The 69,664-nt window shown below is 43.6% G+C and overlaps 6 protein-coding genes and 2 long non-coding RNA genes across 9 annotated transcripts in view; 6 read left to right on the top strand and 2 right to left on the bottom strand.

Moving 5' to 3' along the window:
- Positions 1 to 3,714, top strand: part of dnajc10 (DnaJ (Hsp40) homolog, subfamily C, member 10) — a 9,934-nt gene extending 6,220 nt beyond the window's left edge. For both annotated transcript variants that reach the window (XM_058081381.2, XM_058081382.2), the window contains exons 10-25: positions 82 to 147; positions 502 to 567; positions 655 to 744; positions 812 to 922; positions 1,003 to 1,117; positions 1,204 to 1,331; positions 1,405 to 1,521; positions 1,611 to 1,712; positions 1,979 to 2,039; positions 2,144 to 2,238; positions 2,312 to 2,445; positions 2,661 to 2,714; positions 2,799 to 2,946; positions 3,031 to 3,153; positions 3,227 to 3,334; positions 3,410 to 3,714. In XM_058081381.2, the coding sequence (XP_057937364.2) occupies positions 82 to 147; positions 502 to 567; positions 655 to 744; positions 812 to 922; positions 1,003 to 1,117; positions 1,204 to 1,331; positions 1,405 to 1,521; positions 1,611 to 1,712; positions 1,979 to 2,039; positions 2,144 to 2,238; positions 2,312 to 2,445; positions 2,661 to 2,714; positions 2,799 to 2,946; positions 3,031 to 3,153; positions 3,227 to 3,334; positions 3,410 to 3,421 (1,530 nt within the window). In that variant the 3' untranslated portion in view covers positions 3,422 to 3,714. The remainder of the gene's footprint in view (positions 1 to 81; positions 148 to 501; positions 568 to 654; positions 745 to 811; positions 923 to 1,002; positions 1,118 to 1,203; positions 1,332 to 1,404; positions 1,522 to 1,610; positions 1,713 to 1,978; positions 2,040 to 2,143; positions 2,239 to 2,311; positions 2,446 to 2,660; positions 2,715 to 2,798; positions 2,947 to 3,030; positions 3,154 to 3,226; positions 3,335 to 3,409) is intronic.
- Positions 3,715 to 5,620: 1,906 nt separating this feature from the next.
- frzb (frizzled related protein) lies at positions 5,621 to 12,628 on the bottom strand. Its single transcript, XM_058081386.2, has 8 exons — positions 12,220 to 12,628; positions 8,632 to 8,880; positions 8,416 to 8,451; positions 8,270 to 8,323; positions 8,094 to 8,159; positions 7,033 to 7,237; positions 6,904 to 6,967; positions 5,621 to 6,499 (listed from the first exon to the last, which is right to left on the bottom strand). The coding sequence occupies exons 1-8, from the start codon at positions 12,425 to 12,427 to the stop codon at positions 6,440 to 6,442; spliced, it is 942 nt and encodes a 313-aa protein (XP_057937369.1). The 5' UTR covers positions 12,428 to 12,628; the 3' UTR covers positions 5,621 to 6,439.
- On the top strand, positions 10,249 to 15,386 carry LOC144901515 (uncharacterized). The gene is made up of 4 exons (XR_013629550.1): positions 10,249 to 10,314; positions 10,417 to 10,579; positions 13,332 to 13,372; positions 15,280 to 15,386. It is a non-coding gene; the product is annotated as an uncharacterized LOC144901515 (long non-coding RNA).
- Positions 15,387 to 17,464: 2,078 nt separating this feature from the next.
- Positions 17,465 to 20,504, top strand: dusp19a (dual specificity phosphatase 19a). The gene is made up of 4 exons (XM_078795089.1): positions 17,465 to 17,750; positions 17,876 to 17,922; positions 18,008 to 18,160; positions 20,057 to 20,504. Exons 1-4 carry the CDS (start codon positions 17,528 to 17,530, stop codon positions 20,261 to 20,263), a joined length of 630 nt encoding a protein of 209 aa, XP_078651215.1. The 5' UTR covers positions 17,465 to 17,527; the 3' UTR covers positions 20,264 to 20,504.
- An 8,723-nt stretch (positions 20,505 to 29,227) lies between these two features.
- pde1a (phosphodiesterase 1A, calmodulin-dependent) lies at positions 29,228 to 40,847 on the top strand. Its single transcript, XM_058082922.2, has 16 exons — positions 29,228 to 30,711; positions 32,395 to 32,421; positions 35,269 to 35,382; positions 35,455 to 35,637; positions 36,115 to 36,181; positions 36,648 to 36,764; positions 36,861 to 37,001; positions 37,113 to 37,213; positions 37,303 to 37,428; positions 37,506 to 37,607; positions 37,715 to 37,835; positions 37,908 to 37,989; positions 38,299 to 38,419; positions 39,791 to 39,975; positions 40,051 to 40,152; positions 40,229 to 40,847. The coding sequence occupies exons 1-16, from the start codon at positions 29,645 to 29,647 to the stop codon at positions 40,267 to 40,269; spliced, it is 2,697 nt and encodes an 898-aa protein (XP_057938905.2). The 5' UTR covers positions 29,228 to 29,644; the 3' UTR covers positions 40,270 to 40,847.
- A 3,794-nt stretch (positions 40,848 to 44,641) lies between these two features.
- LOC131135859 (uncharacterized) lies at positions 44,642 to 47,954 on the bottom strand. The gene is made up of 4 exons (XR_013629581.1): positions 47,896 to 47,954; positions 47,723 to 47,821; positions 47,340 to 47,540; positions 44,642 to 45,027 (listed from the first exon to the last, which is right to left on the bottom strand). It is a non-coding gene; the product is annotated as an uncharacterized LOC131135859 (long non-coding RNA).
- Positions 44,834 to 61,684, top strand: LOC131135857 (SH3 domain-binding protein 4). Its single transcript, XM_058082228.2, has 5 exons — positions 44,834 to 45,004; positions 51,345 to 51,540; positions 51,955 to 54,305; positions 58,814 to 59,002; positions 59,270 to 61,684. Exons 2-5 carry the CDS (start codon positions 51,417 to 51,419, stop codon positions 59,492 to 59,494), a joined length of 2,889 nt encoding a protein of 962 aa, XP_057938211.2. The 5' UTR covers positions 44,834 to 45,004; positions 51,345 to 51,416; the 3' UTR covers positions 59,495 to 61,684.
- A 2,548-nt stretch (positions 61,685 to 64,232) lies between these two features.
- On the top strand, positions 64,233 to 65,165 carry LOC131135858 (ADP-ribosylation factor-like protein 4C). Its single transcript, XM_058082229.2, has one exon. The coding sequence runs from the start codon at positions 64,422 to 64,424 to the stop codon at positions 64,992 to 64,994; it is 573 nt and encodes a 190-aa protein (XP_057938212.1). The 5' UTR covers positions 64,233 to 64,421; the 3' UTR covers positions 64,995 to 65,165.
- Positions 65,166 to 69,664: the final 4,499 nt, after the last annotated feature.

The following is a 69,664-nucleotide window of genomic DNA, read 5'->3' as shown; positions in this document are numbered from 1 at the left end:
TGGGTTCTATTGCCTGTTACTAATGTAGAGTACTGTATACAAGTAATTTCAGACAGGAAGTCATGCTGGTTGTTTGTGCAGGATGGCCTGGTAAAGGTGGGCTGGATGGACTGCAGCACACAAGAGCAACTCTGTGAGAGTTTCCAGGTAAAAAATACATTACTATCAGTTTTGTCTTCAGTGTGTTAAATGTGAAATTTTTCAGCCAATTGGTAAATTGCAAGAATTTCAAACCTACTAAGTCTTCCTGCTCGACTTTTTTCCTCCAATCACCGTATGATCTTGTGTTCAGAGAGAGAAATCTTTTTGAGAGAATGGCCTTTGCCATCAAAAGATCATAATAGTCTGAATACCTGATAAGAAATGACATTAAATTCATATTTTTGCCGATATTTGGGGTTCAATTCAGGATGAACCTAAAATGTACTATTGCATAAATTTTACAGGTGAAATAAATTTCAGATTCCATCTCTCCTATCAGTTTTCCTTTTTTGTTTTTAGGTAACCAGTGGAGCCACTGGTTTGTTCCCACCAGGAAGTGCTCTGAATCAGCAAGGAAGTGTCCTGGTGAGCTGGCTTGCATGTTCCTGTTCACACATGCACATCAAAACATCCAAGCAGTACTGAACTGACGTGTTGCACGTATTCTCTCAGTGGCTCAGCACTCTGGACAGCAGAGAGATTTACACTCAGGTCATCAATCATCTGCCTGACCTGGAGCTGCTCACCGCTGACACCTTCCATGTAAAGAAACCTCATTAAACTCTTAAAATAGGTCACCATGCTTGACCGTTTTTACTTGCCGTCTTAGAGTAAGCTGGCCCGGCATCGCTGGTTGGTCAGTTTTACATTTGGAGACAGAAGCCTTGCCTCCAACGAGTACAAGAAGCTCAAGGCCTTCCTCCGCAATGACCACATACAAGTATGTCTGCTCTGTTTTTTTTTTGTTTTTTTTTTAATCTTCAGAGTGTTTTCGCCTGCCTGACCTGTGTGTCCATCCAGGTGGGCAGAGTGGACTGCATTGCTGACTCACAATTGTGTCAGTCTCTCTACGTCCATAAAGCCTGCGTGGCTGTCTTCAAAGGCCTGGGAGTCCATGACTTTGAGATCCACCATGGTCAGTTTGTTACCCAGGCTACTGCTGTCAATGTTGCTACCTCCCTTCGTGTGGTTTGGGTGTCATCCTCTGGTTCCCACCTGCAGGCAAAGATGTGCTCTACAACATTGTAGCTTTTGCCCGGGACAGCGTCCGCGCTCATGTGACCACTCTGAGGCCAGACAACTTCCCCTCGGACAGGAAGGAGCCCTGGCTGGTTGACTTCTTTGCTCCTGTTAGTTTTTTAAAAAATTGGTCAACAAACTTAAACGCGGTGTGTGTAGCTTTTGTGTTGTGTTGTACGACAGTGGTGTCCTCCGTGTCGAGCTCTGCTTCCCGAATTGAGAAAAGCCTCGATTCAGCTGGCAGGACAGATGAAGTTTGGTACTTTGGACTGTACCATCCACCAGAACCTCTGCTCTATGGTGAGCTGTGTGGGCTGTCCCATTGCTTATTATATATACACACACACACACACACACACACACTAACAGTGTTGTGTCCATGTTGTCAGTACAACATACAAGCTTATCCCACCACTGTCATCTTCAATGGCTCATCTGTTCATGAATATGAAGGACAGCACTCTGCTGATGGCATCCTGGAATTCATACAGGTATGTACATTCTCATGCATGATATGTATATTTCCTCACAAAAGGCGTACTCGTCTTTTGTGAACCACAATGGTTGTGTGTTGAGGTATTTTGAAGCACAGTAAATTTACACTGTTACAGCAGCTGTAGTACATTTTATCAAAGTGATTTTTCATCAATGTTGTCCCATAGAAATGTATCATAAAATTTGAGGGGTGTACTCACTTTTGTGAGATACTGTAAGGGTACCACATACAGTATACACACCTATGTTTCTGTGCCCACAGGACTTGGTCAATCCATCTGTGGTGGTTCTAGATCCTTCAAGCTTCTCTGTCAAAGTGCAAGGTGAACCTCATGTTCCAAGTGTGCTTTTAACATTTCATACCTGGATATGTTTCTCACGTCTTCATATACCACACGTTCCTCTTGGCATTCTTTGTCCTTCTCAGGTCGAGACGAAGGGCAGATCTGGGCAGTAGATTTTTATGCTCCATGGTGTGGTCCATGTCAGGCTCTGCTGCCAGAGTGGAGGCGCATGGCACGGGTAGAGCCACCACATGCACTAGGCAGTCACTGTTATCAGTATTGAAGAGTGTCTAACAGGCATCTCTCTTCAGATGTTGATGGGGCAGGTTCTGGTTGGCTCTGTGGACTGTCAGCGCCATCAGTCGTTCTGCCAGAGTCAGCATGTGCGAGCGTATCCTGAAATTCGTTTGTACCCGGGGAGTACCAAGAAACCTGGTCTCTACAAGTATGTATTTAGACATGCCACAGCCTCACAAGGAGCAATGAAAGAGTAGTTGTAAAGTTGTGTATTGATGTTGTAAAATGTAGCCGTTACAATATACAGCTACTATAGTTGTGTTGTGTTGCATTGCAATCCTAATATGCATTTTTTTACAAATAGTTGTAAGGTTGTGCTGCAGTTACAATATAGAGTAATTAAATAACTGTTGTAATGTGTAGCAGTTACAATGGCTGGCACAGAGATGCACACTCATTGAGATCGTGGGCCCTCAGGTGAGTTGCCATCTTTATTCAGTTGATTAACATGTTAATACATGAACGTGTTTGATTAACACTTGGTGGTGTGTTCACATTCAGCGCGCTACCCAGAGCATCTGTCGATCTGACTCCAGACTCCTTCAGATCGCTGGTTTTGAAAGGTCAAGACCACTGGGTTTTGGACTTTTACGCCCCGTGGTGTGGACCCTGTCAACACTTCGCCCCCGAGTTTGAAAGTTTGGCTCGGGTGAGACTCCTTTTCCTGTTTTTGATCCACAAGAAAGCTGAGTAAGTGTGATTATAAATGGGCAGATCCCTGTGTAATTGACAGGTCTTGAAAGGGGAGGTCCGGGCTGGCAAGATTGACTGTCAGGCTCACTATCAGAGCTGTCAATCAGCTGGAATCAGTGCCTACCCCACGGTCCGCTTCTACCCATACCAGCACGCCAAAAGGGTGAGGATCCACGTGTGCACACACACACACACTTGTGAGCACTCTGCTAACTGTGAGACACGTGTGTTGACAGACTGCACAAAGTGGAGAAGGCATCAACAGTCGGGACGCTAACGTGATCGCAGACACCATCAGGCAGCGGCTGCAACAGTTGTCATTGCAGTTACACAATAAACTGAAGGTGAGCGACAATTTGTCTCAAACTACACAACACAAACATCATGACGGAATGAGTGTGAAATCTGTGTCTGCACAGGATGAACTTTGAGGAGGCGTGGCCAAGTCCCTAATGGGCAAGGATCATGCTGCACAAAGGGGACAAAGGGGTTTGGACCTGCTAACACTCCGAGACAGACGCAGCACTGATGACCAACTGGACACTTGTTATCGGCTACTTCTGCCTTGCTTTCTTTAGCTTTGTTTTAATTGGTCTCTGTGGTTTGTATTTACTCTGTGAGGTAAAACTGTGAGACACTACTGTTACTGACACATACACACCATACACACCATACAATTGATATTCTTGAATGTAAAAAAAATAAAATAAAAATACTCACAATACAGTTTCTCAACTCTGCTATTTATAGCAGCCGCTGAAACGAAGTGATGTACAGCTGTTCTGTGTTCTTGAATTGGTCATGCGCCTTGCAAACAAAATGCAGTCAAGATGTTGTGTACTCTGGTGCCAGCCAGCAGAGGGCGACATATGCCAAGAGTCCCGACTTTGGACACGTTTTTGGCAGAATGAGTGGGAGCTGTTCTTGCTTTAAAAAAACAAAAATATTTATTTTCTTCAATAGTTCACTGAACGCACTGTAAACGTATTGAATGTTGACCCTTAGCACTCATTCTTAGGTGTTGTCAGTGCCAAGCCTGAATGACAGTGTGATGCCCAAATGTGTTGATTGCGTGTCCTCTTCTCTCCAGCAGTGCGCCAGCCTATTACCTCTTTCTGCACCAGTAACATTTCAACAGCAAATTTCCACCTCCAGATGCTTCCTCGTCCCCTTGTGTTGTTCCGCTGGAAGGAGCTTGTCGATGATGTCACATTAACTAACCCAGAGGGCTTGTATGACTTGGAGGGCGACGCCAACAAGCAAGCCAAAAACGTTAAGTATAACAACATCGAGGAATGTTTTCGCCACCTTTTCAACCTCTGATGTCCATCATGATACTATTAATAAGCTCCGTCAATATCGTGTTGTGTGTGTACATGAATAGAAGCTCTCAGGCAGCGGGAACAGTCTCCGCCTTATTCCCCTCGCCAGGTGTATGTTCAGCTGGAATAAACATGCGGGCGAAGACGAGCAGGAGCAGCATGAGGAGGCATAAATGGCCCTAAATCCCAGAAAACATTTTCTCTTCCCTTGCATGGAAAGTGCAGCTGAGAAAACACGACTGGAAATAAATCGGTAGGAACCGCTGGATGTGCGCCTGTACACACACAACACACACACACACACACACACAGCGTTTGGGTAACTTTCCCTCAACCCATCTGGTTAAGGAATATAAGAGGTTTATGCATCATCGCTTATTGGTCACCAGAATAAAGTGGATGCCTAACAAAAACTCTCAAATGAACTCACTAAAATTATACAACTATATTGACATATAGTTTATCTTTATATTTCAGACAAACAACCTGCTAGTTTAAAGTTTTGGTTTGTAGTGCTCCACATAAATCACATTCATTCATTTTCTACCACTTTTCCTCACAAGGGTCGTGGGGGGTGCTGGAGCCTATTCCAGCTGTCTTCGGGCGAGAGGCGGGGTACACCCTGGACTGGTCGCCAGCCAATCACAGGGCACATATAGACAAACAACCATTCACACTCACATTCATAACTATGGACAATTTGGAGTCACCAATTAACCTAGCATGTTTTTGGAATGTGGGAGGAAACCGGAGTACCCGGAGAAAACCCACGCATGCACGGGGAGAACATGCAAACTCTACACAGAGATGGCCGACGGTGGAATTGAACTCGTGTCTCCTAGCTGTGAGGTCTGTGCGCTAACCACTCGCCCACCGTGCCACCCCATAAATCACATAAATAACAATATAATAGCATGATAAAAGTGATAAAAATTTGATTAAAAACCCTAGTTTAGAATAGGATACTCTCACTATACCATGTTAAGTTAACCATGTAACTATACACTTGGCAGGCCGGATGTTGCCCCCAAGCCATAGTTTGCCCACCCCTGGTCTATAGTGTTCCATCTTTTACAGAAGCCCGATACATTCTTCACAGTGACTGAGTCACCAATACATTGATGCTTTATTTGGGCCCTGCTGTACAGAAACTCAAGACATATTTGACATTTTCATCCAAAACTGAGCTGTATGAAACCCGAGGTCCCACTGTACATAAAGTACGACTTACACCATCCTTTTTTTATGGATGACATAAACGGAAGGTAAAAAAAAAGAGGAAGACCAATTCATTATAAAAAGCTTTTTTATTATGTATCTTCCATTTTTATGTATATGCGCCCCCCCCCCCACCACCCTCCACATTTAAATTATGTCATCATCTGGTAAAGATAATTACTGTGTTGTCCAAGTCATGAGCAGCATCAGCAGTTTTACTTTGTTTAACCCCGGGGTGTCCAAAGCTGCAGGCCTTTTTTTTTCATGGCCCTTGTCATATTGTAAAAATAACATTCATTCATTGTTAATGATATATCTCAAACAAATTTGCTTGGATAGATGTTTTGTTCAGATACTGTTGCTTAAGAAATATTGCTCTACATTGGATTGGTGTATAAAATGTATCAAAGTGGACCGTTCATTCTTTAGTTTTTCTGTTTGTGTCTGTTGGTGGAGAAAGTTTGGAGACCCCTGGTTTAACCAATGAAAACATGTTAACTGTAATTAATGCTATTTACACTTGTGATCATGTGGACTTATGCCGTGTGTAATCAGACTGTTTGTCTGTTTTTGGATCAGGTCAGCTCACTGATGACTGCGAACGCTGTGAAAAGTGACAAAACCTCCCTTAATGGCGGGAGAACTGCAAAGTCAGCATGGATGACGCATTCAGGTTAGAAGCTCCGTCCACTCTCAACTCAACTCACACACACACACACACACACATACACACAAACACACCCATGCACATTTACTGACAACACACACGCTCAGCGCACACTAAATGATGTTTGTGCAAAGATAAATGTTTGACATGAAGAGATGAACTACATTCAGCTACTACAGCTTGTCATAGTGCAATATCTACACACACACACACACACACACACACACACACACAATCCCATCTCAGTGGCGACTTCGGCGATGAGCTGCTCTGGCTTTTCCTTGCAGAATCTGATCCCACCTCTGCACACACAAATCAGGAGGAATAGCACGGAATCAATTTGTGATGTATAACTTGTTTATTGACAGTGCCATAAATACGAAAGATGGTGTGCTGAAACCTCTGTGCAGACCTAACAATCTTCAAGTACAAGAACATCATGATTCTTGTAGAACAAAAAACAAAACACGCAAACTTGACAAGCTTCAGAAACTTCGCTCCATCTACATATTGTGTACGTTATATCCAACATCCAAAACATGTCAATCATCTCACCCCACTCTGGTCTGAGCAGTAAGGATATCCAAATTTATTTATCATGTTTTGCCAAACAGCATGTCTTGCCACATGTGTTTTACACAGGCAGCAGAAGTCAACATAATTTAGTTTTGCAGAGTTAAAATAAGAAGGTGTCAACATGTCTTACCTTGACCTTCCTGCCCATCTTGTCCTTCCATTTCTGAGCGATGGAGCCGTCAATCAGGAGCAACCTGCAATGCAACCCCCCCATCAGCTTCTGGTCATGGTGTTAAGATACGCCCCCACTACCGTTTACCTGGACGTCTCCTCATTTTCATAGCCCATGATGAGGTACTCCTCCCCGGCTGTTACAGGGGGGCACAGGCAGGAGGACGAGTAGTACAGAGTCAGCGTCTCCCTAGGAATGTTGACCAGGGAAGACTTGAGAACCTCCTTCACCTCCACCACTGCCGTGGGCTCCATGCCGCGATTCCTCACCTCCCTCACCCTGGCCCGGATCACTGAGGAACACACACAACTTGACTGGGAATCATCCAGACCCCCACTGCCAAATGTATTGGACTGGAAAAGTACATGAATCCGCCTGTAACCTTCCACTGTTGACTCCCAACGGATGAAAATGGCTGGAAAAACAAATGTGGAATCTTCCTCCAACATAATGTGTGGTCAAAGACTTTAATGACGTGCAGACGTCCACTTTCCAAATCCTCCTGGGCTCCGGAATCGTCCGGATAAGCCTACGTGCTCTCTCAATTTAACGCTTTGGGTTGGAAATGAAGCAGCACGCCACCGCAGACGCCATGTAGACGCCTTGGCATGGGTCACGTGACTTACACTTGCTGGACAAAAGTATTGGGACAACAACAGGAAGTTAAGAGTGAAGAATCTTAACTCAGGTTACTTTTTACCCTTAATGGGCTTTTGAGCTTTTCCTTGCCTGGACGGAGGCAAAGATGTCATCGATTGTTGCCAGCTTTAAAGCCAATGAGACTCCTTTGTGATTAAGGGTTATATACTGTAAATATATGATTTTGGTCAAAAGTATTGGGATGGCTACAGGAAGTGAGGAAAATGTAGAGCCTTTGCAGCCTGTGTAGCTTCCAGTTATGTTTGAAGACTATCTACCAAGATTTTGAAGTGTCTACATTTGTGAGGTCAGAAGTGACTAATGCTGGACCTCTTTGATTTCTTCTACACCAAACACCTCCAAACATGCCTTTATGTACCTTGCTTTGTGCACTGGGAGTGGAAAATGGTCTTCTCTCAATTGGCCAAAATATCATGCTAAGATGAAGAACCAAGATTCAGGGACATCTTCTTCAATACGTTTGTCCATATGACATATGTCAAACTCACCATAGTTGTAGTTGTTCTTCAAGTAGGTTTTCAAACCCATTTTGACTGTCTTACATCTGCAGCGATCTACACACACACACACACACACACAGACCCACACAGGATACAGGATCAGTACATGATTCCATCCCTTGGGAGACCCCCCCTTCCCCCTGAATCCCCCCTCATCGGTTTACCGGGTCCTCTGCAGTGAAGGTTGTTGGAGTCCATTGGAAAGTCTGGACTGGATTCTGTCAAAAGAATCAAAGCAGGAGCAGGTAAACATGTTCAGGAATTCATGGCATTATTTCTGAACAGAGCATAGTTCAAAGGTTAACCTCACCTGGGTTACACCTGGCTGGGTCCTGGTAGTATGGATCTACAGAAACACAAGGACACTGGTGAGTGCGGGAGTCATTAAAAAAAAAAACTCGTTATTGGAATGTCAACAGTGGGCATGTCAATGATTGGCCATTATTTTGTCTCATGTGGTGAGTTCCCTCTGGGTGCTTCACTGACGCTGGTTAAGGAGCTGTTTCATGGAGTAGGCAAAGGTTACCTGGTCCCTCAGCCTTGACGATGGCCTCGGGTGAGATGCAGACGCCGCGGTCATACAGCGGCAACTCGCTGCAAGCCAGGCTGTCGGGCCAGCTGTGGTTGTAGCGCTTCATGACGGGCTCGCAGCCCTGCTTGGCGCGCTCGCACACTGCCTTGCACGGCTTGATGGGCTCGTGCTGGAAGTCGATGGTGCAAATGGGAGCGTACATGGCACACAGGAAGAAGAGCAAGTCCGGACTGCAGCCGGTACCTGAGTGGAGACAATATGCGGGTCGGTCCCAGAAAGAACATAAACACATTGGGATGCTCCAGGTTAAGATTTTCATATTTATCGTCGCCAAGCGCAGTGCGGAGGTTATGTTTTTGCTTGTGTTCAAAATAAATTGAAATGTGAATAGATTTCGATGAAATTCTCAGGAATTGTCAGAAATTGGATATGGCAGAAGGGATTACATTTTGGGGGTGATCCAGACCATTGTCGGGATCCAGGCATTTTTCTAAAGGATTCTTTAACATTGCACGATAGGACCATTTTCAGCGTTTTTGGATACAACTCCACAAAAAATGGGAAGAGTCAAAGCCATGACTTGCTTCTCCATGTCAGTTGTCCACATGGTAGTGGACAACTGCCCCTATTCATTGCCTGCATATACCAACAAACTTGTCAGCAGATCCGTCTTTTTTCGTCCTTTTCCAAAAGGGCATCTGAAGGCTCAACAAACAAGACGACACAAAGGCAAAGTCATAGCAAATATTATTGACCGTAGGTCTTGCGCTGAGGAGGTATAGCAATGTCATCCAGTTCCATTTTTTGAATCCCACATCCTTTGCCCCCGGGATTTCCCACCCGGGAATACATCACTGAACTGGATCTGGTCCCGGGCGCTACAAGATTCCTGCTATTTCTACTCAAGAGGATTGGTTAAATATGGAGAGATTTTTTTGTCACATTTTACATGAGACAAAATAAAGATCTTTATTTTTGTGGAGTTAATGATGTTCAACTAGCCATTCTTGTTATGTGGGATGTGTTGTGGATAGTGGGTCGTACAGTTCCTGGCTGGAATCCCGCTTCCTCCATCCCAGCCACTGCTGTTTCCTTCATCCACACTTGCCCAGCCCTTCAGCTGGAGCTGAGCCGGCAATTGTCTGCCAAAACACTATGGGCAGTGGTTTCCTCAACTTTCATTGACTTTAGCATCCTTTGTAGTAGCAGTGAATCAGTCACTTTTACTGTGAAGCGCATGTTGCTCTCAAATCCTTGTAATGGGGTGAGGAAGTATTAAATAAGTACTCATAAATTGTGTACTCTCAAATTGTGATTTTGCATGAAGGAATAACAGGAAAGGCTACATACCCGGAATGATGTACTAGAAAGGTGACCAATTACGTCCCTGTTAACATGAGATTTGATTTATTTTTTAGGTGCACGTCAAGCTCTACCATAGAGTTTGGAGGCAGAGGAGTGAGCCAACATGGCTAACATAGGTGCTGTTCGACTAGAGAATAATAAAGCCTTAAGTGACAACACAGAGGTAAACCATGTTGTTTAGTTTCATCTGAACGGACTTTTCAGCAGGTAACCTCTTCATTGTTTTCCTTATTTAATGTCTGACCAGACACAGGACTCGTAGCAGGACTAGCAGGTCCGTCCTGGTTCAAATCGACACTCCTGCAGACTGAGGTTTGGCTGCCAACACACACCAGAACTCTCTGAACTTGTGACCTGGAACTCCTTCCCCCTTGTTGGACTCACAGCCATTCATTAGCATTTTTCTGGTTAAAGCTTGGAGCGAGGTCAGTCCGGTCTGGCATGGGCGACCGAGTTCCACGCATTGTTTCCTCAGACCGGGCTTGTCTGCGATTTCGCTTTGCCATGTGGGTTTCCGACCGCCGTCTTTCAACCTCCTCGGAGGTGACCTTAAGATGTGAAAAGTGCAATTGACAAGGTAAGGGTACCTTTCAGTCCAAAGCAAGTAGAACCTGGTACTTGTTTATCTGGAACCAGTCCAAACAAACACAATCTGTATGTTGATCGAAAATTGTGTGGAACTATGCAAGGACCAACACAGTGGAACCTGAAATACAGGGTACCATGTTTGCCCATCGAGGTGTAGTTGAACATGTAATACAATGAAGACAAAGTTAAAAATAAGGTTAAGGAATGTCGTGAACGTGCATGTTAGCAGTTCAGCTAATCTCGAACACAAAAGGAGCTTGATAGTGACTATCAGTAGTGACGTGCTTGAAGTCTTTGGAAAGAATCACCCAAAATGAAGCAGTCGGCCCTGCCGGGACACAAGGAGGCAACCTTTGGATTAAAACTGGATTACGGATCACATACTGTAGACCACAAGACCTCAAGTATCATTGACACAGCGCCCCTAAACCTTAATCCTGATTCCTGAACTCATCCCCTGAACCCCAAACTGTAAAACCCCCTACCCTGAAATCCAACACATGCCTAAATGCCTAAACTGTAATTCCTTTAAATCCTTTAACGCCTAAACCAAAGCAAAATCTCGAACCCTGAACTCCTACCGCCAATTCCTAAACTCAACCCCAAACCATTAAAACCAACGCCTAAATCCCATAGCCCTTAAAACTAAACCAGCTTGTTGATGAGACGGCGTATCTAAGAAGGAACCATGTGACTTATGCAGTGTTGAAACGGTCCAACCAGACATCACGCATTGGTCTCGGATGCTCGAATGTCATCCATTTTGGATCAATAGATCATCACTAATGTTTTCTTTGACATCTTTATGGTTTCCATCAGACCAAATCAGTTATGCATGTCTCAATGGGAACAAGAAGAATCAAGGCCTTTAATTTAAGGTCGCATGAGCTCATCACACAAATGAAAAAAAGGAGCGTGAGAATCCGGGCCAGAACAGGACCAGATGTGCTTCATGACATGGTAGTAAAGCAAGAACCCAGCCATGGATTATGATGTAGTTTATGATCCGTGGCCCGCATAGCTACATCCTTTTCATTTCATACCTGTTCAGGCTGAAACAAGACCGAACCGGGCCAGCAGGGACACCACAGGACCACAGCCATTTAACGTGGTCCAAACACATCACCTGGTGCTGTATGAGAACCAGATTCAGGATCTATAAATAGGCTCGGCTCAGCTGGGTGAACTCGGTCAAAAGTCCAGTCCAGGATGTGTGGAGATCGGAACAGAAGAAACTTAATTAGCATCAATGTCCTGTAACTTTAGTGGGCAGGGTTTGGCACCTGATATGATTTATTGAGATGTCAATCAACAATGATGTCAATGCGTCATGACGACCACCATGTCCTCTTTTGAGGACAGTGGGAGGAGCTTCCCAGAGTAAAGATGCTCACAGGTGATTGACACATAAACCAAGCAGTGTCATGTGGTAGAGACAGTGCTCAAATTCATAGGAATGTTACTTAAAAAAAAAGTCCTGCTGTCTCCTATAATGATTGCGTTTATCTCCGAAACCTTCTGTTGGCCACAAAATCGAGCCCTGGCAAGTACACTTAGATTAGATGTGTAAATAAAGTTTAAAGCAGCAGATATTGTCATCTTAATTGGGAGTCTAATTAAGGCACTTACCCAGCAGCCCTTCAAATTGCTCGATGGCCAGCACGGCGTTGTCTTGCGTGCTGTGGTGGAGGTGGTTCGGCATCTTGGTCATGTTCCAGGGCATGGACCGGCACAGTGGGATCCGAACCGGCTCGCAGGACGCTGCCCGGACCGCAGCCGGCCACAGCGCACAGCACGCCGCGGCCAGCAGAGGCACGCACAGTCCCGCGGAGAGCATGTTGTTTCCAAAAGGAAGTTGAAGCCGAGTTTTGAGTTCGGGCGGGCAGTTATCAAGCGATCGCCCCGCTGCTCGGTGCCGTTCTGACTCGCGGGCGACTCCGCGGGCGGCTAGAGGAAACGGGAGGAGCCGAGTTGTTCACACTTTTCACCTCCTCTTCCTCCTCCCTCCTGGACTAATCTCCTCACTCCTCCTCACCCCCTTCCTCCCTTCTTTACACCCGTACATCTCCTCTTAATCACCCTCTTCCACACCTCCTTTCTTTACCCCTCTTCTTGCCTCCTTCCTCCCTCTTGGGTCGTCATGTGACCTCATCATGCTCTATGGCTGATCTACACATACATACATTATATAAAAAAACATTAATTAATAAGGAATAATCAAATATTAAAAATAAAGTAATTTGAATGAATAATGAAATAATAATGAATATGAACAAAATATGAAGTATACATTTTCTAGTGTGGGCTGCATACTGAAAAATCAAAGGATCATAACTCGACAAAGTCAACGAGTGCATGCTGGATGCTTAACAGAAGTATTGATCCAAGTATCAAATGGGTCGCTTCCAGTCATCAGAAACCTGAGAGGCCATGTTGGTTCTGACTGTTAACTCTTCCCCCAGCCAGCACACCCCCCACCCCACCCCACACACATACACACACACATTCAACACCACCACAGAAGGATCCGGTCCATCAGGACGTCCACACTTCAGACACGTCTGCAAAAATGTGTATATAATTATTGCTATATTATATTATAATAGCATTGTCAACTTTTTAGTGCAATGGATTAATTTTGATACACCTGTATCTTTTTTTCATTTTCATACTCACTGCATTGATTGATACAGTGAGCTTGTGGCTAATTAATGTTCTTGTATCTGGTTTGCTTGTGAAAGGTGTGAAGTCACCAATCTGGTACCAACCTGACCAGGTCCAGGTAAGGTCCACTTCTCCATATGGCTTGCTGGTAATTAAAAAAGTTGGACATATCCCTTGAGTGTTTGAGATTTGGCCCCCCAAGCAGAAACTCTGTGAGCACATTCCAATAGGAGCGGGCACTAAGGGATATAGAATATATTTACAGTAAACAAGTGAAAACTATCCATCTCATCATGGTAGTACTAATACTAGCCTCATTATACAGCACATACACGAGGAAGACTACACCTCCCAACATGCCATGCAGCCCTCATCCATATGAGTGAAGGAGCTGAGTGGCCGGTGGTGATGTCACCGCTTTACTGACTGAGTGCTCGACCTTTGAACCCTCTGGTGCATTAACTGCTCTGCTTGGTTATTGCTCCTCCGAAGTGGGATGACGCTGCAAAGTGTGTGTGTGTGTGTGATAATGGCAGTAATGGTTGTCAGATGTGGCAGGAGCTTCTCGTGTTTAAGTTGACTTGAAGCCAACACACACACACCAAGGGTCTCTGGGTTTTCTGACTCATGTGTCAACACACAGAAGAGCCTGTCAGCACTTTCCCTCCATCCTTTCTCCTCCTTCCCTCCTTCCTTTTGCCTCACTTGTTTGTGTGTGGTGCATGTGCCGAGGAGACATCAGAGATCCTCATGTTTGTCACAAGGGTCTTATCAGCATGACACATTTAGGTTCTCCCCGCCTTCTTTCTGATTAAATGTATTTGTAGGACAGGTCAAGGTGTGGGTGCAAGTGCACTGTAGGACATTAAAAAGGTCTAATTTAAGCCAAATAGTTTCTCTCTCTCAGTCTTGGAAACTACCACAATCTTCTCCAATATAAACAAAGCCACAGCTGCAACTGCAAGATTAGGACAAGATGCAGGAGAGGCCTTGTCCTTCAAAGATGGCTGACGTGAAAACAAGAAGAAGGAAGGTAACGGGCTAACACAATGTAACACACGAGCATGCAAGGGAGCCTCGTCAGGCATCCTCCTCCTCCAAATGTCCTTATTTTCAAGTTAATGTCGTTTGTTCATCTAAAGAACGCGGCGCCCTCTAGTGGACATACAAGTATTTAATGGCATTATAACAACCGCATTTCAAATTGTCAGTCCACTTCTACCTCAACACATAACAATGTAGAAAAAGGATGAATTATTTAAGAATAATTCATCTTACTTTTGTCATGTGCCCAGTATGCAAGTACTAAAAATGAAATATTAATTTTCTGTCGCTTATCCTCGCAACGGCCGAGTCGTTAGCGCACAGGCCTTACAGCTAGGAGACCGGTGTTCAATTCCACCCTCGGCCATCTCTGTGTGGAGTTTGCATGTTCTCCCCGTGCATGCGTGGGTTTTCTCCGGGTACTCCGGTTTCCTCCCACATTCCAAAAACATGCTAGGTTAATTTGTGACTCCAAATTGTCCATAGTTATGAATGTGAGTGTGAATGGTTGTTTGTCTATATGTGCCCTGTGATTGGCTGGCGACCAGTCCAGGGTGTACCCCGCCTCTCGCCCGAAAACAGCTGGGATAGGCTCCAGCACCCCTGCGAACCTTGTGAGGATAAGCGGTGAAATGAAATGAAAGTCTTTAATGCTTTAAAATGTCCAAATAAGTTACGTTCCTGTACTAACTGGATCCTCTGTGGTCACCAAATACCCACCAGTAGTAATGACTATAACTTCAGCCTTAAATGTCCATGCTGTTTCAATTTTGCACAGTAACATAGTTCATAGCATAGTTGATCTTTCTTCATGTAATTTATCTTTGTACATCAGGTGGGCGGGTGGGCAATTTTTTAGTGCTTTTTTATTACAGCATATGAACAATGTTTACAGGCCGAGCCTGGCCCTCAACAAGAATTACGTTGTGGGAAGAGTGTCTCTTTCTCTCTCTCTCCCTCTCTCTCTTCCTCTCTCTCCAGTGTCTTGTCTGTCTGCACCAACCATTGTGTTCTGCGTCCTGATTGGCTGCAAACTATTGTCAATCAGTTTCCTTCTTGCTGCCCTGCCGACTCGCTAGCTTTTAAGCTTGCAGTCTTTCTATGTTTACAATTTTCTCCCTGACAAAACCTACAATGTCGTGAAACGTCCTGTGCCCAAAAGGCAGTGGACGATGCTAACCATTGCAGAAAGGGTCTGACATTTGGACACAATGAAGGAATGTAGAAGTTATGCGGCTATAGTGCGGGATTATGGAAAATTAAAAAAAAAATACATCGACGATTTGAAGGAGGACTGCTGCAATATTTCTTAACAAGGATACAAAAACGCTACATTACCGTCAAACGGCTTCAGGATGAAACGGTATGGTCACAGGAGTGAAATAATGCGTGAGACACTTCATAGTATCTTTTTCTTGGTGTTTAATAAACCCTCATTCAGATCATATGAAAAAAATCTTAAAAATAAAACTTTTTTTAAAGTTACCATTCTGAAATGGCACCTAAGAGTAGGGATGCCTCATACAGTATGTGCGGACATTAATTTGTCTGTATAAATACTGTGTACATACATGTACTGTACATACTCCTTCTCTTCGTTAAGTAAAGCATCTAATGTGATCCAATATCCAAAATCCTGCCTTTACAAAGATAATAATGTTCACTTCTGATTGACAGAGTGTATTGCTATAACACTGTTACTGTTGCTTGTACAGCTGAGAGCTGTGTAATAGTTTGCCATCTCATGTCGCTAAATAAGGTAAAGTATTGTAACCATCAGTTGTCAGTGTAATGTGTTGCAGTTGCACACAACAAACACGTCAAGTTGAGCGCACCCCCTTGTGTCAGTGGAAAGGTGGCGCCAGGTGTCATATAACGCAACACCACTTACACTTCCAGTCTACACTTCCAGTCTACTTCACAGTTTAAGCCTTCAGCAACCTAGTCCTGAACGTGCGCCGGTTCTGGTTCTCGTCCTCGATGTGTAACGGCGGCATCAGAGGCAAAGAACCTGGACCAGGTTAAACACAGACATGCATGGAGAAATGCGTCTCTTTTTGGGGATTCTGAACTAAACTTGCCACCTTGGTTTCTGGACTTTAAAGTGGACTGTTCGCCAGGTGTCATCCTGTGTCGGATCAGGATAAACTCTACCGAGCATCAGGTACATCAGGCTATGTATGACTTGGTTCTAAATGAACAGGTTTGTTTTTTGTTTTGTACAAGTTGTGGTTCTGTTGCTGAACATTACAAGGTTTGGCCTGCTGATGGCTTTAAAGGGGAAATGCACTTTTTGGGGGAATTTTGACCATCATTCACAATCTTTGTGTGAAACATGAACACATTTCTTTCCCTTTTCTGTGCATTATAACATGAGAAAACAAGTTCATTCATATGAGCTAACTAACAATGCACATCATTGGGATACATCTATTTTGACTACTGTAAAAACCCTTTAACAATGTTGTATCATTTGATGTACATGCACTAACACATACACTGATGTTAACATGTAATAATTGTAGTATCTTGCTGTATTTTGATGAACTTCGGAACTTCTTTCCTAGGGTGCATTGATACACATAGTTTTGCTAGATCCGTCAACAACAAGCATAGATACAGCAACATTGGGATGGCTGTGTGTGCCAACTCCAGTCCTCCAGGTAAAACAATGCTGACGGCAAACGAACATCTTGTTGTGGCAAAATTTGTAGCGAAATTGAAAGCAAGTTTTCCAGTCTTCCATCTGTGAATGACGCTGAAACGAATGGTTAGCAAGGCATTATGTTAGTCCTCCAGATAAAAATAGTTTTTCATGTTAGCTGCTACAACAATAATATCGCTGTAGCTTGGTTAATATACAAGTCAGTTACGTAAATGGACTGTTAGCAAGTTTTTTCTTTAGCTTTAGCGGCTGTTGTTAGCAACCTCATACTAACTTGTGTTCTTGTGCTAGAATGCAAAGAAATGAGAAATAATGTGTTCATAATGATTGTGAACGATGGGCAAATTAAAAAAAAAATGCAGTTCGAGCAGCAACACAAAATGGGAATACAGATGTGACTTTTTGTGGACTTTATACAGAACCTTGGGGTACACCTAAATCTCAGATTTGCACATTTTGCAGCCAGATGGAGTGCTCACTAACGTTGTCTCCCTACATCAGTTTCCTTCCAGCACTACGTCTTGGGACAAGCTTCTGTCTGGTCCATCCTAGTCTGATCTGGTCATGCAGTCCCTGGCCGAGGAAATCCAGAGTTTTTCTCGGACGCGTCTGAAAAGGCAGTGCACTCGCGTGACTTCACTGAGTGGCCGCCGCATCATTGAGACCTGGAAGGGGTCTATGATGACGGTAGTGGATGACCCGGTCCCCCCGGAGAAGCTGCTGGGATACGTCCCAGACACCTCGTGGGACCTCCAGGTGGGCGTGGTCAAGCCCTACTTGCTGCTGGGTGAGTCTGTTTGTAAATTTGTAAAAGTCAGTAACCTGAACCTGTGACCTTGCAAAAATGTTTAAACTTAACTGGGTCACTCTTTGTGTCTGGGGTTCTGATAGTCATGGACTGTGTGTGCGCAGGTTCTCAGGATGCTGCACATGACTTCAGCACCTTAAGGAAACACAAGGTAAGTCTTCCGGGTTCCTTCCTTCTGTCATTTTCACCCAGGTGGACCCCACCGCATACCCGTGCCTGATTCTACTGCTCTTCAGGTGTCACACATCCTCAACGTGGCTTTTGGAGTGGAGAACGTTTTCCCTGACCTGTTCATCTACAAGACAGTTAGCATTCTGGACCATCCTGACACGGACCTGGTGCCACACCTCCAGGAATGTTGTGACTTCATTCAGCAAGCTAAAACTGAGGTACTTTGGGATGTCATCATATTACACATCACATGACTTTAAAAAATGACCGTAGTTTTGAAATGTGGCCTCACCGTGACTTTTCGGGTGGACTTTTGGAACTGTTAAAATATAAGTGAATGAGGACCTGAAAGTTTCTGTATTATGTCAAAAGCATATCTGATCAACAAACTGGGCTAAAACAACATCAATTCCGAAACTCATAGGGAGCCAAAATAGAGCAACAATGCATCAGGGGAGAAGATTGAACTGATGATGCTAATAGCTAATAATAGTAACACATAATAAGATTTGGTAATGGTAATGGTTTTATTTCATTTGAACATACATCAGATTACAATTGAATGCATCACATAATCAGTTCACAGTTCCACATGTCCAAAAGGAGTAGGAAGAAGCAAAGCTTATTAAATCCTACCCCTCCATCTGGTACTTTTACAATCAGTAACTGTTACATTTGTTCACTTCCTGCTTTCCTAATATAGTTTAAGTTGGGTTTTTTTTTTAATCACGTACTGAAGTACGAGGTGATATGACCATACAATGACATCATGGGTACCATAGCAAGTGTCAATATAGTGATATATATAGCACATCATGACTGGTTCAAGACTCTTCATCCTTGTATTTAGCAAACATCAACTGCTTGTATTGTTTCTTGAATTGGCTCATCGTTGTGCATTGTTTGAGGGTCTTACTCAATCCATTCCATAGTTTGATTCCACAAATTTTAAATATGTACAATATAGCCTTTTTAAGAATCTTTTTTTTACAAAAAATATAAATCAGTCATTGGGCCGCATGTTCTTACATTTTTCATTTATATGTTCAAAGCAATTGAGGCACAATGGAATGCACTACATGGCTGCTGTCTATAGACACCCCTTTAATTCAATTAATAACCTATTCATAAATATTACAAGTTTATACACACACCACGAATTGATGAACTACTTATATGTTCCCCCAATGAATGGATGAAGGAGATCATCTGTTGAGCTAATGGTCCACTTGCAAAGGATTATGGGAGAGCATGTAAAGGTCTTAGCTTGAGATGTGACAACATGTCCCAGCATCTCCTCTTTAGCTCCTCAATAATGCATGGAAGTTTGCATCATGTTTCCTTCATCAGCCTGCAGATCCCATCTCAGGGTCACCCAGGCTGTTTTAGCGTACCTGAACATGACACCACGCGCAAGCCCATGTGCACACACGCCCATTAGGCCGCTATCAGCCGGCTTTGATTACAGGACGTGTGTTGATGATGAAATGTGCGCACACTTTGTGGTAACTCCAGCCGTCATCAAATTGATGCTTCTGCTTTGAAAAGTGTCTCGTGTTACTCAGCGGGCCATCTGGCTGCTAATGACCATCCTTATCACTGTCGTCATGGTGATTGTGTCACAACATCCAATCTGCTTTTGTGTCTGTTGTTATTATTCCAAAATAGTCTAGTTGACATCCTTAGAAGGAGTTGAAATGAGTTGACATTGAGTCTATAGTACATACAGTATAGATTTTTATAAAGTACCGGTAAAGTTTGGACACATGTGACAGACCTTAAACAATAATAATCAATAATAAAACCAGTTTTCTAACATTTTAAAAAATGTTGGTAGGTTAAAATTGTATTCAATTCTCTTATATGACTGAATGGAAAAGTGTGCATTGATGTATGAAGGCCAGATGAGCTGAAGTTGTAATGGAGACGTTAATGGGGAACCAAGCAAACAATAAGGCTAACTATTGACTAAACACAACCAACATCTCTGATAGGCGCTTTTTATCTGCTGTCTGGTGGTTTCTCCACGGGGCAGCACTGCATATTCTAGTACAGTATCTAAATAGCTCTATTGAAGGATTCAGTGTTAATAATGAATTTAATGCCGCCCTTAGAAAGGCGTGGTCCTGGTCCACTGTAACACTGGCATCTCTCGAGCTCCGGCGGCAATCATTGGATACCTGATGTCATGTGACGACCAGTCCTTTGACAACGCCTTCTCCTTCGTCAAGGCAGCCCGGCCCACCGCCTGCCCAAACCCTGGCTTCCTGGACCAGCTGAGGAAGTACAAGATGGAGAAGGCGCCTGCTAGCAAACACTGAAAATAGTCAAGAAAATGAATAGATGAAAATATTTGCTCTTTTTATGTCTTATTCATGTTCAGTGGTGGTTCTAGCAGTGGGCCACATTGGCGCATTCTCTGGGGGGGGGTGACATGAGGGGAAAAAAAATCCCATTTCTTTGTGCTCATCCGGTCAGGACATCCACCACTTGATATGGATCACACCAAACTGGGGGTTTCCAATCTATTTGTGTTAGATTTTTTTAAATGTTGTTTATTATTATATTATATTTTATACATTTTGTGGCAGTGTATAGCTTAAATCATTCAATCCCAGCCATTTTTCAAAAGAGAAACCCTTTGGTACCCAGAATATTGTGTTCTATCATCAGAAAAAAAGGTTTGTTTCTTACCTGTTTTCCGTTCTTTAGTGATCAGTAGTATGTAAGTTTCAGGAAAATATCAGTTCCCGACTAAAAAAGGCATAACTTATGTTTTGCTTTTGTGACAGCTCGATTGTCTAAAAAATTATACCAATATAAACAAAACAAAATAGGGGTTGTTTTACATCAAAATAACAATAACACCATGAACTATTTACAGTTTTCATATTTGGGACTGAACTATATGTGTGCACATGTGTGTGTGTGTGTGTGTGTGCATGCATTAAAATGTACCTTTAATGCTAACCTTCACACTCCACTCCTCCATGCTCTCTCACTTCCTCCTTCCTGTTGTGTGATTTTTTTTCCTTCACATGATCCCTGCCAAGCTGTTACCAAATGAACTTCTGCCACCTTGTGATTGTTTTTATGGCTTAAAATTGCTCTGAAGTGAAATCCATTACTGGAGAGTTGCAACATCACCTCTTTTTGCCTGTTGCGCAAAAATAACAACAAAAAGACATACAGTATACATATGTTGTTGGGATCGGGCGTTCAGGTTTATAAAAACATATTACTATGTCTTTGGTTTTGAATTAGAGTTACAAAAATTTATTTAAAGAGTTCCTTTAAAGAGTCCTTTAAAGAGAAAGTCCTATTTAAATGTGGGTGGGGTCAGGGGTCACAGCAGCGGGCGTTGCCAGAGAGATTTCACTGGGGCACGTGCCCCAGTATTGATCTGCAGTGCCCCAGTAAAAATGTCACCAATAAAAAAAATGACTTCAGAGTTTTAAGTCTAAGGCACATACTACTTAGTATGGTAATTCATTGCAGCTGTATTCACTCCACATAAACAATGCGTACATGGTTAATTAAGATGGTAATTTATTAACATGTAGGGACTTCAGCTGATAATACTTTGTCAACTCGAAGTCGAGAGAGCGAGAGAAAAGGAGCGAGAGAGAGCGAGAGAGAGAGAGAGAGAGAGAGAAAGAGAGAGGCGGGCGACGTGAATCACTGCGTGAGGGAGGTAATGTTAGCCGACAACAACTTGTTAAATATACTATTTTGATTTTGATTTGACTCTAACTGGAACTCCTAGATAGATAACAGAAGGTTATTCGCCAGCAGCAGGGACAAAGCAGCAAGGAATGAGAGAAGTAAGTGAAGTCCGAGCTAGCTAGGCAACAGAAGTCTGTCTTAAGTTAATGCAAAGTTAGCTAACGTTATTCCTTTTATCAAGACAACTACATTAATTTGCTGTACGAGCTGTCAGGGGATCTTTCAGTCTTCGGTCTCGGGCTGATACTGGCACTTGAGGGCATGATACCTGGCCTGATACCAGACAAACCATGTGATGATATTATCACATACTATTTAATCATGAGCTTATTATCACATACTATTTACTATTTACTATTATACTAATATTTACTATACTATTTACTATTTAACCGCTAACATGTTGACAGAGCACAGACGGCAGCAAAACAAACGCTGTGTGTTCACGCTCATGCGCTGTTCTCTGATTGGTTGTTTCACGGGCACGATACCAGAGCAACGCGCTCTGAGTAGACAGCTACGGGGGCTGATACTGGACATGGTTAAACTCTATATTTTATCAGTATCACTGCCCTGGGCTTTGACGCAGTATCATTTCGGCCTTTTCCCGTATCATTCATGGGCGGTTTCTTGGGTACAGGGCCAATTAATACTGTAGTATGTGATAATGTTGGTTATGGTCTGCTGGTTCTGCTCAGGAACCAGCATCCTGTGCATCCTGAACTCTGCATCAATGATTATTTTGAGTAAGCTTGTGTTAGTTGACAGATATAGCCTATGGATGGTGCAGTGCTTCTCAAATGGTCTATCTTCAGGAAGAAAAAACATTTCCCCTAAGATCAAGTCGTGAGCCACATTTTGAAACCATTCAAGTTTATTTCACAGAAAAAAGGCTCCATACTTGGCCGAGAAGCACAATGGGGCAGGAAAGGTTTCACCATCTTGCCATCATATCAGTGGAGAGTGAGGAACTTTCCAAGTTAAGCCACAGCCAAGTGATTGACCACTTTGCAAAAGTAGTACATTTCAGGTGGTTAATCAAAGATCTAGACAACAACATAGTCTGATATGATTTAATAGTTTAAAGATCTATTAATGTTCTTCGATGATAAATAAGTGTTGAATTCTCTTGCACACTTTGCGCACTCTCATGAATTCTTTGTGTCCCAGTTGTGCCCCAGTACAGTATCAGGTCTAGTGACGCCCCTGGGTCACAGTGCTTGGTCATTCAAGCCATAACCGCCATTGTGCATGTTGCATGGTTACATTTGTTTAGAGCACAGCACCCTCTAGTGGAAGGAGTGGCAATGGACAGAGCAACAGGGGAGCTCAATCATTAGCAAACTTAATGTCAAAAGATCATTGAGAAAGTGCACTGAATTGTCTTTCCTTGATGTGTGCATGTAGAAACAAACAATATGTATATGTTTTTAACAATTTTTTTTAAATCCTGTCTCTGTCGATGACGTGTTTTTATGTTTTGTTGCTGTCTTTTTCTTCATCTTTTGATCTTGTGTGTTTTCATTGGCAAACTAAACATAAGAAATTAAATAAATACAAGTTTGCTTAACATGCCTAACATGCTTAAAACACGTCAAACCCCAAAATTACATGTTCTGATTACTAAGTTTGGGAGTTTTTCCTTTTTAAAAGTCATATGTAATGACCCAAACATGTGAAAGGAGGTCCGGACTTTTGGAAGGAACACATTTTGACTGAAGACAAAAGTGGCAACACGCAAACAAATGTCTGGCATTCCTAAATATTCAATGTCAGTTTAGTGTTGAAGCCACATTTGAGTCACATGAGGGCATACGTACAGTGAAGAAAATAAGTATTTGAACACCCTGCTATTTTGCTATTTCTCCCACTTAGAAATCATGGAGGGGTCTGAAATTTTCATCGTAGGTGCATGTCCACTGTGAGAGAGATAAACTAAAAAGAAAAATCCAGAAATCACAATGCATGATTTTTTAACAATTTATTTGTGTGATACAGCTGCAAATAAGTATTTGAACACCTGAGAAAATGAATGTTAATATTTGGTACAGTAGCCTTTGTTTGCTATTACAGAGGTCAAACGTTTCCTGTAGTTTTTCACCAGGTTTGCACACACTGCAGGAGGGATCTTGGCCCACTCCTCCACACAGATCTTCTCTAGATCAGTCAGGTTTCTGGGCTGTCGCTGAGAAACACGGAGTTTGAGCTCCCTCCAAAGATTTTCGATTGGGTTCAGGTCTGGAGACTGGCTGGGCCATGCTAGAACCTTGATATGCTTCTTACGGAGCCACTCCTTGGTTTTCCTGGCTGTGTGCTTCGGGTCGTTGTCGTGTTGGAAGACCCAGCCACGACCCATCTTCAATGCTCTGACAGAGGGAAGGAGGTTGTTCCCCAAAATCTCACAATACACGGCCCCAGTCATCCTCTCTTTAATGCAGTGCACTCGTCCTGTCCCATGTGCAGAAAAACACCCCCAAAGCATGATGCTACCACCCCCATACTTCACAGTAGGGATGGTGTTCTTCGGATTGTACTCTTCATTCTTCTTCCTCCAAACACGCTTATTGGAATTATGACCAAAAAGTTCTATTTTGGTCTCATCTGACCATAAAACTTTCTCCCATGACTCCTCTGTATCATCCAAATGGTCATATGCAAACTTAAGACGGGCCTTGACATGTGCTGGTTTAAGCAGGGGAACCTTTCGTGCCATGCATGATTTCACATCATGACGTCTTAGTGTATTACCTACAGTAACCTTGGAAACGGTGGTCCCAGCTCTTTTCAGGTCATTGACCAAGTCCTGTCGTGTAGTTCTGGGCTGATTCCTCACCTTTCTTAGAATCATTGAGACCCCACGAGGTGATATCTTGCATGGGGCTCCACTCCGATTGAGATTGACCGTCATGTTTAGCTTCTTCCATTTTCTAATGATAGCTCCAACAGTGGACCTTTTTTCACCAAGCTGCTTGGTAATTGCTCCGTAGCCCTTTCCAGCCTTGTGGAGGTGTACAATTTTGTCTCTGGTGTCTTTGGACAGCTCTTTGGTCTTCGCCATGTTACAAGTTAAAGTCTTACTGATTGTATGGGGTGGACAGGTGTCTTTATGCAGCTAACGACCTCAAACAGGTGCATCTGATTCAGGATGATACATGGAGTGCAGGTGGACTTCTAATGGGCAGACTAACAGGTCTTTCAGGGTCAGAATTCTAGATGATACACAGGTGTTCAAATACTTATTTGCAGCTGTATCACACAAATAAATTGTTAAAAAATCATGCATTGTGATTTCTGGATTTTTCTTTTTAGTTTATCTCTCTCACAGTGGACATGCACCTACGATGAAAATTTCAGACCCCTCCATGATTTCTAAGTGGGAGAAATAGCAAAATAGCAGGGTGTTCAAATACTTATTTTCTTCACTGTATATTGTGCTGCATCACTGTCCAAATACTTCTGCTCCTAATTCCATCCCATAATATGACCTGGAGCACAGGTCCTCCTCCTCCTCCTCCTCCTTCTCCTTGAGAGGCTGTGATGCACTCAGATCGCAGAGGACGTCAGGAGTGCAGGATGTCCATGCTTGTGTAGCACATTGCCACGCTGGAGGTGACCTGAACCTCCGCTTGACCATGGGGTCCTTCTGCTCCAGTCTGGACACTAAGATGGCTGTCGTGATGACAGCGACACCACAACAGGGGTCACCACCTCTGCCAGCACGGACAGGTCAGATCTCATTTTTTCTCCCGAAAAACTCCAGTGGTGAATGTGTATTGTTGCTGTTCCATCCCTGATCATGTGACCTCAGTGGAACTTTCAAGAACTTTTTTTTTGTGTGAGAGAAATGACATAAAGCGTCTTTTGACTGTGTTTGTGTTGTTGTCTCCTCTGCATACATTACACACACGTACGTACATGTGCACATACACAACTGGGCCCGCCCACATACAAGAGTGTAATTGTCTCTTGAGTGTTGATTAGTCCGAAATAATTAGCGCTGGATAGCCAATCACACTGTTGCCATGGCATTTCTTTGCAAACATCGCACTCAATGAAATTAGGATTATTGTATTGGTGCTCCTGTTTGACCAGGAGTCCACGGTCACATGTAACGCACACACAGCCTTCCTTCTTTGTATCGGACAGCTTTTAAAAAATTCTGCCTGATTCATTAGTAGGTAGTAACTATACATTTAATTATTTTAAATGTTTTATTAAGTTTGTGAGGAATGTATATGGCTTAACGCTTCTATGCATTTAGCTTGTTAGCTTCGTTTGTTGTGAATGAACAATGGCACAAGATGAGACAAGAACATGGCAGTGAGATGGGGAGCGGATGTTGAAGGGGGAGGAGTAAGCTGTGTGTCAAAAATATCAATTTTTTTGGGTGTTTCAATGACTGTTGAGTTTTGCGCCATTCATGCATGTTTTTGGAATGTGGAAGGAAGCCGAAGTACCCGCAGAAAACCCACGCATGCACGGGGAGAACATGCAAACTCCACGCAGAGATGCCCCAGGATGGACTTTTTGTGGATTTTTTTGATAATTGTAATTGATTTTAACACTTTATGGGGCATTGAAGTATTTAAGGCTTACACATTTTGGTCTGTTATTTGGTGTGCTTGAACGCATCTTTTCATCCTGTTTATTCTTTGAAGTAGAGGTGGGCGATACCGAAACCAATCTACACCAAGTCAATATAACAATACTGATAGCTTATTTCAGTGTTTCTTTACTACATTATAGTTCAACTTTCATGGATTTCGCAGTTTTTTTAAGAGCAACAGCTTATGAATGTGTATTGTGTTCTGCGTCCTTGTGGTGTAATTCAGCAATCTAACAGTGCTCTGTTGTGTGTGTCCATTGTTGTATATACTACTGCTAACAGTAGAGGGTGTTGTATCCTCATGTTAGAGTTGAAGACCTATCCAGACATATCCAGTTGTGTCAGCATGTGTACCCAGCCACAACAGTCCATACTGGCTAAGTGAGAACCCGTCCATTGTGTTCTGTGTTCTTATTGGCTATAGACCATTGTCAAGTCTCCTTCTTTCGCCACTGCCTTTTGCTAGCAAACATAGTTGTATGATCTATGATGGCTAGGGCGCCATTATGGAATACTGTTGATTAATCTTCAATTCATCGAGGACTAGGTGGAGGAGTAAAGTACAACAACAGGGCAATATGTTTTAACAAGGATACATAAACACTACAGCTGAACAGCACCAGGATGAGGCACTTCAGAGGAGTGAATACTGTGAGTCACTTAATGATTTCTTGTGTTAAAGAGGTTGATCATTAAAATTTAAACAAGAGAGAAATTTGAGGACATGTTAATGCCTGTCTCAGAAAAGTGTGTCAAATATACATGTTGAGGGGTTTGATAGCCTTCAAACTTACACTATATAATGATGGGAAACACTTACAGTTGGCTACTTCTTGAATTTCACTTACTGACATTACCTCTCAGGCATGTTTCTCTATGATGACCTATCCAAAATAATTCACGTTTTAAATAACATTATTGGAGCCATCTAGGTATGAAATTGCACCCCTATAGTCAACTTTACATGCATACTTTATTAATCCCTTTGGTATTCCCTCAGGGAAGCTGGCATCTCCACTGCTCCATGTATACCACTGTTTAAAGTAAATAAATAATAATAATACTAATAGAAGTAGATAAACAAATAAATAAAATAATATATATATTATTATAAATTATTGTAAATATTATTTATGGTGTATAATATAAATATTATAAATATTTTATTATAAATATAAATTTAAAAGGATATAAGGATATAAATAAAACTTGTGCTTGAGTCTGTCGCTGTCAATGTCATCCGGTGACAGGGGAGCTCAGTGAGTGGTGGACAGGAAGTGATGTTGGGGGATCAGGATTGAATTTTAGCCTGGTGTGGTTTAGGGCCGCAACTGCAGCCCATGCTTTTATTAGGGATTTTTATTATGTATTATTATGATCCATTGCTAGAATAGATGTAGTGAAAAATATTAATTTACTTAATGAAACTGACAGACTATAAGAGGCTAAAAAGACGAGTGGCAGCAAGCCATGTTTTGCTAACAATTTATGTTGACAATATCACTACAACCAGGGCCAAACACAACCATGAAAGTGACATAATCACACCAAAAATAACATTTTCTAGTTCTGTGCTGTGAGGAATATTGTATGTTTACCTGATAGCCATCAGCTTGTTGAAGATGAGAGACAACAATTGTTTTGTGAGCACTTTGGCATGAAAAGCTATATTATTGTTCTATTTGTATTGACGACCCTTTGGAATTATTGTTGGTATATTAGCCGCCAGTACTAGGCTGCTTACTACTATATATTAGCCATATTAGCTAATATATATATTATCTATATCTATCTATATCTATCTATATCTATCTATCTATCTATCTATCTATCTATCTATCTATCTATCTATCTATCTATCTATCTATCTATCTATCTATCTATCTATCTATCTATCTATCTATCTATCTATCTATCTATCTATCTATCTATCTATCTATCTATCTATCTATCTATCTATCTATCTATCTATCTATCTATCTATCTATCTATCTATCTATATATATATATATATATATAAACTATATATTATCCCATATTAGCAGCAGAAATGTATATTGACGTCGTGCCACGTTGGCATGCTTTTCCATGGTTTTTCACTTTTTTTTTCCATCTGCGGGGCAGCTTTGAAACTACTGTCCCACAAAATTTGCAGAAGAGGCAAATGGTGTCCTTTTGAAATGTGACCAAGCTTACTCTGTCTTGAAGTGAAGGAGAACTGAAGGAGTGGGATTGTCTGGTTGTGATGTCACTTCCTGCGCCCCTTTCAGATCATTCAAACAGACTTTTACCACAGGAAATATGTCTTTGGATGTTATTTTTCATGGTAAAAATAACAAGATTAACATGTGTTTTGTGCCATTCGTCGGGGGCTCCCCATTGCAGGGATCAACTGTATAGATAGAGTCCCCATCACTCCCAGTACTGGGATACTTTGTACTTAAGAGGTTAAAATTGAGGTTAAACCTGAGCTTAAAGTTGCTTCTCCCAAGTTTTCAATCTGATTTTGTTCTGGTCAGGTGTCCTGTTACAGCCAGTCACAGCAGAGGGAGCAATACAACGGCCGATCAAGAGCAAATACAGCATGAGGAGGCGTGTCTGTGGATCGACCAATCAGATTGCAGGGAAGAACCTTAGGACAAGGTGGGATGTTTTTTTTTAAAACAAGTTCTATGACAGAACCAAAATGACTATTTGTTCAACATTTATTTGACTGGATTGTGTCATAATGTTCATGTTGTCATGGTGACGGAACGGGCGGCTAGAGGACAGCAAACTATTTTGTCTCCTCCACTTGCAGGTCCTCCACCTCCTCCTGCTTAATGTTGATGAAGACATGGATGAATGAAAGGTTGAGAAATGAAGCAGGAGGAGGGCGGGACTAAACAAGGAGGAGGAGGAGGTTGAAGAGGAGGTCTGTGTGCAGGATTCCATCACACTTAGCAACAGCTTTGTTGTTACCATGGCAATGCTGTGTAATGTTCTCTGCTCCCGCCTCGTCCTCTCTCGCTCTCTTGTCTCTCTCTCGTCTTCACTTTCTCCCTGCGTTGCCACGGCGATTCTCTGGGATGAGGAGCCGCATCGTTCAGCGGCAGTGTCGGAGTGCTGAGCCGAGCAGGACGTCCACAGACGATCCTTCATCCTCTCCGAGACGCTGTCATTTCCCCCGCTTTGACCTGTCAACTTTGACCCCTCGCTTCCTCCATCACAGCAGATCAGAGATCAGTGCCATTTCTGGTCGGCTGCTGGCTGACGTCACCGCAAGTTGGATGAACTTCCGTCTTTTCCCAACACCAATTGGCATCCATGTTGGCAGTCTGACATCTGTCCGACAGCAACTCACCTCCTTCTCCTCCTCCTCTACACTGACATGAACGTGGAGGTGCAGGAGTCACCGCTATCCCTGGAGGAGGAACTGCAGGAAGAGGAGGAGGAAGAGGAACAGGAAGATGTTCCACAACTGGAAGATGAGATGAAACTTGAGGAGGAGATACAGGAGGAGGAGATGCAGTGGACGGAAGAGGTGCAGCGGGAGGAACAGGAAACTGAGGAATCAGAAAGGCAGGAGGTACAAGAGGAGGGGGAGGACTTGCAACAGAGACAGGTACATCAAACTGAGGAGGGGGAGCAGCAGGAGGTGCAACAGCTGGGAGAGCAGAAAGAGGGAGAGCAACAAACGGAGCAGGGAGATGAGGTGGTGCAACAGGAGGAGGTGGTGCAGATTGTCAAGATGTTGCAGGAGGATCCAACTGAAGAAGTGCAGGAGGAGGAGGAGGTGCAACAGGACGAAAAGCAACATATGAAGGTAGTGTTACAAGAGGAGGATGAGGTGCAGCAGCAGGAGGAAGAGCAAGAAATGGAGGAAGTGCAAAAATATGATGAGGTACTTCTAGTGTGGGAGGACAAGGTGCAGCAGGAGGAAGAGGTGGAGGAAAAGGAAGTGAAGCAAGAGTGGGAGGAGGAGGTGCAGCAAATTGACAAGTTTGAGTGGGAAAATCCCACTGAGGAGGTGCAACTAAATGACCAGCAGCAAGGGAAAGAGGAGGAGGAGGAGGTGAAGCAGGGAGAAGCACAACAAATTAAGGTGGTAGTTCAAGATGAGAACGAAGAGATACAGCAACTTTACTTGGAGGAGGTGCAGCAAGAGGTAGAGCAAGAATTGGAGGAGGTCCTGCAAGAGGAGGAAGAGGAGATGCAGCAGGTGGAGGTGGAGAAGGAGAATAAGATACAGCAAGAGGAAGAGGAGAATGATAAGGAGAACGTGCAGCTTGAAGAAGAACATCAAATGGAGCAATTCCAGGAAGAGATTCTACAAGAGGAGGTGAAGGCAAATGAGGTGCAGCAAGGGTGGAATGAGGAGGAGGAGGAGTTGCAGGATTTTGTGGATCTTTTGGATCAGAACCACAACAGTCAGGTTCTGAATCGCCTCAGAGGAATGTAAGTAAACAGGAAGTACTGAAGCTAGATGATGATGTCATGTTATGCCGATAATGATGTCATGACTCCACTAATAATGAGCACATTGGTCACCGTGGCGATGTCATATGTGCTTTTTTTATGTTTATATATGTGTGTGTGATTTAGGGCTGTCATGTGCACTAACAACATAATCTGTGCATGTGACACAACAACACCCCTTGGTGCTGCATGGTTGCTGTGGCAACGTCACAGTGTTGCCAAGCAGCGGTCAGTCAGTGAAGACTGCCAGAGGTGGCCTGCGGGACCAGAGTCCTGGTCCACTTTAGTGACCTGTGCAACCTTTTGAACTTGGGAGAATTGTTCAAGTCAACCTTGTTCATCTATGAAATTCATTGTTTGAAGAGGTGACCTCATCGGTGACTCCGTCATGTGCAGAGATGCATTTCATTTCCCAACTGGAGTAGTAGAAGTAGACGTCTACATTTTCTAGTCCACTGGCACTGCTGGGCAAGACATTAAACAAACCAGGATTCAGCAGCAGTCCACAAGATGAGTTTGCTAAAATAAAAGTGCATTGTGTTGCCAAATCCTCACACACACACACACACACACATGCACACTGGCAAGTCAAATGTGTGACAAACAAACAGTGAGGGAGACACATTCACTCCAAACGTCTCTCACTTCTGCTAATCTGCAGCAGAAGTCATCATAGGACTAAAATAGAATCATTGTGCCTGCTGGCTGTGTTCTATCCAAAAGTGGACAGATGTTTTCATCACAGGAGGGAAACTCCAAAAATACACGAGAGATGCTAAACCACAAAGCGATCAGAAGAGTCCAAGATGGCCGTCAATGTGTGCAGCAGATCAGTATGTCACAAAGCATGGAGCACAGAGTACTTAGCAGCGAAGAATTGAGTCATTATTTCAGGCCGAAAGGCCAGAGGAGAGGGAAGAAGCCGATTGGCTGTTGTGGTAACATTTGGGTGGGGCTAAATGACAATATGACAGGTGATAGTCATGTGACTATCACAAAAAAAATTGTTTTCTGTCTCTTAGCTGGATGCTAACTAACACACACAACCTTGTGTTCCTGGAAGTGTGTGTGTGTGTGTGTGTGTAGCTCCTGGCTGTGAATGAGATTACATGAAGGAACCAACAGGTTATCCCGTGTGGAGGAGCAAATATTTGTGTATGTCACTGGCTAGTTTCCATGACAACCACACACAAGCCCCTTCAATGCAGCAAACAAAGATGGAGATGCTTTTTATTTCTCAGCAAAGTAGTTTTTCGTTTGCACAGACAAGATGATGTGTCACTCTGTCCTCTTTGTGTTGTTGTTTTGTTTTTATTGTGTGTCGCTGCTCTCATGTGATTTGAGTGATGAAATGAGAGAAAACTTGCATGTTCATCACATCTTTCTCCTCAATGCATGAGTGTGTAGGTCCTGTAGATTCTACAAAGATGCATGCGTGGGTGTATAGGGCTTTTGACTGTCCATGTGTAGGCATGCAGGTTTTACAGATATGATTATTAAGTGTGTAGGGCCTACAAACATGTATGTAGGAATGTATGTGTGGGTGTGCAGGGCGTACAATTGAGAAAAAAATGCGTGAACTGTATGTGTACACAACATGAACAGATATCAAAGTATATTGGGTACATGCACATAAATGCCTGTGTGTTCTTTTTTTTACAGGCAGAAATATAAAAACACATCACAGAGGTAAGACGGACACATACACAGTCTACGAGTCACAATTCCTATAACTTAAAAATGTCTCTCTGTGTGCCCTGATGTTACCGTGGAAACTAAAACATACTCTATGCTGTGTAAAGGAAAGTGTTTGGTTGCCATGACAACAATAGGATGCTTTTCAGCTACAAGAGTCAAGATGATGCATTAGGACCTAAATAATTCCTGGAAATTGAGTTTTCACTTAAAATATGTAAATTTAAGGACCTTTAACTTTTTAATTTATTTTAAATTTATTGTTATTATTCTGGGCTGCACGGCGCTCGAGTGGTTAACACGCAGGCCTCACAGCTAGGAGAACCGAGTTCAATTCCACCCTTGGCCATCTCTGTGTGGAGTTTGCCTGTTCTCTCCACTTGTTCTCCATGTGCTCGGTTAATTGGCGACTTCAAATTGTCCATAGGTATGAATGTGAGTGTGAATAGTTGTTTGTCTATATGTGCCCTGTGATTGGCTGGCGACCAGTCCAGGGTGTACCCCGCCTCTCACCCGAAGACAGCTGGGATAGGCTCTAGCACCCCCGCGACTCTCGTGAGGATAAGCTGTAGAAAATGAATCAATGAATCAATGAATGTTATTATTCTATTTTAAATATTTCTGTTAACTCAACTGGGTCTGACCACTAAAGGTAAGGTAAGAAGATTAGTAGAGCTTTCACCTTCAGATGGTGGAGGTTTCCGCTGACTGGCTGTGCCATCATCTGGACATACACACACGTCACTTCAGAGCTGTGAAGGTGCAAAATGTGACCTCCCACTGTCACTTAGACAGTCTGACAGCAGAGTGATGAGCACCTCTAAAGGGAGAAAAACAAAACATAGCCTGACTTGGCCACTTGGCCACATCATCATGCTAAAACTTCATGGCCAACCCTGTAGGATGCATCCTCAGAAATCCCAAATCCCACAATCACTTCCTGGTTTCACCTGATTTGACAACGCTTGCATTGATGTGCCACTATTTCACACAAGTTTCCAAACTACTTAATTCAATCCATTCATCCATTTTCAATGCCACTTATCCTCGTGGGCATGCTGGAGCCTATCCCAGAGGCTGGGTACACCCTGGACTGGTCGCCAGCCAATCACAGGGCACATACAGTGCATCCGGAAAGTATTCACAGCACTTCACTTTTTCCACATTTTGTCATGTTACAGCCTCATTCCAAACTGAATTAAATTAATCTCTTACCTCAAAATTCTACACAAAATACTCCATTATGACAATGTGAAAAAGTTTTTTTTTGACTTTTTTGAATTTATTAAAAATAGAAAACTAAGAAATCACATTTACATAAGTATTCACAGCCTTTGCCATGAAGCTCAAAATTGAGCTCAGGTGCATCTTTTTTCCACTGATCATCCTTAAGATCTTTCTACAGCTTAATTGGAGTCCACCTGCAGTAAATTCAGTTGATTGGACATGATTTGGAAATATAATAACTGTCTATATAAGGTCCCACAGTTGACTGTGCATGTCAGAGCACAAACCAAGCATGAAGTCAAAAGAACTGTCTGTAGACCTGCGAGACAGGATTGTCTTGAGGCACAAATCTGGGGAAGGATACAGAAACATTTCTGCTGCTTTGAAGGTCCCAATGAGCACAGTGGCCTCCATTATTCGTAAATGGAAGACGTTTGGAACCACCAGGACTCTTCCTAGAGCTGGCCGGCCTTCTAAACTGAGCGATCGGGGAAGAAGGGCCTTAGTCAGGGAGGTGACCAAGGCCCCGATGGTCACTCTGTCAGAGCTCCAGCGTTCCTCTGTGGAGAAAGGAGAGCCTTCCAGAAGGACAACCATCTCTGCAGCAATCCACCAATCAGGCCTGTATGGTAGAGTGGCCAGATGAAAGCCACTCCTTAGTAAAAGGAACATGGCAGCCCGTCTGGAATTTGCCAAAAAGCACCTGAATGACTCTCAGACCATGAGAAACAAAATTCTCTGGTCTGATGAGACAAAGATTGAACTCTTTGGTGTGAATGCCAGGCGCCATGTTTGGAGGAAACCAGGCACTGCTCATCACCAGGCCAATACCATCCCTACAGTGAAGCATGGTGGTGGCAGCATCATGCTGTGGGGATGTTTTTCAGCAGCAGGAACTGGCAGACTAGTCAGGATAGAAGGAAAATGAATGCAGCAATATATAGAGATATCCTGGATGAAAACCTGCTCCAGAGCGCTCTTGACCTCAGGCTGGGGTGAAGGTTCATTTTTCAGCAGGACAACGACCCGAAGCACACAGCCAAGATCTCAAAAGATTGGCTTCAGAACCACTCCGTGAATGTCCTGGAGTGGCCCAGCCAGAGTCCAGACTTGAATCCGATCGAACATCTCTGGAGAGATCTGAAAATGGCTGTGCACAGACGTCTCCCATCCAACCTGATGGAGCTTGAGACTTGCGTAGAAGAATGGGCAAAACTGCCTAAAGATAGGTGTGCTAAACCTATGGGATCATATTCAAAAATACTTGAGGCTGTAATTGCTGCCAAAGGTGGATCAACAAATCAACATGTAAATGTGATTTTTTTGGTTTTCTATTTTAAATAAATTCAAAACATGTCAAAAAAACCTTTTTTCACATTGTCATAATGGAGTATTTTGTGTAGAATTTGGAGGTAAGAGATTAATTTAATACAGTTTGGAATGAGGCTGTAACATGACAAAATGTAGAAAAAGTGAAGCGCTGTGAATACTTTCCGGATGCACTGTATAGACAAACAACCATTCACACTCACATGGACCCAACAATATTAAGTTAGGTCCTTGGTCGCAGTAACAAAGCCCTTACGGTTCTTTATTTACTGTTTGTGTGGTCAGGCTCAAAGCGGTTCTGGACCAAATGGACCACGGTGTAGTGGACCTGCAGGAGCTGCGTTGCAATTTGCAGCTGGCGGTTTCAATGCTGGACACCGTCTACACGGATGAGACCAAGTAAGACGGGACATGGGTGGTTGGACATGCGGGGGGAAAAAAAGACTCTAACTGTGCTGAGGTTCTGTACAGACGTCTTCTGGATCCCGAAGATGAGCTCAGTGAACTCCAGGCCGAGTCGGTGCCCAGCGAGGTGCGTGATTGGCTGGCGTGCACCTTCAGCAGGAAGATGGGAGTGGCCAAGCGTCGCTCTGAGGAGAAGCCCAGATTCCGGAGCATCGTCCACGCCGTGCAAGCGGGAATATTTGTGGAGAGGTGAGGTTCTTCAAGATTCATGCATCAAGGACTTTATTGTGTTGGAACAAAACAACACATGCACAGTGTTAGACCACCACAATGTGTCCCAATGGACAGATTCCTTTCCAATACACATTAAATCCCAATTAGAATGTGTGAGGCAATGAAAAACAAAACAGAACCAAGTGATGCCTGATAGTGAGGATGAAGGCACGACGTAATGACATTAGTGTGTAGACACACTGTGGAGCATGATGTTGATGATGGTGAGGTCTGCTGTCATTAGAACTCAAATTAGTCGTAGTTGACAGCAAGGTATCGCTTCATCTGCAGCGGCTTAACGACGCGTGAAATCAAAAATGATCAGCCACACTGTGTTTGGATGGCCGTTACCATGGCGACTGACAATCCATCCTGCTCACAAAGTGTGGAGGAGGAAGGAAGGGAGGCTGCCTGCTCATGATATTTTTATCTGTTTGTGTGTGTGTGAGACAGGATGTACAGACGGACTTCTAACATGGCTGGACTCACGTACCCACCCACGGCTCTGACAGCTCTGAAGGTATATTAAAAAAAAAAAAGTTTTATTGCTGCAGCTGATGGAGTTTGCATTTTCTCCCCGTGCATGTGTGGGTTTTCTCCAGGTACTCCGGTTTCCTCCCACATTCCAAAACATGCTAGGTTAATTGGCGACTCCAAATTGTCCATAGGTATGAATGTGAGTGTGAATGGTTGTTTGTCTATATGTGCCCTGTGATTGGCTGGCAACCTGTCCAGGGTGTACCCGGCCTCTTACCTGAAGACAGCTGGGATAGGCTCCAGCACTCTTGCGACGCTCGTGAGGATAAACAGTAGAAAATGAATGAATGAATGCTGCAGCTAAATCAACAGTGACATTATCACATCCGTCCATTCATTAAAAACATTATCATTTTAGCGTCCCAAATATACAGTATGTATATAAACAACAACTTTTACTATTTTTCTTTTTTGGTGCCCCTTGACTCTTCTTATTGTAATTTTTTCAGGACGTAGATCAGTGGTCCTTTGATGTGTTTGCCCTACATGAGGCCACTGGGGACCATGCCCTCAAGTTCCTGGTCTACGAGCTGCTGACCCGCTATGACCTCATCACCAGGTTCAGGGTACACACATTTTCATGTTGTTGGAGCATCCACACAGTGTGTCTGTTGTAACCAGTAGTCAGAACCAGTTCTAGCCACAGTCCGTCCTCTGTCCAGATCCCGGTCCCAGCTCTGGTGCAGTTTGTGGAGGCTTTGGAGAATGGCTACAGTAAACACAAGAACCCATACCACAACCTGGTCCATGCCGCTGACGTCACCCAGACAGCACACTTCCTGATGCTACATACTGGACTCATGGTATATTTACAGAACTTGTATTGGATGGGAAGATGCTCCAACAGGAACTCTGAGGGGGTGACTCCACTAGAAACCCTAACCTCTAGTGTGTGTGTGTGTGTGCGTGCGTAGCACTGGCTTAGTGAGTTGGAGATTCTAGCGATGGTGTTTGCAGCGGCCATTCATGACTTTGAGCATACAGGAACAACCAACAACTTCCACATCCACACAAGGTAGACCCCTCAAAAAACCCTCAAAGTTTGTTCGCTATCATGTGTGCAGATATCGTGCACTTTGACCTCATATGTCATTCATGTGCCAGGTCGGAGGTGGCCATCTTTTACAATGACAGGTCAGTGCTGGAGAACCACCACGTGAGCGCCGCCTACAGGCTAATGGCCGAGGAGGACACCAATATCTTGATCAACCTGAACAAGGACGACTGGAGGTGCTCACACGCACCTGTACGTGCATGCTCGCATAGAGACAGTGTTAATAGGCTGTCATGTTGTTGTGGTCTCACAGGGAGCTGAGGGCGCTCGTCATTGAGATGGTGATGTCCACTGACATGTCGTGTCACTTCCAGCAGATCAAGACCATGAGGAACACCCTGACACAGTCACATGGGTCAGTGAACCTTGAACCCTTGTGCCGAGCTTTTCCTAGCTTACAATATCAATGACACCTTCAATGTAAGACTCGTATGTTCTGGTGACCATGTGACATCTCTGCAGTGTGGACAAAGTGAAGGTCTTATCTCTGATGCTTCATGCCGCCGATATCAGTCATCCTGCCAAAGCGTGGCCGCTGCACTTCCGCTGGACGCACAGCCTGATGGAGGAGTTCTTCAGACAGGTCAACACACACGCACACACACAAAGTCATGATGTTCATCTTGACTGACATGCTTAATGATGTGTTTTTTAGGGAGACAAAGAAGGCGAACTCGGACTTCCTTTTTCACCTCTTTGTGATCGCAAGGCCACCATGATAGCACAATCTCAGATTGGTAAGAACCAATAATAATAATATCCATCTATTTTCTATGCTGCTTATCCTTACTAGGGTCGCAGGTATGCTGGAGCCTATCCCAGCTGGCTTTGGGCGAGTGGCGGCGTACATCCTGGACTGGGACATTAAAAAAAATCTAGAAATAATAATATGATATTTTCACAAAGAAAAAAGAGCCGAGCTATTAAAATAAGTCTAACAGGTTCTTGTTTTTGCCACCATGTGATGTTACTTTTATGTGTCCATATACTTATGTCCACATAAATGACATAAAATGTCACTTCCTGTCTCTCTTCTTCTGTGTCAGGTTTTATTGACTTCATCGTGGAGCCGACATTCAGTGTTCTTGTGGACATGACAGAAAAGGTGATTGGTCCTCTGATAGACGAGGAAAGAAAGGCCCGGGAGACAGGAAACAGGCGGTCTAGGTATCAGAACCAATCCTCCTACACAAATTTTCACAAGTCAAACAAACAAATCCTGTATTCATTTGTGTGATGAACGATTACTCTCAGGGGGCAAGTCATTCTGACTCTTATCCACTTTAATAAATGTAAAGTTGTAGTGATGAGCTATTAATTAACTGTGACAGCTCATTAGTTAGTATAACGAACGCCAGCTGGTGCAGCTGTGCGAGAGTATGTTGGTAAACGTGACTCCTTAACTCCTTGAAGGGGACCTATTATGCTAATTTCTCTGCCCTTTGTATTGAGTTGTGGACTCCTATAGAGCAACTACACAGCCAGCACAGAAAGCTTTCTAGTTCTTCCAGAATCTGCACCTATTCAGCTGTATTTCTTTGAATTTTGTGGTTTCCGCGAAAATGGTCTGTTTTAATGTATACAACCCACGGCCCGCCGAGGGTGTGGGCGGCGGCTCATGCTGTGGTTGGTCACACTACCGAGTGCATAGAAACACTTACGGTTTGTGCCGCTTAACTGGCAATTTTGCCCAATACCGAGTGCATATAAAGACTTCCGGTTTGTGCCACCAGCTTTATAGGAGTTCATAAACGGCGACTTATCTTTTTAAAATGTCAACTTTTAACATACAGCCATGTGTGTTGGTTCCCAAATCCAATTCGCAAGAAGAGACTGTACAGTCCGAGGTTTCTCAGGAAAAAAGTTTACTTCAAGACGTCTCTCAATGGTAAATAGCTCTAGCGTTTTGGGGGGAGCCGGGATTGGGGGAGCGCAGAGAGTTTACAAATAACAACGTTCCCCTTCTGTGACATCACAAAGGAACGATTTTACCACACCTTTTTAAACCAAGCATTTGAGCCATCCCAAACTTATTTTAGGACTCACTACCAAATGTGCAAACCTCATTATCCGAAACTTTGGCATCGTTTAACACGAGAATACAACATTCTAACTACTTTTATAGGTCAGAAAAGTGGAAAAAGCATAATAGGTCCCCTTTATGTGTAGCTTTGGACATCATGTTGACAACTCTGGCTTTTAGTTTGATACCTTGCTCTCTCGACTCTCATTTGGAGGACCTCAGTTTGAATCCTGGCTTGTACAGGAGAGTTATGTTGGGCGTGACTCAGATAAAAGTGTCGCTTAGTGGGATGGGCGTAACAAATCCCAGTTGGGGTGGCTGTGTGATTAAACGTGACTCCTTGATGCCTTAAAGAACTGAGCTGGAGGACAGCCCTTTACTCTAAATCGGTGGGGATGTGTGGACCGGGGTTCGAGCTCCAGTGTGTGGAAGAATGGATGATGGGGGCAATCACTGCTAGATTAGCATATGAGGTGTCTTTGGGCCGCATGCCGGTGACGTCACTCATCCTGCAGCCTAACAGGAAGTGGCTCTGTCACTGTGGAGTCTGTCCAACGACATAACAGCGGTCGCCATGGCAGCAGTGATGACGGGCAGCTGGACTTCTCCTTGACCGCCATCGACCTGCCGGCACTAAGGGCGCACCTGTCTGGTGTCATTGCCGGCAACAAGGAGCGATGGAAAGAACTCTCTGTGGACGGTAGGGGTGCACGCACATACACATACAACATTGTGATGTTACGTGGTTCCTTAGTGTGTTTGCGTGTGTGGCCAGAGTTAGCCAATAAGGAGCAAGAGGAGCAGGAGAGGGCGGATTCTAAGGACCAAACACAGGACTCCAATGACCTCGAACCTGCGGACCACTCCACATGGAACGGTGCGAGCGGAGAATCGCAAGTACACACTCGCTGAGCTGTCTGTGTGCTGACCTGTTGTTATTGTGACGCCTGCAGGGGTGGGGTCAGGAGAGGAGCAGGAAGACGAAAACACCTGATGGACATCCACTGTGAAGCGTTTGAGGGGAAACCGTCGTCTTGGCGAAAGAAGCGCAGTGACTGAGCCGGTCCTGGGGAGCCTCAAGGGCCCTCCAGGAGGCCTCCAGATCTTTTGTTTACTAGTGACGATGAAGGCATCATGCGCTTCCTAGCAGCTTCATTGTCCAAACATAGTGGGGCGGAGCTATGGAGCTGATAGGAAGTACCCGTGTCGTTTGTCCCATTAGAGGCAGGGAGGGTCCACATGTATAACACTGTAGATGAATCTAGAAGCTATCAAGCCTGCATGTCCACCATGCATCAGTGCTGTGGATCACTGCTCTACTAGCGCAGCTTCTGATGTTTTTACGCTCATCATTGTTGCTTCTTCTGGCTGTCAAAGATCAACCATCAAAATGGTTTTACCCTCAAACTGTTCAGCCAGCAAAGGGGCAGGGCCTCCATCATGACATTCTTTTGAGCACTGTGTCTGTTCATGTGATGTGTGCTGTCGCTATTGTGCACTTTGTGTGTGTGTGTGTGTATGAGAGTGTGCACTGTACAGCTAGCTTCTGTAAACTTGTATTAAACATTTTCAAACTTGGCCCAGTCACGTCTCTTGCAGGTCACTAGTGTAGTCAAAGGTTGGACAGGATGGAGTCTTTTAACGCGCATCTAAGACCCCCTTCAGCTGGCCACTTCATGAGGTACACAAGCTCTGTCTTTACAAAGACATTGTTGACTTTTGATTGACAGTCTCGACAGTCTCGTTGCATTCATTAACAGTACAGTACAGTAACAGTACCTTATTATGCTCTACCACCACCAGAGAGCGCCAGAGGAACATGAACCCACCACAATCAAATACTGTATAGTTCTGTAGTATTGAGAATAGTTATGATTTAAGATAAGAGAACAAATGATAACTTTGTGATTATTCTATTTGGAGGCACACCAGCTGTTATTGATTACAGCCAATTAACTGTTTGCTTGTCTTCCCTCCTGACTCCACCAATCAGAGATGACCCATCCTGACATTATAAGCCTCAAAGGAAGTCAGTTTGGAACATAGGGACGGGCGATACAACAAATTTTCGTGATGAACCTTGCAAATATAGGGGCAATGTTGCCTCTAGCAATTCCAATAATTTTTCAAGTGTAATAAAAATAAAATGCAGGACAAAGATTTTAGGCAAAAAGAGATTAACAAAAATATTTGTGAATAGCTTAACAGTACTTAAATTCACTGTGCAGAGTTCCATTCCCAAAACGTCCCATTTAAGAACCGTGAAGATGAGGTAGGCCCAAACTTGTGATAAACTAAAGCTGACCAACCACTGTGAACACTATTGGGAAAAGCTAACTGAATTTGTAATAACCTACATAGCACCAGAAGATGGTGAAGTGAGTGTACCTCATCACAATCAAACTTGAAACATGCGCAGAAGTCCATTCACAAAACAGCCCACAGATGAGGAAAGCACCAAAGGAGGACACGTTTGTAACAAAGGTCAAACCAAAGACGACCAAACACTGAACCATATGAACATTGAACCATGTCAGAAAAAATGTTAGATAACAATATATAATAATAATAATAATAATAATACATTTTATTTGTATAGCGCTTTTCAAGATACTCAAAGACACTTTACAAAAGAATGGAGTTGAATAAAACAAGTAAACAGAATAAAAGACACACCAAAATACAACATTCATTGGTTAATACATGAGTAAAAACACGAGTACAGTTAAAACATGAGTAAAAGCGGGGTGGGGCACAGCAGTCAGATATAAAAGGTTAGACATTAAAAACAGATTCAAAGAGGTGGGTTTTGAGTTGTTTTTTAAAGGTGGGAAGGTCAGGGCAAGCACGGAGTGAATGGGGCAAAGAGTTCCAGAGGGTGGGGGCAGCGATGGAGAAAGCTGCCCCTAACAATAGATAACAATAAGGTGAGTTGTCTAACATGATTACAATCAAACATGCTTTGCTTCACATTAACTATGCAGATGACCATTCACAAAACACCCATTTAAGAAGGTTAATTGATATATAGTGCATGCCAAAGCAACATGTGGCTATAATGTCCAACAGTAAGGCCACTTTACCCAATCAGAAAGTCTGTTCTTGGAAAAGACACAATTGTGGGTATTAAGGCTGAATCTCAATTAGCCCTTAGCCCTTCCCATTCGTCTTACCCCTTACCATACCCCTTAAAATCTAGGGCCAAGGGGAAGAAGCCAAGAAGAAATGTGACACTGCTTGATTCTCATTACATCACCACCCTGTAGGCAGATGAGATAATTAAATGGTTCATAATGTTTTCTGTCTTTGGGCGAGAGGCGGGGTACACCCTGGAGTGGTCGCCAGCCAATCACAGGGCACATATAGACAAACAACCATTCACACTCACATTCATACCTATGGACAATTTGGAGTCACCAATTAACCTAGCATGTTTTTGGAATGTGGGAGGAAACCGGAGTACCTGGAGAAGACCCACGCATGCACGGGAATGGCCAAGTGGGGAATCAAACTAGGGTCTCCTAGCTGTGTGGCCTGCGCGCTAACCATCCACACCGTGCAGCCCAGTTACCAAACTTCTTCTGCACCCTCCTCTGCATTAACTCCTGCCGCTAAATTGCTCCCAAGGATAGCAACAATGATCCTCAAGTACTCTAAAAACTTTGCTTTCCAGATGTGATAACGGGCTTTGTCTCCATCAAATCGCGGTGGCAGGCCCCTGTTGTGCACCACTGTGCCTGAGACACTCCTGGGCCCATAACCTGTTGGCTCTTCTGCAGCAGGTTGCCCACCATTCGCATGGGAGGAGCCTCCTCCTGTGCCTGCAGTCGCAAGATACATATGAGACAGGAGACATGTTTTTTCTCTTTTTAACGCAGGTAGCCACAATACCCCGCATTGACCAGAACCAGAGTGCCGTGAGGTTCCGCCTTTATTAGTTTTAATGAACCGTGTAACCGTACTCTCAACAAAATAGTGCCAAACAAACATATCACACCGGGTTTTGTAGCTCTGCCTACCCCTTCATTTCAAGTCTGCTTCCCGACCACCCTTGGTGTCTAGGGCTGTACACCCCTTAGCACTTACCCCTCAATTTAAGGAGAATTGGGACACCACCTGATTCTCGTGAACGAGCAAAACCTGGGGTAAGGGGGAAGACGAGGGGTAAGGGGTAGAATTGGGATTCAGCCTAAACGTACAGTATATCAAATATAAAGTTAACTTAAACATAAACCAAAAACAGAAAGTGGACGAAGGAGACAATTCTGTACAAAGAAGAGGACTTTTCCAGATGTTTTAAGTGACTTACAACACTGTGTGTGTGGGTGTGGGGGTGCATGTGTGTGACAGAGATGAAAGGCCAAAATGCATAGAAAAGTATATGTTTTTAAAAACAGCCATGTTCTTGACCAACAACCACATTTGAAAGTGCTCACTGAGGGTAAACTTTGCTTTTTTTTATATATATATAATGACATCAAAGTTGATTGTAGGCTTTAATTCCACTTCCAGCATGTTGTAGGTCACGTTTAGTTAGGAACATTCACACAGACTACGTTCCCAAGCAGGAAGTGCTGCAGCTTCTCAGCTTTGTTTGGATTCTTCCTGCCTTTATTTACCAGGAACAGCTGGAAGTGACATGTCCTGACGCTGAGTCCCACTTTGGAAGGAGGGCTGGCCCACTTTAGCGTCTGTTGGAGGCACATGGGTATGCACATACTTTACAATGTCCATTTTATGCTTCTGCTCTTTTAGCTTATTTGATTTCAACTATGACAACACAAAAAATGCATACACTGCACTGTATTAAACAATTACAACAAATGTAAAGACATATTTTTTCAACATTTTTAATAAATATAATCTAAATAGGCGGCACGGTGGTCTAGTGGTTAGCGTGCAGACCTCACAGCTAGGAGACCAGGGTTAAATTCCACCCTTGGCCATCTCTGTGTGGAGTTTGCATGTTCTCCATGTGCATGCGTGGGTTTTCTCCGGGTACTCCGGTTTCCTCCCACATTCCAAAAACATGCTAGGTTAATTGGCGACTTCAAATTGTCCATAGGTATGAATGTGAGTGTGAATGGTTGTTTGTCCCCCGCGACCCTCGTGAGGAAAAGCGGTAGAAAATGAATGAATGAATGAATGAATGAATATGCAAAATATATTATTAATAAAAAAAATATTTTATAGTGTTATATATTTTATTATCCATCTATCCATCCATGGATGGTGGAAAATAGAGCAATGTTAAAAGAAATGTTAATGTTAAGCGTTTTGTCATAAATTGATTGTACAACCTATACAGGAAGTGCAATTATCCTCTTGCAATATAATAACATTGATTAAAATACTTCATAAGAGGGTTTGGGCATTTTATTAAAGTTATAGTGTAATTTAATTAATGTATTGTGACTGTAGTGTATTTGCGGGGTGTTGTTTACATGATTAAGTTTTATATTCAGATTATGCATGTTTTTGTCGCATATAACATAATGATGTGTGTGTGTTGATGACGATGGTGGTGGGGAAGGGCTGTACCCGCCTGAGCCCCTCCCCGGCCCGGTGACATCAGCCGGGCTGGCCGCTGGCCTGGCGGGGCTCAGGCGGCCACTCAGCCTCCAGCAGGCAGGCGGACATACAAGCTTCTCTCGACGGCGGCTGCTCGGCTTCAGGGCGCCTGGCTGGCGGTGGGAGACGGGCCGTGCGGTGGTTGGTGGTTAATGGAGGTGAGCTGCCATCTTTGCTTCTTCTTGTCGTCGTCAATGCGGGCAGAGAGAGTCGAAAAGACGCCAAAGTGTGAAGAATTTAGTGAAAGTTTCTGTCTCACGCTGAGGACACCGTCCTCTTTAAAACATCTACGTGGACGTGGACGCTGTGTCCAAGTTGTTTTCACAGTGACTGTGGGAGTCCTGGCTTTCTCTGGTCAGGATAGAAAAAGAGTCTGGAATCAAGCAGCTCATCAACATGGAAGTGTCCTTAGCAGGCGGCCATTGCTTGTGGTTGCCATGGAGATAAGATGTAACGACGCTACACCCGCTTGGAATTCATTATCATCATCATCACTCTTGATTAGCTAGATTATCTTAGTGACCGAAGTCCATTTGGACATCTTTTGGCGCTGCTAGATGCAAGAGTGAATATGTGGTTATACATAAGGCCGCCAGGGGGTGACGCGTTGATACCAAAAGACGATCTGCGTTCGATAAAAGTGGGAATATATCAAATATATCAAATATATCCTGGGAATGACATGACAAAACAGCAGACTGGTCCTGTCAAAAATAGAGGATCTTTGGGTAGCATTTATGCTTTAAGTTCTTAAAGGGGAACTACACTTTTTTGTAAATTTGTCCATTATTCACAATACTCATGTGAAACATGAACACACATTATAACGCCAGAAAATAAGTTAATATGAGCTAGCTAACAATGTACGTTGTTTTGTTGATAGCATGGGGAATCTTAAAGTTGACTTTTCGGCTTATTGCCACAACCTTCACAACAATACACGTGCGAGGCATGATTTATAACCTAGTGTTAACTTTTCAAAACTAACAACACATTATCAGCACCAGTAGGTAACGTTACTAGGGAGTAGCTTGAATGTTGAAGAATTGTTCATGAGACTCGCATCTCTACCGAAGACCGGGAACCCTGTGAAAACGTGTCCGGGTCGTGACCCACTAGTTGATAATCTCTGATGTCTTTGCAGTAGGTTCTTAAGAACAGCAGCTGCTCTTGTCGTATAGAAGCTCTTTGACTGGTGTTTTTACAGTAAAAAAGAGTGCTCCTGACTGTATTATTTATATATAATCTAAATTGGCACACCTTCAGTAGATTTTAGGTGAACTTAGGCTAATTCTCGACTCTTTCTCATCCCTGAATGTTTGAATGGTCCACTTCCCAGTTTTGTAGACTGCAGCATGATTGACAGGTTTCAAATAGAAGCAGGGAGGAGTTAAACGAAGACCATGGTAGCAAGTAATAACGCTGATTGACAGATGGGTAGTCAAAGAGCATTGCCATGGTAATGCAGCATCTTGGAGTGACAACAATAACATAACAAAGCAGCGTTTTCCCCTCCACAACTGAATTGTTGTGACTAACAAGCAAACATGAAAAAAAACTGTGTGAGAAAGTGGAACGTGTTGGACGTCAGCTGACAACATCACCGGGATGGTTCTGTGGATGTTTGGAGAAAGTTGTGCCTCTCTTGAATGGAGCTCATTGTTTAAATGAACACATGTGATCTTAGATAAGCCTCAACCCTCCACCTCCTCCTTCCCCAGCGGGGGGTTAGCATACACCTCCTGGTCACGTCGCAGGCTGGTATTGTTTGGGCTGCTCGGTCCTGATGCAGACATGTTTGTTTGTTCACCTGCTGCCTGCTTGCACGTGAGTCAACTCCTCAGTTTCTATATGGGTCATGTGACACGGTAGTAGTGTAGTAAAGGTGCACATGAATGGAGACTACACTACAACAGTACAACATTGTTGTTTTGTTTGTTGTCTTTGTTGACATCCAGACTTGTTTGTAATTGTTTGCGTTTTCAGGCTGTCGTCAGCAAATGTTAGAGTTCACCTGACTGAGCCACAGCAGTCCTACCAAACTTACACTTAGATGTCTAAAAAATGTAAACAATGATGTCAACGGCCTTATGAGTGAGTAGTATTTATCTCACACCTCCCTGCAAGATGGCTGAACAATGTATGTGTGTGTTTGTGATGTCATCATGGCGGTGTGTCAGTGCAAGACGGACAACAATGAGAGCAAAATGACAAAAGGGTTGGCTCCTCTTGGTCACCATGACGCTGATGTTGTCTCCGCTCTCCACCTTTGAATAATTCATGATCTCATCTGCAGCTCGACATTCCTCACATTCCTCCCGGCCTGAACCCTGAGCTCCTGCTCACTTTGGAAGCACACAGAACCTTCTTTGGATATGTTTTATCGTGTGCTCCGAGCTGCCGACCTCCGGAAATTGCCTCTGTCTCCCAACATCTTGATTGAAGTTAAAAATCATGGAATCTATTATTATTACAAACACCAAATGTACTCACATGTCAGGGCGTTCATAACAAAACTCTTTTTGGCTGATGGTGGCATAAAAAGGGCTTCTCGGGCCAGGACACTGGTTGCCTCAGGCTACGGTGGTGTTGACTCAATTGGATAAGTTTGTTTGACATCATGTGACTTTGTGTGCTGGTTCAGCTGAGATGTCTCTGCATGCTTGCGGCTTCGAGGCGAGTCCCCGCGTGGTTCTGGAACACACAGCGTCCAAGATCAGGAACTAAATGTTTACTGTCTTTGACTGCTTCCATTTAGGCAGCCATGATGGTGAAGTACTTACACGTTGTCAGCTAGCTGCTACTATTAACACAGCTCAAACAAGTTTCAGGTTAGCGTACAAGTGCTAATACATCTCAAGGACAATGTGCCTTACCTACACTGTGTTGTCCAAATTAGCTGATTCCAGATGATATTAAAGACCTTTCTGGTCATGGACGTCAACTAGCACTCCTCCAGCACCAACTTCTGATGTCTGGAATGCAAAAATGAAAGAGGACCCTCCCTTACAGACATCATCACAAAGGCATTTCCTTCTTAGTTCCTCACTTCCTGATTTGTCTTCCCGGCAAAGGAGCCCCTTCTCTGACCACCAGGATGCTTTTATTGCAGTGAGACCAGATGCTTTTATTGCTGTAGGGTGAAGGTTGGGACTGCGTGACCTCTGAGGGATGAAGTGGACCCCCACTTTCCGTTGTTCTTCCACTGCTCATGGGACTGTCAGTTCTGTCAGAAACAACCTTGGAAATGTTAATATATCATAGCATAACATAGCAATCTTCAGCTACTATGCAAATATGCCCCAGAGTGGATGTGAGCTTGTATGTTAAGACTTCCCCATCTCAATGTCTTGAGTTTTTTATTACTTTTCTTCCTTCTGAATAATAACTCCCACCCAATTTCTCTGCTTCTGGGTTTCCTTGCAAGGTGGTCAGTCCTTCCTCTGGGACGTCATTCTCCACAGGATGTGAGAAAGGGCTGTTTAGTTGACTGGGGTCAGTGATTTTATTTCACACCAGGGTTGTCTTACAGTTCTGGGATGGGCTGAAGGGTGGGTTCATTGTATGGGCCTCCACAGGAAGGGAGAACTGTTTGACAGTTCCTCACTACAGTCATTAGCTCGCTATCGGTTGACACTTTCACTCTCAACCCTGTATCCAGGCCAGATATCTGTGTTGCTGAGACACCAGAACCCAAAACAGTCCCATCTGGACTCTACCCAAATAAGTCATTTACCATGAAGGGGTCCTAGCGAGATCCTAAAGGAGGACATCACAAAATATGTCATTCCTTAACAGGTGGACATTTGTTTGGGATGGGTCTACGGTCTTTTGTTTTGGTTTTCTCGCGTATTGTGTTGTATTCTGGGTGGTCCAGCTGATAGCTACATTGGACCACCCAGATATGAACATGTCTGGAAGGAAGCACACATTTAGGACTGAAACCAAGATGAAATGAAATTGTCAGTGCTTTTTCAGGGTTTCCCTGTGGATTTTTGGAAGCTGTGGTGGTGGGCCGTGTTTTTATTTTGACAAATACAATTTTTTTAAATTTAAGTGCTGAGAGCACTTGACACGATTTTGTACTTGACACAAACTTACGTAATTTAATTTAAATGCCAGCTTTAGAGTAATATGAATACATGGGAAATTAATTTATTTTTAGTTCAAAATAACACAGTTAACACAATAACAATTGAATATTTGTTATAGAAATATGTCCTGTATAAATTCACAGTCCAGGATTATGATCGCACAGCAACTCGCAGGACTCTTAAAACTACTTTGAAAATAAGAGGAGAGTGAGCTATTTGTGTTTAATGTGACTGCCAACATTTAAATTGTACTTTGTTTACACAGCACATCACTCAGTGTGCTTTTTTAATTTGTCATTAAATACACTTGTCATGTTTGAATAGAACACTAAACTTACAAACAAGTTTTTTTTTAAGTATAGATGAGAGGCTAATCTTTCCTTTGTTAGATACCATGTTTATATAATTCTAGGACACAATATTCTGTGCGGCATCAAAAATGGCCGATATCGAGAGGGACAGCTTTTGAAAATTATTATTTACTGACTTACTTACTATTATTTACTTACTTACTTACAAAAGTAAGTTTGCTTTTATTCGATAAATGTGATAGCCACTTGTAGCTCGCCTATGGGATCAATATGCTATTGATTACACATTTTACATAGTATTTTCCATTCTCTCAATAATAAGAAACAAGTGAACGTCTATTAGTCATATATGTGGAAGTGCCAGCAGGCAATGCATTTATCAAAATAAAGAGCAGCGAATTTTTTTTTTTAATATTTTAAATAGTTTCAAACTAATTGTGTTTAATATGTACATAAAGAATATGCAATATAAAATAAATAATAAGCTATAATAATCTACATATGTAGTTTATTATACTTACATACTCTCTTGTACTGTTTGGATGTGAACCGCTGAAGGACTTGAGCATCCTGCAAAAAATCCTGCTTTTATGTTTTCCTCTGATCCAGAGGTTCAGTTACCATGGAGATGCCGTCCATTAAAAAGCTCCTGCTTGCTTGTTTTCCACATGACAGGCTGCCTTACTGCTTGTCTGCTTGAAAGAAAAAAAAGGTTAAATCAGAAGGAAAAGCAACAATGTAGAGTACACAATACACTTCCATTGTAGATCCATTGATCATAGATCCAATTTAACGTGTAGTTTGATTGTGTAGTGAGTGATGCAACTCGCAGCACAGGCTTATGAATTATGAACGATGGCGTCTGCTGCTGTGTTCCACTGACCCACATCTGTCCTCTCACATCTTTGTCTGTCAGCATATTTGTTTGAAGCAAACATGGTGACAGACAAAGATGACAGAGACACAATGACACACAGGTAGCTGAGTGCACAGTTCAAATCAATGTGTCCACCTTTACTGATCCATCCCTTCTCGGCATTATTTGTCTGTAGCTGTGTCTCAATTAGCACACTTCTATACTTATATTTAGTCGTTTGAGTGTGTGAGTGTGTTCACGTGGCAAAATATGGCAAAATGCAGCACACTCTGTGATCAGAATTTGTCAAAATGGTGAGTCTACAGTATTAGACACTCAATCATCCCCATCTTGGCCATGCAGGCAAAACTATTTTTTTTAATTGTTGTGCAATTGAGAAGTGGGTAGAAAACAGCTGGCAGATATTTTTGATACTTTTGACAAGGGTCTGTCAACTGATTGAAACTCACTATTAAAAAGGAGAGAAGAATAAGTCAGAACTCATACAGAAATGAACACTTAAGTCTTCCACATTGTACACAACATACGTGAAGGACACAAAAACACTAAGTACAAGAATCAAATGAAACAGTAATAAAAAGTTAAATAAGTAATGTGTAGTGTTCAAGACATTTGTGATTTCCGACTGCCTGTGAACGTGACAGACTTGACTGTGTCTGTGTGTGTGGGTGCAGGAGGACAGTTGAGTTTGCTGATGTGGTTTTGGCCTAGTTTGGCTGACAGTAGCCCGTTTGGTTTTTACATAAAGAGCTTAATATCCGCTTAGAAAAATCATGAACAAACTTAACCTGTGCTAAATTCTGATAAGAAGGAAGGAGGACATTTTTTTACCTTCACACCAGTCATGCTAATGTTAATAAACAACTTACTGCCACTTGTGCTTGTGGGAAACATTTACAAGCATGCTAACAGGGTTAAAAATGCTAACTTCCGCTAGTGATGTCTATAAATATGAAAACAGGCGTTGAGATTAAAAGGTATTATTGTGTTCCATACATGATGTAGCACGGAGAGGCTCTACGTTGCTCAGAAGGCTTGAAAGTGAGTCTGCTTGATAGCAGCCAATTGAAAATGTAGCTGCTTGGTGGTAAACATGTCCAATTAGGAGATGCTGATCAAAAGGCCTCTGCTGGTGATGAATAATGGATGAACAGCACAACTTAAATATGGATGAGCAATAACGTTCATGTTAGAAAATATCTCTGGTGTCTTTCAGAGATGAGGGGTGGCCGCTGACATCCCACTAGAGAACCCACTTGAACGAGGAGCAGGAGGAGGAGATCCAATCATGGCCGCCCATCGGATCAGAGCCTCGGCCAATAACAACGCTTCGCTCCCTCGCTGCAAGTCTGAGGGGACGCTCATTGACCTTAGTGAGGGCGTGTCCGAGTCCAGTCTCATTGATGTCAAAGGTCAGCTGCGCCGATGCTAACTAGTTACTAGCTGTCTTATTGACACTGTCAGGACAAACCAACACTAGGTTATTCATGGGATGCCTAAAAACAAGTTCTTTTGCAGTACAATGGCATAGTGATTTTGGTTATTATGAAGAAATTACACTCTAACAAGCTATTTTTGATGTTTTGATGAAATTTTGTTAAACAAGTGTACCTTTAGTTGTGTCATTTAGTTTGTATTAAAGAGAAAAAATAAACTGAAGAAACCAGGTTAAAAAATTAACCACCAGTGACACTATGCACAATGTGAATTTAAATATGTTGTTTCCGATTACTCGATTAATCTTAAATTCTCTTTATCTTTTTCCTGGTTTCACTTCATTTCCCATTCGATTTTAAGTGACACTGTCTTTGGTCTTGTCTCTCCAGTGCCTTCTCCCAGTGCCTTACGTCTGGATGCAACCGCCTCCTTTGGAACTGCCAGAGAGGTGGTGGCCATCAAAGACTACTGTCCATCCAGCTTCACCACCCTAAAGTTCTCTAAAGGGGACCGCCTCTACGTTCTGGACACATCAGGAGGCGAGTGGTGGTACGCGCATAACAACACAGAGATGGGTTACATCCCAGCTGCATACGTGGAGCCCATCAACTTCAGAGACTCGTCCTTCAGTGACAGCGGGATGATCGACACTGTGGGTGATGGCAAGGAGGAAGCGGCCACAGAAATGGACCTTCTAGGGGAGTGGGCTGGCGCGATTTTGAAGCCGACCACCTTACATAATGGCAATCCTTTCACAACAACACATACCTCGACCAACCCTTTTCTACACGGGGGTCCTCAGAGCTCCCTGGACCAGAACAGCAATGAGAAATCAGTTGATCTTCTTTTGTTTGACACTCCATCGGGACCAGAGTCCGTTAGCAGCACCGCCGACCTCAATGGATTTGGCGGCAGCCTTTTCAACCCTCTAAGTCCCACAGGAGGTATGGGACAGTCACTGCGAAGAGACAACCCTTTCTTTAGAAGCAAGCGGTCCTACAGTCTGTCTGACATGTCTATCCTGCAGGCACAGTCAGACAACCCTCAAATGTCCAGCAGTTTTTTCAGCAACCTTAAAGCGCCGGCGCCAGAGCAGTTCCAGAGTAGGGAGGATTTCCGGACCGCGTGGCTTACTCACCGCAAGCTCGCCAGGTCATGCCACGACTTGGACTCCCTAGGTCAAAACCCAGGCTGGGGTCAAACACAGCCGGTAGAGACCAACATTGTCTGCCGGTTGGACAGCTCAGGGGGTGCTGTCCAGCTTCCCGACACGAACATCAGTGTCCACATCCCTGAGGGCCACGTAGCGGAGGGGGACACCCAGCAGATCTCCATCAAAGCTCTGCTGGACCCGCCACTGGAACTGAACAACGACCGCTGCAGCACCTCCAGCCCTGTAGTGGAGCTCAAGCTCAGCAACATGGAGACAAAAACCACCATCACCTTGGAGATGAAAGTGTCCGTTGTGGTCAAAGCAGAGAACAAGGACATGACAGAGATTCTGTGTGTCAGGAGCGACTGTAAAGAAGGGCCTTACAATTGTATTCCACACACTTACCTGTATGGGGATACAGTCCAAGTGTCTCTGGACAACCTGGAGCCTTGCATGTATGTGTGTGTGGTGGCACAATCCCAGACCACGTCTCCAGACTCCACAGTGTGGGATCACGTTGTCAAAAAGATTACTTTAGGTGTATACGGCCCCAAACACATTCACCCCTCTTTCAAAACAGTGGTCGCCATGTTTGGTCATGATTGTGCGCCAAAATCTCTGTTGGTGAACGAGGTGGGTAAGCAGGCCCAGGCGGCACCACCTGTAGTGCTGCAGCTGTGGGGGAAGCACCAATTTGTCCTGTCCAGGACGCAGGACCTGCGTGTTGGGGTGTACTCCAACATGGCCAACTACGAGGTGAAAGCCAGTGAGCAGGCCAAGGTGGTGCGTGGCTTCCAGATCAAACTGGGCAAAGTAAGCCGGCTGGTTTATCTTATAACCTCCCGCAACTCTGCAGATGTTTCTGACTTCACCTTGAGGATTCAGGTCAAAGACGACCTGGATGTCATTCTGGCACAGTTTTGTGTGCAGACACCGCCACCACCACCCAAAACTGGCCCCAAGACGTCCATGCAGCGGCGCTTCCTCAAGAAAAAAGAGGTGGGCAAGATCGTCTTGTCTCCACTGGCCGTAGCCACCAAGTATCCTGTCTTCCAGGACAGGAGAATAAACAACTTGAAGTTTGGAAAGCTGATCAAGACGGTCATCAGACAGACCAAGAATAGCTACCTGCTGGAGTACAAGAAAGGTGATTTTGTTGCTCTGCTGAGTGAAGAGAAGATCAAGCTGAAGGGTCAGTTGTGGACCAAAGAATGGTACATTGGCTACTACCAAGGCCGGATGGGTCTCGTCCACACGAAGAACGTGCTGGTGGTCGGAAAAGTTAAGCCCATTTACTTCAGCGGGCCAGAGCTTACTACATCCTTGTTGCTGGAGCAGGTACTGAGGCCCTGCAAGTTCTTAACCTACATCTATGCCTCCGTCAGGACCATCCTGATGGAGAACATTGGCAACTGGCGAGCGTTCGCCGACGCCCTTGGATATGAGAACCTACCCTTGACGCATTTTTGCAGAGCAGAACTGGACAGTGAACCCGAGCGAGTGGCATGTGTACTGGAGAAGCTGAAGGAAGACTGCAATAATGCAGACAGCAAGGAACGCAAGTCCTTCCAGAAGGAGCTTTTGACGGTACGTCACTACACTAATGTTTTGTTCGCTGTACATACTACATTGTAGTTTTACTTTCACTTGCTTGTAATTGACTTTGTCAGTGGAGGCCTCTTGCATGTTACTACAAAGTCATTTGATGCAGCTGCTGTGCAGGTGTACCTAATGTTGTGGCCATGACACCACTGTCTTTGTACTGCCAACTGAAAATTAACTAAATTCTTATATTGTAAGTAGCATGCCTGTTTTACGAAGACAATATTGGATATTGGTAAGAAAGCCAATGTCGAGCATCTGTACTCTGGGGGTCCCAATCCTATCACACACAGCTGACATAACATGCAGATATTGGGACGCTATGAGAAAAAAAAACTGAAAATCAGATTAAATCAGCCCGCATTGAAAACCTCCGATATTGGCACGCCAGCATCCGCTCCAGCAGGTCTACCCAACAGTGACTGAATAGAGCCAACATAATTGCAACAACATTGTGTGCTAACGTGTTAAGCATAAGTAGGAGCTATGTCGGCTGGGTGTAGTTTTTGTTACAGTCCAAAAAAGATGCTGCAACTGAGTGCAAACCTTGTCATGCATACATTTCCTGTGGTGGCACAGAACTGGGGAAGTTGAATACGACCAAACTCATCAAGCATTTTAAGCAGCATTACTCTGGGAAACTCTCACAGAATGACAAGAAGTCATCAGCTATAATAGGAAAGATGACCAGTCGTAAAGTCGAGTTTAAATGCTTAATTGAGCATGCTATATTATGCCTAGCTGCTACTACATTGTTTATAAAACTATAGCTGTAGCCTGTAGCCCTCCTCATAAACACATAATGGGACTCGTGGGGGGACTGAGAGGGGAATCCAAAAATGACATGCACATTTGTAATTGACAGTTATGCCAATTTGACGATTATTTGATCGATCCCATCCCGTTTTTCAGAGAAAATCACATATTTTGCACTTCTTGTCCTGTGTCTTCCTAGTCCAGTAATTTTCCCTTATTTTCAAATTTTAGAAGCCTAAAGAAGCAGCACTCAATAAACATTGGATTACATGCATTCCTTATTTTCCCAGGATTTTCCCCATATTTTCAAATCCAAATATTGACAGGTATGATGGGAAACACTACCAGTGTGTTAATGGTTAACTGGTGCACTGAACCGGGTGTTGTTTTGCACTTTGCCAAAAAGTTTTATTTATGTTCTTTTATCACTTTTTATTTGGCTCCCATTTACTACTCTGGTATGCTGTCATGTCCAGTCATGCTAGTTGACTGTGCTTTGATGCAGTGTCTGCTGAAGTTAGTGTTTCAGTGAGTTTGTACGAAAGCAACAAAACAAAGGCCGGGGAAGAATGTAGAGTTTTATACTTATTCAGAGTCCACTTTAATGCGCTCAGAAGGTGACAAACGAGCTTAATAAAGTGCAAAGGTGTAAAGTAAGATGACCCGTGTCCAGGCCAACACCGCATGTGTCTTTTGTCAGTAGAACAGAGGTCAGAGGTCATTCAGTTGAAGAAACAACACTGTAATTAAAGTCAGAGACATTTATAGACACAAATTGTAGAATGGAAAAGAGCATACAAGAAGGTGGAGACGTTGTGGTGCATGAATGTTTGTAGTGGGAGCTTACTGTGTGCTGCTTGTGTTGGTTTTGGAGCTTGGGTGGAACGTGGGTCCACTTGTGAGTGTTAGATCCTGCTCTCATCCCCGGGGAAGAGGAGACATTCCCTGATTGGTTGTGAGAGGAAGTCTATTTTTAGCAGCTTTGATTGTTTGTGGTCAGAGGAGTAAGTCCTGTCCTTTTTTTTTTTTTTTTTTTTTTACTCACTGTAGTTCTGACTGACTGTGCCTAGCCTGGCTCCAGTCCAAACTTCCCCTCGGGTCATGAGTTGCTGACATGTTGTAGAAGATACTCAAGTCCTGCTCCCTGATAGGGGGTCCAAGAAGACCTCAAAAGTTTTTGATTGTGAAGGATGAAGGCTCAGGTGCAACTCAGGCCTGCAGATGTTTCCTGCCTCATTGTTCATAAACTAAACAGAAGCTCCAGTTGTGGACCAGTAGGCGCCTTCCCTCACAATACTAGATCCTGGTCCCTCCCATTTGCCCCCTTGATCCATCCATTTTCTATGCAGCTTATACAGGCAAACAACCATTCACACTCACATTCATACCTATGGACAACTTTGAGTTGCCAATTAACCTAGCATGTTTTTGGAATGTGGGAGGACCTGGAGGAAAACATGCAAACTCCACACAGAGATGCCCAAGCGGAGTTTCGAACGTCCACCGTGGCGTGGATCCCCTATATTTATTAGGGGGGAACATATTAGGAGGACCTAATTAGTCGCCTTATATTTACAAATATGATCAATGAAGTTGAAACAGAAGTAAGAGTCTGGCTTTTACTTGAGTCAACACCTCCCCCCCTTTATTATGCAAACGGTTCAGTTTTCTATGACAATAGAAAACCAAAGCTCTGAAAACCTACTCTGACCCAGCTCAGAACCGGTCACAGTAGAAAAGGTGTAAGAGTCCCCTTTTGTTTTCATTTAGTCTCATTTTTCCATCTTTGGTTCTGCATTTTTTTAGCATCACTGCCTTTTTTTTCTGATGACCCACTCAGAGAGACAGAGACAGAGAGGGCGGTGGAACTTTTCAGAATTTGCCACTTATTTCAGCTCATCAGAGAGAGGGTCAGGGGGTCACACCAGTCTTCTTGTGGACATAATGAGACATAAGGAACATGGCTGGACAAACGTTGATGGAACTGAGATGCAGTGAATGGTTGAAGTAGGATGGAAAATAAAGATGAGATAGAAAAGTAATCGGGCGGAGATTGAGTGTTGGAGAGGGAAGACTTGTATGGGATGGCGATCGTTTATTAGATGCTCCCGCAGGTCACTCTTGGTTTGTGTTTGTGATGGGAGGTGACTTGAAATGCCTCTTTTGGCTGTCAAATGTCGGCTGGACTCATCTCGACAAGCTGATTGATGCAGTGGGGGTCTGAGGACCTTCAGGACAATGGTGGCTGATTGAACAACACACACACACATATTGGCCTTGATGCGGTGCGTATCAATGAATGAGACTCCTGCTGCAGTCACTGCAGACTCAGCGTTCACCTTCAAGCTCCAAAGTCATCCACTTGAGTGATGAGGCGACAGTCTGCATGCCACACCACTAGATGGCACTGTGACACTCGTTTCATGATGGTGAATGACACATGGGATGAAGTGTATACTGTTTCATTCATTCATTTTTTCTACCGCTTAGGGTCGTGAGTGTGCTGGAGCCTATCCCAGCTGTCTTCAGGCGAGAGGCGGGGTACACCCTGGACTGGTCGCCAGCCAATCACAGGGCACATATAGACAAACAACCATTCACACTCACATTCATACCTATGGACAATTTGGAGTCACCAATTAGCCTAGCATGTTTTTGGAATGTGGGAGGAAACCGGAGTACCCGGAGAAAACCCACGCACGCACAGGGAGAACATGCAAACTCCACACAGAGATGGAATCAAACTCAGGTCTCCTAGCTGTGTGGCCTGCACGCTAACCAATCGCCACCATGCTGGCCGTGTATGCTGTTTATTGAACATATTTAAACTAACTTGTTGGTATGTAATGTCCTGTCCTCCCACTCTTAATGTTAGAGCCCCTCCACTCCTTAGACATCCTTAGACATTCCACACCCCCACCTCACTTCCTGTCACAGTACTGCACACATCTGACCTTTCACCTTCATCCAGTGAGACAAGTATTGACACAGGAAAGACGTTCTACACACCTATTCTATTTCTTCCACACCAAGCTCCACCGAGCATGCCTTTTATGGACCTTGCTTTGAGCAACGCATAGAGAAAAGGGTCTTCCCCAATAATTGTAGTCTATAAGATGGTGTTTTGTCTCACGAGCATGACAAGGATGACGTCTCAGCCTTGAACTGTTTTGTGATGTGTCTCCATGACAACCAATGCTTCCTGTTTTTCAGCAGGTGTTTTCCTCCTCAGGGGTTCACCTGAAAGATGAATTCTAATTTGTTGGAGCTCCTTATTTAGCTGACATTTGAGGATTGATTGTTGAACTTGAACTGAATGGCTGATCTGTACCATTTTTGACACTCAAGCACAATAGTAGTATGTAAAGGTGCAGAGCGAGACACAAATGTTAAGTGTGTCGTTTTGTTGGGCAGAGAATGGTCACTTCCACAATGGCAAGAAGACATGAAAGATGTCCTCCATTGTTTTATTTTTTTCTGTGTTGAATTCTTTGGCCCCTTGCACTATGATATCACGCTATGATGCCATAGTCTTTAGCTTACCCAGCTGCCACATCCATCCATCCATTTTCTATACTGCTTATCGTACACCCTGGACTGGTCGCCAGCCAATCACAGGGCACATATAGACAAACAACCATTCACACTCACATTCATACCTATGGACAATTTGGAGTCGCCAGTTAACCTAGCATGTTTTTAGACACCAGAACCACTAATATATCTCATCTCCACAGGCACTCTTGAAGCTGGACTGTCAGGGTCTGGTGGCCCGGCTGGTCATGGACTTTGTGCTGCTGACCACGGCAGTGGAGGTGGCAGGACGGTGGCGGGAGCTGGCAGAGAGGCTCGCCAAAGTCTCCCGCCAGCAGATGGATGCTTATGAGGCGCCACACCGCGACAGAAACGGCGTGGTGGACAGTGAGGTGCGTCCATCTTTAAATTATTTTATTCAACTATCAGTGAACACGGGAAGTTCTGTGATATTGTATGTTAGATATCGAACTGGGAAGAGACATCTCACTCTGTTGCCGTTGCTGACAGTGCAACCACTTGTTCCCTTCTACACGCATTAACGTCACATAGTAGTTACACCACATAATGTCATTTGTGTATTTTTTAGACAGTGTAAACACTAAAGTTCAACGAAACATGACAGGCCTAAGCACAAACATCATGTGACCTTTTTGCAGGCCATGTGGAAACCGGCATACGACTTCCTTGTCACATGGGCGGCACAGATCGGTGACAGTTACCGTGACGTGATCCAGGACCTTCACTTGGGCTTGGATAAGATGAAGAGTCCCATCACCAAACGCTGGAAGCATCTGACTGGGACGCTGATCCTGGTCAACTGCCTGGACGCCCTGCGGAGCTCCGCATTCAGCCCTGCTGTTCAGGACGACTATGCTATCTGAGCTGGCCTGACTCCCCCCTCCTACCAACACCACCAGCCTGTGCCTCCTGGTGCCCGGGACTGCTGGCAGTATTCCCTCAGACACTTTTTGTAGTCGTCGGCCCGCGGCGTCATGTATTTTTCTATCAGAGTGTGGCACAACAACTTCTTGGTTACAAACTGTGGACGGCGACATGTGGTTCCAGCTGTGTCTTCTATTTATTTACGTTCTATCTCCTGTGGTCCTTCCAGAAGCCCACTATTCCTTGTAATTTATTATTTTTGTGAGCTTTCCACTGACCTACAGGGTGTCCCTATAGTCTGGATGCATCATAACAAAAACATTAAATAATTTATTTGATTAAATAATAAATAGTAGGGTTGGGCGATATGGACCTTAGCATAGGTCATGATATTTTGGGGATTTTTTTGTCTCAAATTGTAAAGCACATTTATTTATTGGTAACAAACTAACTTTTCCTCTGCACACATTGCTACTAAATCTTCAACAAACTATAATACCTGTGCTTGTGATGACAGAAGATGTAGTCACCCATGCCATTCCAACTGCATAGGGAAGATATTTTGCATGACACTTGTTTTGTTTATGCAAACATGGGTCCCTTACGTCCCAAACGTCCCTTACACTAAAGCCGTAAAACACACAATCATCGGAACGGATTCGCGCACACACAACCACACAAGCTAACCCTGCTAGCTTCCATTCACGCTCAGTAAGAGGAGACTCAGCCAACCTTTGCCAGGGTTTATCGCCAAGTCAACCTGATTAGGTTGGGAGGGGGCTGTTCAGTGTTTATATTGATGTGGTGCCACGATTGAGCTGTCTGCCAAGTAAATACTTCCACGATTACAGCATTTAATTCATCTTACATATCCACCGTGGCATGATGTCATATCACTCGACTTGTTTACGTTTTATCATTTCTACCGGTATACATCATTTTCTTATAATTGAAAGAATCTATACCGGTACATAAAACATATCGCCCAACCCTAATAAATAGTAATAAAATAACAGCTTATTTAAATATAAAAGAATAATAAAAATAAAATATAAAAACCTGTGATTGGCTGGCGACCAGTCCAGGGTGTGCCCTGCCTCCCGCCCAAAGACAGCTGCTCCAGCATCCCTGATGGATGGATAAAAACAACACATGATAATGTATATTTTACAATACATTAAAAAAGAAAATATTTATTCATATATTACAAAAAATAATTTTATGTCGACAAAGTACTACTTCAATACTTTTCTTAAGACGGTTAAACTAAAATCTAGTTACACAGAATTAATGTGTACACATTGACTTCCTATTCAATAAAATACAAGTTTGAAAATGAAAACAAAGCAGTATTAACCTATTAACCACAGTAAATTGCAAAACACAGCCATTAAATGTTATTTTATTAGTTTGTTTGCCACCGGAAGAAAGATTTCTGCATGTACACAAACTTGACAGTCTTGTAGTGAAGATATACACCAGCAGCACAGTGAGAAAAGAGTATTAAATATCATATGAAACAGAATAATGTAAATAAAAGTATACACACATGGAAGAAAAACATGTCAGCAAACTTCTATTGATTGAAAAAATCCTTTATTACTGCCAATTCTTCCTATGGCTCCAGTCAAAGTCTGAAGCAAGTGTGAAGGCAATGGCTAGTTTTGGTTTCGGTTGTGTAGACAACCGCGTTGTTACACTGTATGCGCTTTTGCCCATGTCTCCAGACTTTCAGGGACACCCTGTCCAATTGCCTGCTGCCAAACGTTCAGAACCAGCCTCGTATGGGACATGTACGTTCTGTTTTGGATGCTTTTAGAATAAGGACTGGACCATCAAAGCTCGTTTTCACTTCCTGACTTGTTTCTGGAGTTTCAGATGTGTAACCACTCGAGAAACGGCTCTGGTTCTGGTCTCATTCTGGCCGAAGGTTCAAATATTGGAGCAGCTTCTGCTTCAGTGTAGCACCTGGAGTCTGAGTTGAGGATCCATGTTTGCCTGTCATGGTAACGGGCAAACGCTCCAAAACAAACAAGTAGCTTTTGAGTTGTTTTCACCGCATGGACCGTTTGTGTCTTTGATCAACATCTGCCAAAAAGGCACACAATGCCATGTGACCTGGCTGTGTCTGTGCGCTGCGTCCTGGATAATAAATAATATAAATAAATGTAAATATTTGCACCATCTTCCTGCGTCCTTGCTCACACTTTTAACCATGTCTTGAACAAGATGAGCAATTGATCCCAGTGGTGTTCACCAGACTTATATCCCTAATAGGTGTCCCCAGAGGTCGAACACTGTGATCACATCATCCGTCCATCAAGCTGTCCCAAGTGCTAGTTAAAGCTAAGAGTGTTAACTCCTTGAAGAATGAAGCATTTTATGTTGAGCTGTGACTCATTTGCATAGAAAGTTATCAAGTGTGTTCGTCAGGAAGAAGACAGCTGCTACAAAAGCCTTATTGTCCTCCTGGTCAAAGGTGATGGGACACCGAAACCTGGTGGGGCGATCCACTATGTCTGTGTGTGTTCACCTGGGAGCCCCCTCCCCCCGCGTGTGCATAAGTGTGTGTGTGCACAGCGAGAGAGAAGCTTGGAGAGACAATCTTGTCCTGAGTGCTTTCAATGCCCATCAGCCACTTGTCTCACAGTTGGCTCCACCCCCCCGCTGTCAGTGAGTGCTGTCATTGGTGGAGACACGGCCACCTCTGCTTCCAGTAAACACCGGCGCCATGGCGACCTCCACAGCACAGCATGCTCATCTCCGTGGCAACCTTTGTGTGTGTGTGAGCCTGCTGGAGGTGACAAAGCGTGACCTCGTGGGAACTGATTAAGTGTGTATGTTAACGACGATTGTGCATGATGACCGTTGACCTGTATCTACCGCAACCAGCCACTAGGGTGGGGCTACATGTAGTCCATCAACTTACACAGCACCCCACCCGTGTTTTATTTTCTCCCCAAAAGAATTCTGATTGGAGTGCGGTCAGTCGTGCACGACATGATAAAGGCGATGCACAGTAAGGCCTTGGATGCATCACTAAGGTTTTTTTAAGACAATTTAACCCTTTGTAGGCGAACAAGACGTGGTTGACTGCGGCCTAAGTCAATAAATATTTGAAAGATGTAGTCTGGTCACTGGGTTTGAATCACCATTGGATTTTGCATGTTTTGGATTTTGCACATTTTTGCATGTTCGCCCCGTGCATGCGTGGTACTCCGGTTTCCTCCCACATTCCAAAAACATGCTAGGTTAATTGGTGACTCCAAATTGTCCATAGGTATGAATGTGAGTGTGAATGGTTGTTTGTCTATATGTGCCCCGTGATTGGCTGGCGACCAGTCCAGGGTGTACCACGCCTTTTGCCCAAAGTCAGTTGGGATCGGCTCCAGCATACCCTAGTGAGGAAAATTCCTCCCATTTGGAAATGTGCAGTTTTGGTTTCTTACTCTGCCCTTCTTCACCGCTTCATTTGAAACACTTTCTTAAGTTTAGAATAAATCAATTGGAGAGGCTAAGTAGTTAGCTTGCTAGCTTACTGTACAGCATGTTAAGAGCGGCGACCGTCTGTTATGTCCCTGCAGTGATCCCGTAGCCTGCGCAATGTGGTTAAAACAAAGAATAATAGGAGCGTAAAGATGACTATAAGACTGGTATTTCGTGCCTAAAGGGCACTAATAATATTAAAACCCGTATTTTGAAAGTCAAACAGGTTTTCTATGCTCTAACTATGACTTTCCTACTTTGTGGATGACTATTTATTTTTCCCATACACTGCAATTCATCCAAAGAAATGTATATTACACGAATAGTTTTTTTTTAACAAAATAGTTGCAATGGGGATACTTTTGGGGAGATATTACCAGTGTAGAGTATTTTTTTTTACATTGTTTTACAGTACCTTACAAAGACGAAACCTCAACAAGCTCACCGCAGCAGTGCAAATTTTATACGGTGTCTCCCTCTAACGGTAGAAAGAAGTACTATTGGTTTCTTGTCTTTCTGACGTTTGCTTTGTCACATTAAAGTGGTAAAAAATATACAATAGACAAAATAAACAATTATTTTCGTTAGTAAAGTTAGATAACACCATTGCAATCTTTGAACTTACAATCCGTGCAGTTAATAAAACGTTTAAGATGGCCACAGTTTAACGCCTGTTATTTATATTTACATTGTGTTGTTTATTACGGCGAACAAATCAGAGGTAAAACTTCAATTTACAATACTATATATTTCCATTTACGAAAAATGTGAACTAATACTGCCGCTTGGTGTCCTACAAGGGGCGCCAGAGTTGTGCTTTTTGTGAAACAGACAATTACTACACTGATATAAGAGTCGACATTGAGCAAGATAGATTTAAAACTAATAAAGAGTTGATATAGTTTGAAACTTATAGTGGCCATAATTGTCGCCAGTAACTGTATAGATTTAAATATAATAAGATAATTTAATGCAGTAGTTTGGAGTCGAACTAGTTGCATTTTGTCTTGCCGTTTTTTACCAGAAGGTGTCGCTAGTCTCGTGTACTTTATGAAAAAGTGGATATATAGTAATAACCATACAATATAAATGTAGGTTATTCTTTATTATTATTATTTATGAAGGTGTTTTTTATCATGATGGTTCACTTTTTTCTGTTTTTTTTTGTTTCCTTCAAGCTTCCTGTTCAAAGCCACTGGTCATCTTACCCTCTGATTGGCTCTCGCCGCTAGGGGCGGAGCTTGGCGGGGCCTCCTCCTCTATGCGGGTTTTGTTGTCAGTAGCGGCGAAGAGTCCATGGAGGACGTGTCTGTTTGAAACGCACCGCTGGGCGTCTAAGGACTACTGACATCCAGATCAAGATCCAGTCTAGACCGGAACTACTGGATGCTCGCCACCTGAGCCCCAGGGAGGTGGACCAGCCCGCCACGCCTCGCCGAGATGGGCAACAGTTTGTCCAACGTGTCCGCCTTCCAGTCTCTTCACATCGTCATGCTGGGTCTAGACTCGGCCGGCAAGACCACCGTCCTCTACCGGCTCAAGTTCAACGAATTCGTCAACACGGTGCCCACCATCGGCTTCAACACGGAGAAGATAAAGCTGAGCAGCGCCAAGGGCATCAGCTGCCACTTCTGGGACGTTGGGGGGCAGGAGAAGCTGCGCCCCCTCTGGAAGTCCTACAGTCGCTGCACGGACGGCATCGTATACGTGGTGGACTCTGTGGACGTGGACCGTCTCGAGGAGGCCCGAACCGAGCTTCACAAGGTGACCAAGTTCGCGGAGAACCAAGGAACGCCGTTGCTGGTCATCGCCAACAAGCAGGACCTACCCAGGTCACTTCCGGTGGACGCCATCGAGAAGCAGCTGGCCTTGCACGAGCTGGCTCCGGCCACCTGCTACCACGTGCAGCCCGCCTGCGCCATCATCGGTGAGGGTTTGCACGAGGGCATGGACAAGCTGCACGAGATGATCGTCAAGAGGAGGAAAAGCCTCAAGGCGAAAAAGAAGCGGTGATGTTAGCAACGCTTGAGGACACCCAACAGGCTGGCCTGTTTACCTGCTGGACGCTCACCTGGCTACCTCCACAGAGACACTCAGCAGGGACGAGATGTCCAACTTTGCACTTTTTATTTGGACATTTGAAGGTTTCTTTTTCTGGGGAGTATTAAACATTTCAAAGCAGCATCTCACTGACTTTGTTTACTTGTAAATATGACAAATTCTCGGGGACGTATAAGACTATATATGGAGGACGCTGGTTGGCCTCTGCTTTGTTGGAAATGGTCTCTTCCAGAGTGAAAGTAGTCATAAAAGTTTCATGAAGTGTACAAGGCAAGTCACTTGCAAGTGTAAAAGGAAGTGAAGCACAACAAGTGAACCCAACAGGACTTGTCTTATGCTATACTACAATCTAGAACATTTATACAGTGCTTCACCTCTTACACTTGTATGACACTTAAAACATTGCCTGTACTCTTAAAGCTTTTATGATGGGTGTAGTTTGACACTGGAACAGATTGATTCCGTTATTTCCTATGGGAATCATTATTTAAAGATTGCTTAAGTTAGCCAGTGTGGCTATAATAGTGAGGTTGGACATAATGAGTGCAAATATGCCAACATGCTAACAAACATTCCTTCACACAATGAAGAAGACTGCGTGTGTGTGTGTGTGTGTGTGCTTTGATGTGTTTAACAGTGCACTGACGAATGTGTCGTCCTGCTGCTGTAGTTTAGTCTGGGAGAACAAACATGTCTCAATATGGACAACGACTCAAGACCACACACACACACGCTTAACAATGAAGCAGCTGTAGTTACTGATTTGACCGTTACGAAGCTACAGAAGGTGGTCAAAATATTAGAAACATATTTGACCATCAAAAGTCAACATGTTCATCCTTGTTTGAGTTTTTGTATTGGATGTTATTAGATGGTTTACCTAATAAAGTGGCCATCATCATCATGTCATGTGACTACACTTTAACATTTAGTGACTCATAAAAAAAATAGGAGAACAGAAAGTCGGGCTGGGTCTCAATTGGTTTCTAAATTCTGGACATAGACTAAACCAAGGCGAAACCGTGCACTCGCAGTACCACCATTAATAGTCGCCATCTTGGCTACTTTGTGGAAGGCGAGGGGTTAACTGGAGTTGAAATGAAATTCTACAGATTGATTTTGCCCTTCTTTCCCATCACTCTCATGTTTAAATAATTTCCCAGGAATTTCCCGTGTATTAACTTTAATCTGCAGTTCACACTGGAGATGGTTTCAACCCATGAGCCATAATAATCTGCGAGGGCAATAGTGCAGTGGAAGAAACGGGCAAATATTGTGATTGTCATTTCTGCTAAGTGTGCAACAATGTTAATCGATTAGGAACAACATGACACTATCAAAATTCACATGCTCAGCAACTATAAGTAAATAGTGTACACTGTTTACTTTAACTGTTTGTACTGACTGAAGTATTCCATTGGAGACACAGCAACTAAGTAGTACTTTCTGACTGAGTCATTCATGTTATTTTGGAGCACACACCTACACACAGTAGAGTAAAAAGAATGTCTTTATGGTCTGGCTCCACCTGGTCCAGTACTTCCAAACACTTTACCTGTGCAGACCTGCTTTGTTGGCTGCTTTGTCTTCATCAACCTCTGTGACTTCTTCTAGAAGGGCTCCAGGAAATGAAACATGACCTCCGCTTTTGCCACGCAGAACCTCTGAACCAGAACACGCTGCATTAAGACAATGCTTATTGGATAAACACTTATCTGCTGATGTGTGTTGGTGTAGTGAAGGAGGGCCCAAGAAGATCAGCATTCTATAGCAAGGTGTGCACTATGACAGTAAACGGTATCTTTTAGACATCTTAGCAGATGAAATGGATAACATAGCATTCTCGAGCACATTTTAACATGTTTAAATGACATCTGCTTTGGTTCTTGTGGTTGCTCCTCAAAGACATAGAAAAAAAAATCACTGACCTCTCCAGTCGTGACTGCTTTACTTTTGATTCAGTGTTTCCAGATGACAAATGAGTAATTATTATAAAAGAAGCTTAAAATTATCATATTTTGAGGGACATTTTTTTTCCCATACCCGATGTGACCCGATGTTGCTCGGGACCATCTGCTACAGTTAAACATTACCACAGACCGTGCATAGTATATCATATAATATACACATTATAAGTTATAATGCGCTACGGCAGACATAATAACAGAACATAAGCTATAATATATACTCACATGTTAGCAAGTTTCTTGTAGTTCTTGTAGTTTTTTTCTTTCGGCTTCTGTACATTACATCCTGTGGTGACTATAACAAATAATAACAAGTCTTTGAATGCATCTTCTGAATGCCTTATGCACTGTATTTCAGTTCATTCAGGCATTTCCATTCTTAAAAATTCTCAATTTGGGCAAAAAATATCTAAAATTTGCTTAAATATGCATATTTTTGGACTAATGCTAGGTTGTATTCAATGATTGTGCATTGATTTATTAATAAATATACACTATATAAAAACCTGTTATTGAGATTCTGAATATCTTCACTTTATTTTGTGGTTAATGCACACAGAGGTAACATCAGTCAGCATCGCTCTCATATCCACCAAACTCGACTATCTTCTTCGTCTCTTATTTTCCCTGTGTCTTCGTAGTCATATGGCCAGGCTGTGACCCCCCCACTCATACAATACAGCACTTCTATACACACCCTCAGCCTGCCCGTTAAATGTTTGAGCAGGCCAGGATTCCATTGGTGTGGGAGGGGTGGGGGTCAACACATACACACAGACACATGGCCACAATGACGTAAAAGAAGATTTCATGACTCTATGCAGTGTTTGTGTGATCTGACCTCATGATGCCTTCAAAGACAGCTGGGAAGTTGGAAATAGCCCAGTAATGGATGATGTCTGACCTCATAGAGATCTAACAACATAAAAAACAGAAACTCTGAAGCGCTGTCAATCATGTTGATTGGAAGTGAGGACGCTTGCAGTAAAGTATGCAAATGTTATGATGTAAGTAAATGAAAACATCTCATGTCTTGCCTCGTCTGACAGTTGTTGCCGTGGTAACGAGCAGCACCAGAGCAAAGACTAGAGTGCAAAATGTGTGACTCTGAACTTCACACCGCCCCGATGTCACAAAGGGTGGGGTGGAAGGGTCATGTGACACACGATATGTGCAACTGTGACTCTGATAGAGAGTCCAGGTTCAAACCGAATGCTTCCAGAGGGTTCTTCAGGTCCTCTGGTTAGAACACTTAAAGCTTCGTCAGCAGGGTGGCGACCAAAGGGGATTAAAGCACTCGCCTTCCATTGTTTTGTCTTGAAAGCCAAGAGTGGCGTTCCCATGGTAATGGGTCAGCTGGTTCCCGTCCAGCTGTCTGTGGATATAGGAATGCTGGGACCCCTGACCCCCGCTCCAAATGGGTCAGTCAGTTAAAGGTCAGGAGTTACATTAGAGCTAAAATGGTAAAAATTGTTAATAAAGCAATTAACCATCCAATACCAGTCAGTACCAGTCAGTACCAGTCAGTACCAGTCAGTACCAGTCAGTACCAGTCAGTACCAGTACCATCAAGCTGACTTTGTAGGTCCTGAGCAGTCGAGCTAAAGCTGAGGTTTTATATGTACCTACAGGTGGAGGATGGACTGAAAAGAATGAAGAATGAAAAGGGGCGGTGGTCCCACGAGGCCTGACATGATGCAAAGGGGCGCGGGTGGTGGTGGGGGGGCAGCTGACGGCCTAGAAGTCCAACATAAAGCTTTGCTTGTCCTTTCCCACTAAAGACCACCATTCCCACCACAGCACTAATGGTGACGGCCTCCCAACCACCCTTCCCCCGGTCCCCCTCGTCTCCTTTTGTGCTGGGTCAGCAGGGCACTGGGGGAGGGACCGGAGAGAGACGGAAGCGGGGCGGCGACTCCAGCTGGAGGACGTGAAAGTGTAGGGATGGATGAATGACAGAAATGAAAACTTTAAAAAGCATTAATACATTTTGTGGATTTCAGGGCCAGTTATAAGTTATAAGTAAAAGTTATAAAAAGCCATAAAAATGCTCAAAATGAAATCAAATATGATGGAAAGTTGTCAAAGCTAATGTGATGTTTCAACACGATGAGGAGGGATGGATGGATGGATTCTTGTTCAAAGTGTCAAGAGGAGGGATTATACTGTTCTTTCAGAATCAGAATCAGAATCAGAGTCAGAATCAGTATCAGTATCAGTATCAGTATCAGTATCAGAATCAGAATCAGAATCAGAATCAGAATCAGAATCAGAATCAGAATCAGAATCAAAAAATGTTTATTGCCAGGTATAATCAAACATTCATTCATTCATTCATTCATTTTCTACCGCTTTTCCTCACGAGGGTCCCTGAGGGTGCTGGAGCCTATCCCAGCTGTCTTCGGGCGAGAGGCGGGGTACACCCTAGACTGGTCGCCAGCCAATCACAGGGCACATATAGACAAACAACCATTCACACTCACATTCATACCTATGGACAATTTGGAGTCGCCAATTAACCTAGCATGTTTTTGGAATGTGGGAGGAAACCGGAGTACCCGGAGAAAACCCACGCAAACTCCACACAGAGATGGCCGAAGGTGGGATTGAACCCTGGTCTCCTAGCTGTGAGGTCTGCGCGCTAACCATGATCAA

This window comes from Doryrhamphus excisus, linkage group LG12 (genome assembly GCF_037039965.1).
Source record: "Doryrhamphus excisus strain RoL-2023G ecotype Guam linkage group LG12, RoL_Dexc_Guam_v1.1, whole genome shotgun sequence".
Classification (NCBI taxonomy): domain Eukaryota; kingdom Metazoa; phylum Chordata; class Actinopteri; order Syngnathiformes; family Syngnathidae; genus Doryrhamphus; species Doryrhamphus excisus.
This window is presented reverse-complemented; position numbering and strand designations above follow the sequence as displayed.

What these genes read in the sequence shown, in the direction of transcription:
- frzb (XM_058081386.2), bottom strand. Translation starts at nt 12,427, where the DNA reads ATGCTCTCCGCGGGACTGTGCGTGCCTCTGCTGGCCGCGGCGTGCTGT. An exon ending in GAAGAACAACTACAACTATG is followed by an intron (nt 7,238 to 8,093) that starts GTGAGTTTGACA and finishes TGTGTTCCTCAG; the next exon opens with TGATCCGGGCCAGGGTGAGG. An exon ending in GAAAATGAGGAGACGTCCAG is followed by an intron (nt 6,968 to 7,032) that starts GTAAACGGTAGT and finishes GTTGCATTGCAG; the next exon opens with GTTGCTCCTGATTGACGGCT.
- dusp19a (XM_078795089.1), top strand. Translation starts at nt 17,528, where the DNA reads ATGCAGTCCCTGGCCGAGGAAATCCAGAGTTTTTCTCGGACGCGTCTG. An exon ending in GCACCTTAAGGAAACACAAG is followed by an intron (nt 17,923 to 18,007) that starts GTAAGTCTTCCG and finishes ACTGCTCTTCAG; the next exon opens with GTGTCACACATCCTCAACGT. An exon ending in TTCAGCAAGCTAAAACTGAG is followed by an intron (nt 18,161 to 20,056) that starts GTACTTTGGGAT and finishes TGCCGCCCTTAG; the next exon opens with AAAGGCGTGGTCCTGGTCCA.
- pde1a (XM_058082922.2), top strand. Translation starts at nt 29,645, where the DNA reads ATGAACGTGGAGGTGCAGGAGTCACCGCTATCCCTGGAGGAGGAACTG. An exon ending in CTGAATCGCCTCAGAGGAAT is followed by an intron (nt 30,712 to 32,394) that starts GTAAGTAAACAG and finishes TTTTTTTTACAG; the next exon opens with GCAGAAATATAAAAACACAT. An exon ending in ACCTCATCACCAGGTTCAGG is followed by an intron (nt 36,765 to 36,860) that starts GTACACACATTT and finishes TCCTCTGTCCAG; the next exon opens with ATCCCGGTCCCAGCTCTGGT.
- LOC131135857 (XM_058082228.2), top strand. Translation starts at nt 51,417, where the DNA reads ATGGCCGCCCATCGGATCAGAGCCTCGGCCAATAACAACGCTTCGCTC. An exon ending in CAGTCTCATTGATGTCAAAG is followed by an intron (nt 51,541 to 51,954) that starts GTCAGCTGCGCC and finishes TTGTCTCTCCAG; the next exon opens with TGCCTTCTCCCAGTGCCTTA. An exon ending in ACGGCGTGGTGGACAGTGAG is followed by an intron (nt 59,003 to 59,269) that starts GTGCGTCCATCT and finishes ACCTTTTTGCAG; the next exon opens with GCCATGTGGAAACCGGCATA.
- LOC131135858 (XM_058082229.2), top strand. Translation starts at nt 64,422, where the DNA reads ATGGGCAACAGTTTGTCCAACGTGTCCGCCTTCCAGTCTCTTCACATC.